The sequence below is a fragment of the Puntigrus tetrazona genome, chromosome 7 (genome assembly GCF_018831695.1).
Source record: "Puntigrus tetrazona isolate hp1 chromosome 7, ASM1883169v1, whole genome shotgun sequence".
NCBI classification, from domain to species: Eukaryota; Metazoa; Chordata; class Actinopteri; order Cypriniformes; family Cyprinidae; genus Puntigrus; species Puntigrus tetrazona.
In genome coordinates, this window is record NC_056705.1 from 35129121 (window position 1) to 35201209 (window position 72089).

Below are 72089 nucleotides of genomic sequence, written 5' to 3' on the forward strand. Positions count from 1 at the left end.
TTCAAATTGGCTGTTTTTTTATACAAATATAAATGGAATATGATTTAATTTCATTCACATGTGTTTTATATAATCTGGATTACAATCCGCCATCAAAATGATTTTTTGACATTTAATTATTCCAGCTGCTGTGAGAGTAGGCTATAATTGAACAATGCTCGTCAGACAGAATCCTCAGCCGAATGAGGCCATAGCCTGTACTTGTCGGGACAGCTTCTTTACGATTACAGACGTGATGGAATGACGCAGTGCCATGCTCGAAATTCCCGCAAAATTCTACCCATACCACTCAAATTAGAAAACACTTACAAGCTAACTGTTCTGAATTGGCCTAAAGTAAGGAGATAGTTTTGAACACTGGCTGGTTAAGTACTGGTTAAGTGCTCAAATATTGATTTTGGATCATTTTTAACCAAAAATGGTTAAAAAAAGAGGACTGGAATTGAGAACCGCAACTTCAAGGAAAAACACTTCAAGGAAACATTGAATGGAAATGGTCAAACAGACACTATTCATTTGGCCCATAAGGTCCTCTGTCCCGTAGGGAAGGAGGACGCATGCGTTAAATACTTGTTGAGTTGATTTTAAGGATTATTCTTGCTCACAACGTTTTTTAACGAGACATAACATTGTGACACACAAAAAAAAGTATGTTTACCATATATTTTCAGTATAAATGTTGTATGAAGTAGAATATGTAGCAATTTTGTAGTCCAGTGTGTTTTGCCAAAGTTAATTCTGATTTATATTTGACTTATTTTGTCATGTTACGTAGCCATTGTCATGTCTGATGTGGACAGACAAATTATTCCTTGCGTTTGGTTTGGACACAGTTTTAGAGTGACTCTTATGGAAATTGTAAATTTTGTCTTTACTTATATCCATCATGACTTCTCACCATGTTGTTGATTTCCTTAAGCATCAGAAAGCTAGACACCACATACGAATTTGATTTATCAGATACTGCTAAGCAGATTTTTATTTGGAGGCTTAGATCTCAAACGTGCATATTATTTATCAAATAAAAATGTGATCGCCGAAACGTGAACTTTTGTCGTAAACGCGAAAACATTCATGAGCAAAACCCTTTTAAAAAGAGAAAAGGAGATTCATGCTTCTCGCCGTAGCAAACTCAAGGTGCAATTTCTGTGCAAGGCCAAATTCTTGCAGTAAGCCGCTGTACATATAGGCCCTCAATGTTGACCTCTGACCTCCAGCTACTTTCATGTGTCAGGGTGCTATGAATAGTGCTGTTAATGGGTAAACGGGGTTGCCCTGAGCTTCAATGAAACCACTGACCTCATTAACTGGCACCATCAAATATCTATTTAAGCTTGTTTCACTGGGCCTTTTCAAATGCAACATTAACAATGAGAGACAAGGACGTTAGCAAAAGATGTGCTCCAATATGTTACGGCAATTTTAGTGGGTGAGTGATTAGGTTGTAAAAGGCATGGAAAAGTGAAAGTGACATCAAAGAGCTGCAAGCATCCACATCAAAGAGTAAGAGACTTTAAAGCATCAAGGAATATGTCATATCTTTATAACACTATTTAACAGTCTACATGCAAACAAAACACAACATACCGATGAATAGTCGTAAATTAAATCAACTAAAACTTTTGTAATACGCCGTGAGATGCAGTTGATGAAAATGTTATTTATTTAAATGTTTTAGTTATAATTTTAGTGTATAGTTATTGCCGTTTTTTGGGTGGTTGCTGCGGTTTATCCGAATTACATAACATGCAAAGATTTAAAGTAACATACATTATTAGATCGACGGGATCTCGAACAAGTCAATGCTAAGCGCTTTGCTTGTAGCAAAGTTTTTAATTTAAAAGTTTGCTAAATTAGTAAATTGAACAAATAGCTGCACAGATGCAATTTTTATGCAGTTTTGCTGAACTAATACCTTTCTGTAGATTTTGAAGTGAAAATAGGGGAAATGGATTAGGAAATTTCACAAACTCTGTGTTAGCCAAGTAAACAGCATGACTAAAGGACTTCCGATGTAGACTGCAGTGTTACTGCATATTGTAACACATTATTAGAGTGATAAATCCACGAAACAGCCAAATCCTCTTTGGTGCTATGTATAAGTTAAAAGCTGTGAACAATGAAAGACCAAACCCAATATCCCTCTCATTCAATGCAACATCAGATTGTGATTTTAACCAGGTCATAAGCACAGACACTTATGAAATAGCAATTATCTTGTCACTGACAGCGCTACCCTTAATCTGCTTACAAACTTCTTGGCTTAGGAGCTGCAGCTAATTAACCACACACACAAAAACAGGAATGCATTTAAATATTGATTGTCACACGCACACATTCTGCTCAACCACCGCGCTCGAGTATTATTTGTGTGTGCGCAAGTATGATTATGAATATTTTAGGAGCACATTTAACACGGTGAAGCCACACAGCCTCGGAGAGGGATTTGAGCCCACTCATCAGCTAATGACCCTGGGCGCTTCCAGCAAACCTCTTCATATTTTAAAGAAAGTCGATAACACAAGCAGCCCAGTCAGCAGCATTAAGATTCATACAGACGCCACGGGACCTGAAAAAAATTAATAACACGCGTGCCTAACAATCCATCCTGTGATTTAGAGCAGGACTGAACCCCTCTGCTCAAGATGCAAAGTGGTAATGAAAACACATCCAAGATGAATTCTGAACACGCACATTTTCGGCACTTTACCTTCACACATTGAGAAAAACAAACACTGCCGTCTCTTTTCTCAACTATGCTAGTCAGTTGCAAATAGTTTGGATTTGATCTATGTGTGTTTTGATTTAAGTTAAAAAAATACCTTTTTATAAAAAGCGTGTTGATGGTTTGCTGGCTTGCTCACCTTTATTTTTTATTTATTAATTTTTTTTGTTCAAATACACGTACTGATTGGTATGCTTGTCCTTGTACGTCAGGTGATAAAAAACAAATCAGCATTTGTTGGGCGAGGTTCTTTAGCTATATGTACCACTCAAATATTATATTCGCAAGGACATCGCTGAATCAATTTAACAAATGAATAATAATCAGAACAACAGAGTCTGTTAAAATCTGTTATCAAGCTAGTCACCACTGTGCAAAAAAAAATAAAAGTGCAAATCCTGAGACAAAAACACACAACCCCAGGAAAATAAAAAAGATGGAGCTCTCTTTCTTTCTTTCTAGCTTATCTCCTATTCAAAGTTTGCCCTCAGCCACATGAAGTCGCAGCATCATCTCTACAGCAAAGCTGGGCCGCCCTCCCAGAGAGGCTAGACAACATATGGTGCCGTCTCTCAACACAGAGTGGTGTGACAGTCTCACACAAAGAGAGAGAGACAGAATAAGAGGAAATAAAAGACAGAAGTGCCTGGCTAGGTTAGAGAAGAGGAAATAAGAATCTGCTATAAGAGGAAGTGTGGCTATGGTGATTTATTCATTAAGCTCACGGCCTCATCCCGGCACTCTACTTCATCCTGATAGAAGTTAATGCATCTTTAGTGTCACTGAGCAAGACTTTTGAATATTAGCATAGAGTATGGTCCACACTGCATATTATTCAGAATTAAAAAAAAAAATTAAATAACTAAAAAAATGCTGTTCACAGCAGGATTGGTAACTATATTGATAATTATAATTATAAAACAGTAATAGCTTAAATTCTATAACTACAACTACATAACAACCCAAAGGAGTAATATAATTGGAAGCGCTTACAAAGTAAAAACACCAGGTCAACTGACCAAGATTTTGTCGTGCTCATTTCATAACATTGTAATCGAAAGAAACAGCCTTTGTAGTCTTTCATCTGCAATGTTTCTCCTACAAAGTAACTTTTTATTTCGACAAATCAAATTTTAAACTAAAGTCATTTATTAAAAAACCACACGCTATTTGATCGGTTGGTTGCGAATAACCTCAGTGTGATCAATGGTAGCCATGAAAAGATGGTAGCCAAATTTACAGTCCAGTGACTGTGCATGACAGATCATCATTGATTTTCATGCACAAGCTTGGCATGTGGTGCCGGGATCAGATCCGCTTGTGTTCTGCCATCTCTCTCCAAATGCAAATTAAGTATGTACATCTGATTACAACGTGATGTGCAAAAACAGCCCCAAAACACTATCCGCTAATTCCAAACAAACCTCCGGCAGCTTGTTTTGTGTGGTGACCTGCAGAAATAGCGCAGGTCTAAAGAGGACATGCTGCCTGGAAGTTGGATTGGGAAAGCCCTGATTGTCTCTCCTGTGCAGTCATTTCCGTTGCCTTGAAAGAAAGCAAAGAGAAAACAGAGTGGATCAATAACTCATTAGAGGGAGACTATCAGTAAACTGGAGTGCCATGAGGACGGTAATGGCCAGCAGAGACTGACTGTGAAATACCGCTGCAGGGCAGAGCAAACAGTCCAATGTGTATTTCAAGTATCGGTACTCAGCAAAACAGACATTTTTGATGAATATGATTAGTGGCTCCGTATAAGGTTCCTTATAGGTCAGATCCTTCAGTACTTCAATACAAAACGTAACTGTTCTCATACCATTTGTCATACAGACATTACTCCTCAAATTATGTGGTTTATTAAAAAGAAATTTTGCTATGATGTTTCTAAGCGATAAGACAACCATAGACTTTCAAACTAGAACTTTTGGGGTTGACCTATAAAGCTATTTTTACATCCAAACAAATCGTCTTAGCATTTCTTGCAAAAATAAATAAATAAATAAAAATCTGTGGCAGACAAGCACAAGTCAAAGTGACAAAGACATGAATAAAACAGTGATGCCGACATTTCATCCTAAGGCGTTAACTAGTTACAGTGGTAAACAGCTGCTACTAGAACTTGGTAGAAATTGGTTTAACATGGATGATATAAATATACCAGAACTCAGACCCAGAAGTCCTTTTGAGCAAAGAAGCCAAAGGGACAGCTATAAAGTTAAGAAAAGACTTGGTCCTTGGAACACAATATTTTAGGGCTGGCGAAATCATAGTGAGAACCGTTCGGCAACACAACAGGATGACAGCAGCAGTCTTGTAGGGATGCACCGGTCATATTTTGATTACTAATGTGTTTCAAAGTTTGAAAAAAATTTTTTCGGGTCTCTATCGCTGTGAAATCAAGTTACAGTTTGAGCCTCAGTCTGACTGAGAACTGTTTCTTTAATTCTATCTTGCTGCATCAGCTGAACACCAGCATGGGGCCCCATATGTGCATCTCACACTCTGCTCCCAGTGGGCACAAGCTTTGGGCACTGATACTGTCCACACATCTGCTTGGCTGCCAATAGTGCCAGCTTCCACTTCCATTGCCATAGTTATTGGGAAAGCCCTGCTCCTTCCTCTCCATATGGGCTGGTTAATGCAGATCATATTAGAGGTCTGCTACACGACCTGAGCCCGTCAAGACCCAACAAACTGTTTTGTGTCAGACTGAAGTCAGGCTTCATGCATAACTTCAGGTTTGTTATTGTTGAAAAAAAAACCTGAATGCTATAGAATGATCAATTCAAATCGCAGGGCCTTGTTCACGGCCTGGGTTTGGGTTTAATTTAAATCACACTCCTTATAAAATAAGAAAAGTAAACAAGATTGATATATAATGTACATTATTTCTCTCACAGTGACCTAAACAGACACAGCGAGACATGCTTCTAGTGCAATAAACAGTTTATCTTTCCACACAAAATGCAAAATTGGTATGCAGCGTGACTCTCAATTGCAGATAATTATTCATGTTCACCATACAGTTTTAAGATGCAAGATTTTTGACTAATGAGATTTCATTGAGAGACTACCCAATAATAAAGCCATTAAAAAATGCTGATTGGGCACACATGCTGCTGATTTATTGTTTTATGTATGGTTAGTGTTACTCTATCCCTCTCTCATTCAAGTCAGCTTTCACTTGTAATCCACAGTAACCATCGGTGCTTGTATACCCCAAGAACTAAAATGTCAAACCATGCCAGCACAATTTCACTGTTTTCAAAGCAGAATAACTCCAGTGCATCTGAGTCCTGAAGGCCAGCCCTGTTCCTGACATATGCTCTGGGAAGAGGGTAGAGAGTCAGGTCCAGTGTCATGTCTGCAGCGTGCTTTTCCCTGTCCCGCGTGGTGAGGATCGCTTATCCCCCTGCAACTGCACATATGCTCGGGACATGGAACAGTTGGACATGGCCGTGGGCTAAACTGGGTCAGGCTGGCACAGATGGAGCTAAACTCCCAGTGGGTCACCAGAAGCTGAACAAAAAAGAGAACTGCTGTCTTTGAATCTTGACAGATATAATCTGTCTCAGTTGAAAAATACCTTAAACAAAACCTGTAAAGAAAATTTAATCCAATCTAGGTCGCATGGCTCTGTGGATGTCAGGGCTTAAAACATAACGGATGTCTACTTCACTTAAAAACAAAGCCTGACATGTTTTTGTCAAAAGTGGGGCTTGATGTTGCCTTAGCTGCTCCACTCTGATGTAAGTACACCCTCCCAGTCCCTCTTAAATAGAGCAGAGTTCGTTGTTTTATTAAAAAGCTGCGATGTCTTAGATCCTCTGGAGGTTTTTCAACTTTTGCAAAATTTAAAGAACATGACAGTTACCCCTCGAGATACCAAATGATGCTTTCCAAATGATGAAAGCTTGTAACTGCTTTAAAGCACTGATACTGTATGTGCTGAACCACAGTCATGGGGAAAATCCTAGCATGGGAAAATCAGACATGGAAAGGCCTCATGGTATGTGTTTTGAGTATTAGTCCAGTGTAAACCACACATTTTGGCACAGATGGAGAGCAGCGTTAGTAAAGCTCGACACAGTGAATTCACAGCGAATTTCATATCCAGTACAACAAATATTACAGAGTAAACATGGAACACAACCGTGCCCAGCAGAGAACCTTGGGGAACTCATACGGAATAATCCAGTAAAAGTGGGTCTTTCTTTCATTTATTATTGTTATCAAATTCCGTGAATACTAGAAGAAAAAGTTTTCTTCTCATTCTTTCATGGCATCTTGGGAAAGAACTGCCATAAACAGTTTCCTGAAGTTTCTTGTATAATAGAGTACAAAGGTTTCCATGTGATAATGTTGTGATCTTCCTCCCGAGACCAGATGCCCAGTGTTGAATAAAGTAAGCCCAGATGCAGGCTTGTCCTCCTGTATACAAATTGTCCAAGTATGCAAAGCATTTGTTTGTGTGCCATGAGTCTAGCATGTGTTTACACAACTGTATCTCTTGGAAAGAAATCAAGTTTGCAGCTGCAGCACCAAATAATTCATCGCCCGCTCCGCGCCCAGGAGAAGCCACAGGTAGTTGATGAAGTGGCAGTGCCAAGCATCCCAACTGGCATAGACAAAGCGCAGCTGCTGAGAGTCAACGCAGCCAGATGCCGCCGTCAACGTGCCATGTGTTCTAAGAGGGGCAAGAGGGGGAGAGTGAGGCGCTTGCCAAGGCATTCTCATCTGGTGCCAACCTGACACATGTTTTTGGAACACCCCTTGATTTCGGTTCCCCACTCACTCTCTGAATCTTTCAAAAAAGAGGGGGCGTTTCTCTTCTCCCACAGTTTTCAGCGAATTCTGTGCCAACCAAATGGGAAGCTGGCGCCCACTGCCGGACGTGTTACCTGCTAACACCGTGACTGAGAAGATACCAAGCTGGCGGACAGCCATTGTAGCTACGCGTCAAATATACGCTCACCGGGTTGCCTTCTACTCGCCGGGTCACCCTTTGGACTTGTTTCCAAACCAATCGGATTGTTGACGAGCGAATATGTTTGAAGACCAGCTGGAATTTCTAAATTCACACCAAGAGCACGCTGGGGTCCAAGCCTGGTTCCGTTACAAAAAATCGTTGAATTCCTCAAGAAAGAAGAAGGACGTCCATCAAAATACCTAAATCACGTGCAATACAAAGCGCTAGCAATCTGATCTGCATTGAAAGCCTTAAGGAGAGTGTTCTCGCTTCTAGCTCTTTCTGTGGTGGTGAATGGATCCTCCGTTGACGATACTACTTCTCAAACTGGAGGGGAGATTCTCAGACAAAGCTTTCAGTTTGCAGGAACATGCCATCCCTATTTACCACGGAGGGGTTTAGGGAAGTGAGAACTTTTTGAATGAGTGCCATGTCTGAACAATTCTTATTTGAGGCCCGCGACTGCCAGCTGGTGGCTAAGTGTGCCCGTGCTGTGAGCTGATGCCAAAACCAGTTGGCATGATGAGACTTGGGTGAGAACAGTGTGACGGCAAAATACACGCTTAGATGTCAATACTCACCAACTTCAGTCCATCTGTCGGTTTGCCTCATCATATTTTCATACTAGTTTTATGTGTAAGTGTTTGACTTTTTCTGCAATATATATGTATTTTTTTAACTGTATTGTTGTTATTGCATTTAATTTGTAATCTTTAGATTTTGTAATCTAACATTAAAGCTAAGGCCAGCATTTCTAATTGATGGCGTCCATATCACTAACACAAGATATTATATACTTCTGTTGAAAATCGAGATAACGTTTTAGTTGATGTATTATTCCCTTTTTGTCATTCAACATAAGTTAAATGCTAAAATAACATCTGAAGATACTGTTGTGGCTTCCAAACTCCAAAGCTCTTTGATGACACACAAGAAAAGAGTCCGAGTCAAGCGCATGGTAAATAAAGGTTCCGCTTTGTTTCGATTTCCGCTCGGATGAATTTAAACGACGCACCGCATCCAGAATGACTTTTGGTAAGAAACGTATTATTCTGCGTGTATGTTTGAGGAAGGTCTTGTAGTTCTGTTACGATTTTGTTCATAGCAAGCTCGGAAAACGATATAACGACTAACATTTCCAGCTGTCCACACCAGGGCGTCTTCAGAAGTGTAAGAAATGTCGGATAACATGTTCTAAGGAGACTACTTGAACTGAACTGTTGTTTTAATATCGACTTTTATTATGTTTGAGTCTTAGGTTGAGTTTACCTGTGCTGAATGAATGAATAATAAAGGAAGATGTAATAAAAATAATAATATGTATTTATGTAATAATATTTCTCCCTAAAATTATTTTATGTGTTCCTCTGACCTTATCAAGTAATGTGACAGGTGGAAAAGAAGATAATATCATAAATTCCGATTTTAAAGAAATAATCAAAGAACGATTTTGTGCTGTTAAAAGATGCTTGGAACTAAAATAATTTATTTTTCTGAGACACCATACATAAAAAAAAAAAAAAATTAAATTAAATTATATATATATATATATATATATATATATATATATATATATATATATATATATATATATATATATATATATATAATTTCTTAAAGTGTATAAATAATATGTTAATTATTATAATTAATAAGTGCATATATATATATATATATATATATATATATATATATATATATATATATATATATATATATATATATATATATATATAACATGAATAGATAAATAGAAAAGTAGCTATTTATTGTAATTATTTAAAGGCCAGTGAAAATATTGACAGAACATTCAAATATCTTTTAATTTTAATTGTAAGTAATGCCTTTTAATTGTCTTACTGGAAAAACTGTGTATTTTTAATCCTTATTTTTATATACACTGTATATTAATGCTCACATCTGTTTTATTTTGTTTTCCCAAGTTTAGACAGATGACAAAGATTGTGGGCGGTTCCAGTGCAATCCTACGCTATGCTGTCGTTACACTCTTTAAGTTGGTCTCACTGTAGGGGAGGCAGAAGAGTCCTGAAGTGGCTGCTGGGAAATGTCCAGCAGAGAACTTTCACGTCATCCAACCTAAAAATCTCTCCAGCTGTAGGGAGAGCTGCTCCTGTTTTCTCCAGAGCTTCTGCGTATGGTGACAATGTGGCCATTACGGATCACAGCGGGAGCCACACCTACCGCTCCCTCTACAAAAACAGCAAAAGCCTGGCGGGGCTCATTGCTAAAGCGCTCGCCTGTCAATCAGGAGACCTGCAGGGCAAGCGCATTTCATTCCTGTGTGCCAATGACGCATCCTACACTGTGGCGCAGTGGGCGGCCTGGATGTGTGGAGGCATAGCTGTGCCCCTCTACAGGAAGCATCCTCCAAGCGAGCTGGAATATGTCATCTCAGACTCCCAGAGCGAGCTGCTGGTAGTCGGACAACCTTTCGTGGATACCCTTGAGCCCTTGGCCCAGAAATTAGGGCTGCCCTGTCTACAGCTTCCCAACACATCTAGCCTAGATACTCTGCAGTCTGAGGACACGCAGATGGTGCCTGAGGAGAACATCTCAGACTGGGCAGGGAGGCCAGCCATGATCATTTACACCAGTGGCACCACGGGCAGACCGAAAGGAGTGCTTCACACTCACAGCAGCCTGCAGGCCATGGTAAATGAGTATTTATTTTGTGAACCTGGACCACAGGACTAGTCTTAAGTAGCACAGGATATTAAGTAAAGATCATCTTCCAGTTAGATATTTAGTCAATTTCCTACCATAAATGTATCAAAACTCAATTTTTAATTAGTAATATACATTTGTAAGAACTTCATTTGGACAACTTTAATAGCGAAATCTCTCAATATTGAATTTTTTCGTACCCTCAGATTTCAGATGTTGAAATAGTTTCTCGGACAAATATCGTTCAATAAAAAATAACCATCCATCAATGGAAAGCTACTATATATCACGTTAGATGAGCCACTTTTGAAGCTGCTTGGAAATCAAATTTACTAACAAATTTTACTTGCTAAAAATGACAAATAGTAATGTAAAATGATAAATAATAAATATAAATCTCATAGTCATTATAAGAGAACATAACATCAATAAAACAGACATGTCAAGTCAAAGAAAGCTTTTCTTTTTGCATAAGTATTCTCATGAGGTTACTGGCGCTAACGTCGATATTGTTCTTATCAGCATTATTTAAATGGTCTTCTTTTGTGTTCCACAGAAAAAAAGAAAGTCACACAGGTTTGAAACGACATGAGGCTGAGTAAATTATAACAATAGTTTAATCTTAAGGATTAACGTGTGCTACCATTTGTGTAACGCAAAGCCTATAATGTTTATTTTTTTCCGAAATACAATCTAAACCAATATCATGCTGCACGACATTGGACACATTCATGACAGAATTATAATTTAGCTAACAACTCTTTTAGTGTGAGATGAATAACAGGAGCTGAATGGCTTCGATGAGAGCTGTAGCCGTGGAATGAGAACCCCTCCCTCCTCTGATGTCATTGCATTCTTTTACTTTTGTTCCACTTCGCCTCTCTGAATAATCATTCTGATTGTTTAATTTCATGGGCCACTCAAGGCAGTGGGTTTTTTCCAGCAAAAATTGACCTGCATTTCCAATAGGGTGGAAAATTAGATCACTCTCAATTAAGGGGGAGCCTCTTCGGACGAGCTCAAGTGCCTGTGTTTCTCAAAGACCGGACGGAGCTGCCGCTCGTCAATTGTTTATCGTTCTCACTGCTCCCCACTGTAGTAGTCTACTTTTTCAATGGTATTGTGGAAAGTGAAGTAAGCAATGGTTTTCTTGGTCACACTTTATATTAAGTGGCTTTAACTAGTATGTACTTACATCAGAAAATATGTACAATGTACTTATAGCGTTCATATTGTACTGCTAAACCCTTCTGCTGCTATTGTGGTGGGATACAGGTATGGATAGGGACAGGTTTGGGGGTATGGGTAGATTTAAGGGTGGGTTAAGATGTAGGGGATGGGTCAGCAGTGTAATTATGAAAGTAAAATTAACTACGCATGTAGGTATTTTATAAAAATACAATGTACACAATAAATGCATTGCACCAAATGATTCATTTAAATGTAAGTGCATAGTAGTTAAAGCCACCTAATATAAAGTGGGACTTTTTCTTTTGTAATCAGTCTGTGATTAAAGTGATTGTCTACTTGTAAAATATACAAGCGAAAAATATAAAATGTGACTAAGATAAATGAATGCTCTTACTTGAGTTCTGTGCAGTATCCTTGTTCAGTAGTAAAGAAACTGTCCCGGGTACTTCAACCAGTGTGATTATTAATAGGGGCTTTGCTTATATGCATTTCATGTCAGATTTTCCAAAATGTACCAAAATCATGCAAAACAAAATAAGAAATGTAATGCCTGTAAAGAACTGTAAATGTAATAGACAGGTGGATTTTAATTAAAGTTTGATTATAGGTTATGACACAGATGCAGATAACCTGATGAATAACACCCAAGCACTAGGACGTTGTGGTTGAGCGTACATGTTTTGACCTGATTCAGGACTGCGTGATTGTGTGTGCATGCACCAGCCCGGCTGCACGTGGTAAATAATCATGTTCATGCCACAGCACAATGAGAACTGAAGAGTTGCTTGTGCGCCGTTCAATCCATTTTAAGTCAAACAGTTAATATTAATTCAGATTGCTGATTTAAAGGTTTTGAGCACAATGGTTTTGGCCTTTTTCCGTGTGTCCAGTGTGATTGTCCCATGCTTCGTACACGTGGAGCCTGTAGGTCAAAATCTCTTTTTTTCTTGTCTTGTAGGTTCAGGGTTTGGTGTCAGAGTGGGCATGGAATAAAGATGATGTCATCCTGCACACGCTGCCTCTTCACCATGTGCATGGCATCGTAAACAAACTGATGTGCCCACTCTGGGTGGGTGCTACCTGCATCATGCTGCCAGAGTTCAGTGCTCAGAAGGTACAGTTACTTCATATACCATACAGATCGTAAATCTGTCGACAAAATCCATTTAGTTTGTTGTGATTTATATTAAGTGGTCTTAACTAATGTACTTAACCATTTAGTCATACATAAGTTGTTCACAGATGCCATTTGGTTAGATATTTCGGTTATCTAATGTAATAATGCTCATACTTTTATTTGTGTTGATTTTATACAAATACTTTTGTAGCTGCATTGATAGCATCTTTTACTGTAGCACAGTCAGAAATATTTGTTTTTACTGTTAATATGGTAACTGTCATGCTAAGAATTATTAGAGATGAATCCAGTGTAAATAAGTATCCTGGGTCATTTACTACTTAATTTATATGTCTCAAATTTGTTTTAAATTTGCACTCATCTCGTTTTGGACACAGAAATCCACAATAATAGTTTGTAGTAATATCATACACTTGAGGGCTCTTAACATCTGAAATGGTTACTCTACCCCAAAATTTAAATTTTGAGATTAATCGCTTATCCCAAACTCACTCCAAACCCCAAAAAATGTAGTTTGTCTTCAAAACACAATTTAAGATACTTTTGGATGACAACTAGGGGGCTCGTGACTGTCCCATTTACTGCTAAGTAATAAACACTGTCAAATTTTACTTTTGAGCAAGACTGGAATATCGCATAAATATTGCATATAAAGCACTGTTTTCATCTGCGAGACAAAGTAAAAATAGTCACTTCCCGATAAACCGGTGCCAAATATCACTAAGAAAAAAGGTAATCTGCTACAGCAGTAGAATTATAATAAATTATTTGTGCATCAGAGCAAGCATACGAAGCATGTGGTCATGCTATCTTTTGGGCAAGTGCTTACTGTTTGGAAATGCAGTTGTGAAAGAGGAGGTATTTATTCCAAACATGACCATGTGTTTCCATCGTAGTTTATGCACATATTTTGAAATTGAGCAGTGGCCATATAAGGCCTCCAATACATGATCAAAGTTCATCACCGGGTAAAGTAACCCCACCTCAAAAGAATAATTGAGACATTTTTGAGGGAATTTTTTTTTCAAACTTAACGACAAGCTTCACAAATGTGCTTTAAACCATTCAGCGTTCTTGCCTGGTAAGCTTCAATTACTGTACATTGCCATAAATGTGTTTTCCATTTGTATTTGCAAACTGGAATGAGTCAAAAGTGTCTGTGGTGATTGGTGGCGTGCCACAGATGCGATATGTACGCATTAAGTTGCGAATAATTCCACAACGATTGTTCCACAAAGCCGTTCTATTTGTTCCATCATGCACTCACAGCGGATCTTTCTGAGGGCAACATTGCAGAAGTCGTGCTTGCAAGCGTCAGTGAGTGGGGGCGTCATCCCGGCTCCCCCGGGGAGGAACTCGTGAGACCTGCACAATGAAGTTGTGTGTAGCAGCGTGGAGGAGGCTGCTGATCACCCTTATCGGGTACTTGTCAGAGGGATGCGCTAATTGTAGCCGTGTTGCTGCGTGCCAGTGCTGCAGGCATCAATACCAGGACTCAGGAACTGACAGGCTCTGGCTCAAACCTCTGTGTGTATGTGTGTGCGTAAAAGACAGCCCGGACTGTCACAGCGAGCACAGAGTTTGCGTGATGGATTGCCCAGTGTAGCTTTGTATCTGGCCACGCCAACTCTCGGTAAAGGCTTTAGAAGCAGATCAATGGATGGCGTGACATTGAGGAATGATCCACGTTTTGTAAAGGGAGGGGGCTTACGGCAGTGAGCGGGCAAGCGGAAGGGCTTTAGGTCCAGGAGAATTTAATGGGAGTCAAGGATCTGATTGACAAGTAAGGTCTGGAGAGGACACAACAGAGAAAAAAGACATTCGGGACAAAAAGAAAGTTAGATTCTCTGTTTTTCACAGATATGACCTCGAACGCACATGTTAAAAAACAAACGCCTACTTTGAGAGATCAAACGCTTTCTTCACCGCAAGGGTTTTATTATTTACAACATGCGGTTCAGTAATTTTTAATGAAGCAGAAAAATCGATATTTGAGCCACCATTACTTTGGCTTGGAGTTGTTTGAGTGATGAGCGCTCATCTCGGTTCTGGTGGGAGCAAAACATGCGTGTAGATGAATTTATTGTGGTATGAATGCATTAGACAGCCTGCAGTCAGAGACTCTACTGTTATTAATGATGGGATGTAAAAGGTTATCCATCATGCGATGGTGCAGGGTGGGTGGTTTCTACATGTATGTTTCTCATTATTGGATTTCGGTGTGTGTTTGTTTGAGACTGGGCATGTACAATTTTGAAGATACATTGAAGATACTGAGTTAAAGACACTATGATATAAAATTTGGAATTTTGTAGCTTTTAGTGTTAGCTCTGAAATCTCTATATGCTAGTATACTTTAAGATTGACCAGGAAAACCTTTTAGAAGACATTTTTTGAAAATGTCGTCAAATCTTTGGTCAGCAGAGTCTTATAAGAGCCTCACTACATTTTTCACTCGAAGATAATGCTCTCTTGAATGTCACTTTTCATTAATTTCACTTGCCATCGCCCCTATTATAGGGTTATGAACGGTTCATATTTTGGTTTTAGGAGTCCCAAACAACAGTTTGACATTCATTAAAAAAACACTTTAATTTTCTTATAATATGCATTAATTTTTGTATTTTAACCCAAACGGTTCTTTCACTTTTCCAAACACATCCAGTGATTGGTTGATTTTATTTGAAGCAGTCATTTCAATGGTTCAGAGTCGACTCATTCTTTTGAGAATCATTAACTTATACACAGTGCACTTTCAAATGTTAAACTTTGCAGGGTGTTTTCATGAACTTAGAGCTGTATTACAATGTGTCATAAAGGATCATTTTCAGCCCAGATCCATGAGCACGCTGCACAACTGAACGAATCAATGCCATTTGAACAAATCGGTTAAATGAACGACAAAATGACTCACTCCTTAAAACTGTAATTTGCCGCCACCTACTAGTGGTTTGGTTTCAAATGAATCTTAATCTGTTCAGCTTCTGTTTCCTCTGCAGTCGAAAAGTGGAGTTTGTTGGTAACATTTTCTTATTATAACTGATTTAATTGAAACATTGTAAGAATTTGAGGTGAAAAATAACACATATATTTACATTGTCATTTAGCATACACTTTTATCCAAAGCGATTTACAAATGAGAACAATGGAGGTAATCAAAAACATGAAAAGAGGAACGATATGCAAGTGCTATAACTTTAGGTTAGGGTTAGGGGAAAAAATGTCTATTTATACACATAGTAGGCAATGAGATCACTTTTTTTATTATATACAGCAACTAATTTCTCTTTCCAGTCACAGAGCACTTCATTTTAAGAGTTGTTTAGGTGATAGAACATTTGTAACTTAGCACAGATTGGGGGAAATTGTATAATTTTATTTTATTGTATAAAGGATTTTTGTACTGGCAAAAAAAGCTGATTTTTGTTAGTAACGGAATTGGCAAAAATCTGTATCGGCCGGTCACAATTACAAAGAAATAGACAAAGGAGGAAAAATGCAATCATCGCATCTGTAATTTGAAAGAATACTCTCCTGCACCTGCCAAAATGTGCTGTTACACTGTCTATGCAGTGTGCATTGAGCTTGACTTGACCTTCAATCCCACAATGCAAAGTACTTGACTTGACCTTTAATTTTCAGTTCGATGAATGAACAGCTAAAATTTGCACTCCTCCTCCTCCTCCTTTATTTTATCCTTTATTTTTGCTACTTGCAGCTGTATTTAATTAGTTCAAGTTTCAGAAACTTTGGGTATTCTGTTATGTTTTTTCTTCAGCTAACAAATTAATTGGCTGAAGTCTGCAAAAACAGTTTGACAAGTTATAGCTTATTGTCAAAAATGTGCCAGATTTTATGTGAATTTGATGAGCAGCCTGCACAGGACAAATTTGCACAGTGCACTTTCGTATAAACAATATGATAATTCATTCGATTCTTTGTTGGGGGGCTAATGAAATGAAAAAGAAAAACTAGAGCAACTTGGGTACCAGAGTGGAGAGGAGGAGGTGTGGTGATGAGAGATGGGTTTTTGATGATAAAAGAAGTGTCACTCTGTGTGTGTGTGTGTGTGTGTGTGTGTGTGTGTGTGTGTGTTGGTGGGGGGGTTGATGGAGAGAGTGCGAGACAGCAGGAATGATAAGAGCATGGAGGTACTGAAGCAGGAAATAATGAAATGGAGAGAGAGAGAGAGGGAGAGAGGGAGAGAGGGCGGGGGGAGATGTGTGCCTCCCAGGGGGGACAGAGCCAAGGAGAATCTGTCGTTCACCTTCAATTAATTCACGCGTTTCTCCCACTGTGTTCTAAAGGTGCAGCCAGGCGTGCCGCCCGACTGCGAGACTGTGCGCGCGCCTGTGCCAGATGAAAAAGACAGAATTGTTATATTGTAACTTTTATGTGTGAATCGTACACATTTATGTTTGATCATCCATTGTACCACCTTTCATTCTCATGTGTTCGTACGTCTTACAATGAAAGTATTGCGACTGAAACGAGAGAGAGTGAGTGAGTAAAGTTAGATGCTCTGTAATTGATTTGTGTGCCTGCATGAGAAGTGTGTTTATATCGGCGGTTATGCTGCTTGTCTGCTTGCATCTGTTTCCGTCTGACAGACTGGGATGAACATGGGTGTGTGTGGCGGGGATTGGGTCTGCCGTCCTTCACTATGCTTCACGCAACACATTCATCAAAAGCAGAGAAACGCTGTAAAAGCCCAGCGTGTCCTGCACAGTGCACTCTTCACTCTGACCTCAATAGTAGCTCTACAGGGAATCTGAACTGTTTCTCTTCTGCTGTGAATCACACTGACCTTTACAAATCTATACTCGCTTTTTCCTTTTTTAACAACATTCCTCCAGTCGACAACCTTTCCCCCTAAGCTTATACAGTCACCAAGACAAATAACACTAGGGATGCACAATCAGTGAATTAATCAGTATCTGTAGTGGGTTTTTTATGTAATTAACCATCTGATTAGGCCGATACTGGAAGCAAATAATATCAGGGTTGTTATTTATTTATTTATTTTTATCCAGTAGTTTTGGTTATAACTATATTTTTTTATTCCACATAAAACATTTTTGATGTCTGATTTCACCTACTGTGAACTAAGGGGGTTTTTAAAAGCTGCTGAAAATATCTTTTAGTATTCCCATTTATCTCAGTAGGAGCTGGCAACATCCTGCAATCTTTTCTCAGTTCAGGGTTGTTTTTTATTGATATTTGCATTTCACTCAGTTATAAGTATTATCATTCATTGTATGAGAAATATCTGTGATGTTCAAAATGTGTGTGTGTGTGTGTGTGTGTGTGTGTGTGTGTGTGTATATAGATTTTTAATCTTACATTAATTGCAAATTGTACTTTTTCTGAACAATGATGCTTTTTGCCAGACAGTGGAGTTACAGTATCTAACACAGTGGTTCCCAACCTTTTCTTGTTTGAGGCACCCTTGGAAAGCCTTTCAAAAGTTCCCGGCACCCTTATAAGGAAATAGATATTTAAAATCTCCGTAGCTTTTTTATTATTATTTATTTATTTGTTTCATTTCGGGAGTTTGTATGCAACAACACTTTATACCTAGTCCTAGATGATATGAGAATACTGTTTACACTGATTCTGCCTTAATAAAAAAAATTTGTTGAAATTTTGGCGGCACCCTCAAAAGATCTCACGGCACCCTTAGTGCCGCGGCACACCGGTTGGGAACCACTGATCTAACATCAAACTGCTGATGCTAACCAGCCCAACTTTACAATAGTACATGCCGTGCTGAAAAGGAAAAAAAAAAAAAATGAATGAAATGACCAACATTTAAATAGCAGTACACACCTACAGTATCAAAACACGCTGAAATTATCATTTGCAAATTAGGCTAATTTATTTTATTTATTTTAAAGTGTAATTCAGTTACACATTTGGTTGATGATGTTTGAATGCTGATTTGTTTTGGGTTTTTTTGGTTTTTTTTGCTGTGTTTCAGGTTTGGGAGCAGTTGATCAGGTCAGAGTCCCCCATGGTGAATGTGTTTATGGCAGTTCCGACCATCTACTCCAAACTCATTGATTATTATGACCAACACTTTACTCAACCTCGAGTCCGGGACTTCATCAGGGCTATTTGCAAAGAGAGAATACGGTACCATCCTCTCTCTTTCTCTTTTAAAACATCACAGTAATTTAGCTGGAATCCTGTCTCACAGCTTCTGTCTTCAGATGCAACCAAAATTCCCTTTTATTCGTCAGTAAACCTACATCAAAGAGAAGCCTTCAGACCTTTATTTGACTCAGTCGCACAGGCTTCTGTGTACTTTACCTCGGGTCAAATGGCGAAACGAGACTTTTTGAAGAAAACAAGCAATGCATAATTTCAAACTAAAAAAAAAAAAATGGCCGATTCTCCCTCTCTTTCTCTTAGGTTGATGGTGTCTGGTTCTGCTGCTCTTGCACAGCCCATCCTGGAGCGCTGGGCAGAGATCACAGGTCATGTGCTGCTGGAGCGCTACGGCATGACTGAGATTGGCATGGCACTGTCCAATCCACTAAAAGGACCACGTGTACCCGGTACTGCGTCATTTCATAAATTCATCTAGTCACCAACTAAGTGGCATAGTTATATTTATAACGATAGCAAAAATACATTGTATAGGTCGAAATTATATATTTCTGTTTCATGCGAAATATACTTTCTACTATAAATATATTATATTACTTTTATTTAGTAATATGCATTGCTAAGGACTTCATTTGGACAGCTTTAAAGGTGATTTTTTTTTTTTCACCAAACCATACATTAATGGAAACTTGTTTATTCAGCTTTCAGATAATGTATATTCATTTCTAAAAAATCAACTCTTACGACTGGTTTGACGGTCACATATAAACAATAATAAAAAATGCTATCTAATTTATATTTAATTTCATTTAATGTCTTTTTTTTACTACTTCCTACTTTATGTAGTGTTAAACAGATGAGAGCTGAATTAGTGAATCACTAGTTACTGGTGCTATATTATTTATGATATTATCATAAGTGTCGTATTAATATGACATCAGTATTTTATATTTTAACAATAATGGTAATCATTAAAACCAGTATATCGACAGCCCGCATGAGAACCTTGGTATTTTGGTTGTTAACTATGAATACGACGTTTGCCAATTTTCAATGAGTGAATTAAAACCTGATCTATCAATCGAATGTGAATCGCTTTTTTAGTATTTTGTACCTTTTCCTTCTGCCAGACTCTGAAATAGAGCTATCTCGCCTTTTGTTACTTTTTCTTGTACTGATGTTTAGGCCCAATGCTCTAATCTCTATAACAGTATTTTTTTTTTCTCTGACAGTTACGATGCAAAGTTGTCACAGATCAACCTCCGTTCTGAAGTAGTTTTGTTTGTCTTTCTTTCGTCTGCGTTTTGTTGTTTACGCGTGATTATCTTCAGAGAAACTCTCCATGGGTCTTTCCGAGTGATGTAGCACTGATCAAACTGCTCCCGTCAACTTCCTAGTCTTCTTTTAGTGTCAGTATCAAAGCGCTTTCTCTGCTCTTCTTGCTTTGCTTTGGGTGTCTGAGGATTGTTTTGTTCGCTTTTCGACACGTGTTTGTGAGTGAAGGTGCTAACGTGGCTGTCAGAGGCAGCTCGTGTGCCGTGTTGTTTTATTAGTGAAGAGTTCGGAGGAAAAATGGTCTGAAGTTAATGCTCAGAGGTGATGATTATAAGGAGTTTGCCACTGTTAACATTTCCCGCTTTGTCCCTTGAGACTCGAGCGTGAGGCTGTCTAATTCAAAAGTAGGTTGAAGTCGATCAATATCAGTCACAGGTTTGACTGTGATCACCAGAGGAGACGCCCATGAATTATGATGAGTCTGATCTAATGTGTGTGGCGGTGTGAACCAAACCATAGTTGAATCCTTCTTCCAACGGCACGTCGATGCTGTAAAGCTCCAAACTGATTAAAAAGTCTCTTGAAGAAGTTGTTTTGGATTTTCGTTCCAGTCAGTTCAGGAAATAATGCCATTTTTACAGGTTTTAAAAAGAGCTCAAACTCATAGACTAGTTTAGGCATTGTTCAATTTTAGTATTTCGAGACCCATGCTACGATACAACATGCAGGTTTATCAAGTCACGGACACTGCATATCACTTCGTAACACCCATAAGCCTGCTGTTCAATCTATATTTTCTAGCAGAAGAGTGACACATCTTAATTGAATGTACTTAATAATTAATTGCATTTCTTGTTATTATATTTATTTAGCAACCGATTCATAAAGGCACACAGTAATCATTTGGTGAGGTGTACAAATATACAAAACGTACCTTTTCAGCTTTGATTTTAAACGAGCAAGAGAGCTTGTTTTTACGAATTGACGTTGTTTATTAATATTTATATTGATTTCCACGCAATTTCAAAGCTCCTTCTCTCTTATTCTTTTATTCGATCAATTTCTGTTGTAATTGCCCTACGCCAAATTCTCCTTCTCCGTTTTCTTACCATGGCTCACTTTCTGCACTCTCTATCTGTTTTCGGTTTAATTCAATTTTTACTGGCGTGACAGAAACTGCATTTGTATTACCAAAGCTTACCATAGCTGAATAAAATGAGAAATGTTACAAAAAATAAGTTAAATAAAGAAGTAAAATAGTGCAACTGGAGTAAACGGGTAACTGTAGGGCAATGTAAAATGAAATCCATTTTCCAGAATAAATAAACGAATGCCTTAGCAACCATCCAATGCACCCTATAGCTTTGAATTAAGCACAGGCAAGCACCACTGACATTTAAAAGAAATGTAAATCTAGTTAAACAACCCATTCAGAAAAACAAATCTAATTGTGCCAATAGTAGTAATGCACATATGTTTTTTTTTTTTTTTCCTTTCTGTGTTGTATTATACCGGGTGCTGCCACTCCCTATGATGGCACAGTGTGGAATGCTGTGTGAAAAGCTTTGAATAAAACATGAGCGAGTGTGTGCGCGAGTGTGTGTCCTCTGTTTTAATGAGGACTTGTGATGGGCAGAGGGACTGGAGGCTTGTTAATGGCTTCTTTAAGCAGTCTGGGAGCTATTGTGTCCTTTTCTCATTTTGTGACAGGAATGCTGCTACAGGGACAACCACATTCCAGTATATACTTGCACGCAATCATATCCCAGTGGACACCGTGCGTGGACCTCAAATCAGCCCCCATCTCATTTATATTCACACTCAAGCCCCTAATGGTCAGATTTCACATGCGTGTGTGTATATAGGAGTAAGACATCTCTTCAGCTCCGTACATATGTGCTACAGCTTTACAGCGCAGACAGAATTTATTTATTTTTTTTAGACGGATTGATCCAGTTTTACAGTAGGCTGACATTTTTCCTCCAAACCCTGCTATGTGTGAGATGCCGGAACATCGAATTTTGATAATGAAGGGTTTGCTAGAAGTATTATTTCTCCCGGCATTCAAAATGAAGCTTCTCCAAAAAATAAATCGGAATCAACAAGAAAATCTGTTTAATAATTACATAAAAGTTGATCGTTACCTTTTTAAGAAACATGGGAAACCAATAGTTTGACTGTAATATAAGCCACCAAAATAAAAGGCAGTATAGGAAAAAAAGTTGTATATAATGAAGTTGCTTGTGTGTGTGTGTGTTGTTTTTTAGGTGCTGTTGGAGTTCCTCTGCCCGGAGTGGAAGTACGTATCATGATGACAAACTCCACCAACACTATCATCGCTGAAGGCAAGAGCAAAGGAGCCCGGGTACCTGCCTTTTTGCTACACCCCGTTACACGAATTATGAGTATAATTTCTGTTAAACTGTAAATAATCAGCAACCGAATATAAACATGTTAGGCACTTTGAATGGAGGAATAATTATTTCAAATACTGGGTGCAGTGTGTGTACAAATGTAATTTTTCAATCTCTACACATTTCTAGTAATTAGTTAATTCTACTACACTACTTAAGCAATAATGATGAAACTCAACCAAATGTTAGAATGCAAGTTAAAACCAGCAGCTCTTTACAGAATCAGAATCGAGTATTCAGACAGACCATGCAATAATTGGATATTCATGCATATTCCAAAGCGCTTTCCATCATTTTGACACATAACTGTTGTATAGTCCACTTCTGAAATATTTCAGTAAACACTCCAAGTGAAAACAGGCAGGTATGTGTTTTTGAGCACTGTAAAAAGTTATGAGTTATGATTTGGAGAGAAAAACACGAGAGCAGACCACAAATGTGCGGTTTCTGATGTCTTTTTCACGTTAGCACGGCAGATCCAAAAAAGAAAAGAATCAGGAGAAACAGAACACAGCGAACCGAAAAAAGCTTTTATCACAGATATTTTTGTGATACCAGTGTCACACTAATTCCAAATTATTATTTTCATGATGGATAAAAACAGAGTTGTACATCTCATTTAATCAAACTGGTTGAGAAGGATTACTTGTAGGGCAAACAACATTATTTGTCCCCTAATATTTTAAAATCGTTTGATTCAGTCATTTTGCATAAATGTTCCCCAAACCCGGAAGTACTACATATAATTTAAAATGTATTAAACATGTACAGAATAGGGCGAATAGTCAATCTCTAAGTGTGTACACCTTCTTGTGCGTTAAATATTTGCCTTTTCATATAGAAATACTGATTAAATTACAAGTATGCGTTTAAATGTATTAAAAATTAGGATAAAATTTGTATTTATGCACACAGCTATTAATGAAAAAGACCTACTGACTTTGTACTCCTTTGAGTCCTATGTGTTTTTTCTTCCCTCTCAGGTGAAGGCTGGTTTGGAGGGGAAGGAGGGCGAGCTGTTGGTCCGAGGTTCTTCTGTCTTTCAGAAGTACTGGAACAAACCTCAGGAGACAGCAGACACTTTCACTGAGGATGGATGGTTCAAAACCGGTACCGCTCTCACACTTGCTTTATGCTTTTCTGTTATGGTACTACGCACGCAATGTAGGGGAGCATGTCTACACACTGTGCGAAGGCTGTGTGTGTTCTGACTGTCGGTCTGAATAAAGTACAAGATAAATCAAAGAAACTAGCAAAATGATAATAAGAGAGATAAAAGGAGAAGACATAATGGTCCAGTTTGCTACCGTAAATTAAAATAATTGTTTGCCCAAGAATGAAAATTCAGTCGTTTATTATTGAATTTTCTTTTATGCCACAGAAAATGAGATAAGATGCAAACTTGTCATGCTGCTCTTGTGCATAAACCTGCATATATATATATATATATATATATATATATATATATATATATATATATATATATATGTGCTGTATCCATAATGATCTGAAGCTATAAAACCACTTCTGTTTGTGCACCTGTGCGCATTCAAACTAATGGCAATTCTAGTTTAAATCTAGTTCAATCGAGTTAATTCTGCCAGGTTTGATTGTAAAATATGTTTGGAGAGCTGTGACAAAAAAATGTAGTTTGAAATATTATTTTGTTCTTTTATTTCTAATTTATACGGTAGGTAGTTGCACTTTGTTATTATAATTCGATGCGCTAAATATGAAAACTATATACACATATAAAAAAAAACACTAAAACTTATATATAAATTATAGAAATATAAAACAAATTCCAAATAGTTATAAAAATGATTATATTATTTCAGCACTACTAAAATAAGGCTGCTGCAGCATAGACGTTTGTTCCTTACTGAGAGCTATCTTATCGTTTCAGAAAATTATAGAATATTGACATCATTGGACAACTTTATGGCACTTTTGTATCTTTACACCCCAGGCTTCTTGCATTCTTTCATTAGATAGGAAATACTCTTTAAAATATATTTGTGTTCTATGAATGAATGTTGACCATTCTTACAACCATGATCATACTGTAAATGATGACAATTGTTTAAATGACAGAACTATTCTTTTAATATAAATAGAATGAAAAAAATGTAAAGGAAAAGAGAGTAGTTTGATGAGGAGAGAGAGAGAGAGAGTGAGAGTGAGTAGGAGGCAGCAAGGACAGAGTTGCAGTGCTCCACGCTTCTGTCACACTCCATTACACAGCACCATCCCATAATAGGAGAGAGAGCAATCAGCTCAAAACACACCAGTCTGCAGCCTGTGTGTGTGTGTGTGTGTGTGTGTGTGTGGTTTCATTGTGGTGGTATGTATTCATATGGACAAAATAGTTTTTGACACAGACTATGTGCTTCTTGTTTATTAATATTTAGACTCTCACTAGAAATACCAATACTAACAGCACTAATGAAATAATGTTACCAGATTTTGTCTGTCGGCATAAAGTCAGGAGGAATAGATGAATAAGCATGATATAAAACAACAAATTTTTGTTAGATTTTTTATTTTATTTTTAAGGGCAGGTGACTCTGAAACTGGTGATACTACAATAATACCATCTTTATGGTTATTTTCATTCCATTTAATTCACTTAATAACGAATATCCTGATATCAGTTACTTAGCCTCATGACATTCCAGATCTTCTGTTCATCTTAAAAACACAGATTAACAAATGACCATTTCCGTCCCTCAACTGAAGGTCGACTGAACCAAAACTTTCAAGTTACAGAAGGCCATAAAGGCATCATATCATGTTTCTTTTACTCGGTGTGCAAAGAATAGGATCACTTTTGCATGGATCTCTGACACACATTCACAAAATATCCATGACACATATGCGTTATGTCAAATTGGCATGAAACCGCCATCTTAGCATTGACGGGAGTTGAAGGTTTTGCAGATGATCTACTGGCGATGTGCAAATTAAAGAACACAGAAAGCAAGCTTATTTCCATAATGACCAATGCCATCTAGAATCTACCAAGAGAAGCACAAACAGCCATGTCAGGCGCAAAGTGGGATAAGACATGCTTATTTTGGCCGTTAAATAATGCAAAATACCAGTAAATTGATTACTACAAACCATAGAATCACTTTGCGTGATTTATTGAAATACTCTCCTTCCATTATTTTGCATCTGAACAAGAAACTTGTACAAAAACAGCTCCGAAAATAACAGTGTCCGTGCTTTTCATCGTTAATTTTCAAGTAAATCGTAACAGTTGTTTTTTCATTGGCACAAACCATTACTAAAACTGGCCCCAAATGTGATATTGCATAAGACTATTATTTTGTACGGTAATTGAAGGTTGCCACTGAAACCCTTTTACGGTGAAAGTGTTTGCTTTAGTCTGACGACCCCTCACCTCTCCAAAAAAAAAACTTGTCGACCTCACTAATCATCTAGTCAGTTGGTAAACAGTTAATCAACCGTCCTTAATGAGAAACCTCCTCGTTTCCTTTTCACCAGCAACCTTAGAAAAAAGACTGCTTTTCTTGTTCTTCTCGAGTTTGCTGGATGTCCATCTGCTCACCCTCACACCCTTACATTTCATCATCACACTCTCAGAGAGAGAGAGAGAGATAGAGCAGATCAATGCGGCCCGTGTCTGCCCGGCTGTGTCTCTAATAGTGTAAGTGTGGCTGCAGGCTGTGACTGGCACCTCTATAGATCATCTGTCACCCTTTCTACAGCGCTCACTTTCTGCCAATCCTCATGCTTCGTTCTTTCCATTGATTTTCATGCGTGCCTTTATGTTCTCCCTCTCTCTTCCTCTCCCCCTCCTTCTCTTCCATATCTCTCTTGTTCTTTTGTTGTTGCTGTGAATCTCAGGCTGTTGGATACTCCATCAGCAGTCCACACACACACACACACACACACACCCTCATTAACTCTGGTTGAAGGTCATTAGGATTCAGTAATAAATATCTGGGATCATTATCTTGCCCTGGCTTTTGCTTTACTCGTTCTGTAAGTGAAATATTAACTCGGTAGCTTGCTATTCATCTTTTTTTTGTCACCTGACTTGCAAGATGGTTTACTACCAGCTTAAAGTCTGGTCCACGTACAGCTTATTCTACCCAAGAACCATCAACTTAGACAGGATCCGTTTTAACCTTAAAAATATATTAAAGTGATTGTCATATTTTTGCACAATATGCAAACTCTCTGTGGTCAACTGAAGTTCAGACTCGTCTGTCTCAGATTATTTGTTGCATAGTTTTTACCGGAGACATCCAACATGCTCTAAACAACCATTTAATTTTTTTCTAACACAAAGAGAGTACGTAAAGAAACAAGGGAAAAGTGAGAAAATACAAATGAAGAAAGTCAAGCAGGTTGAGGTGATGCCCTCTTCTCTAGCAGGACAGCTCTTTCCTGGAATGAATTACGCTCTGGGAAACAATAAATAAAAATAAATAAATAAGACAAGGCTGCGCACAGAGAAGCATTAGCAATTTTCCAAATGCTGCGCACACATAGTTATGAATAATGGAGGCATGCTAAAAGTCGGGTGCGCTCGGGTAAGCACTGGTTAGGGAATGCACATTAGCCCAGCTGCTCGTAAATAACAGGAGCGAGGTGGTAACGGGGTTGACTCCCGAGCACCGGAGCGCTGGGCAGAATGTTAACTAGCTGTTTCACTCTCTCTTTCTACTATGGCTGTTTTTGAGATCAGATTGTAGACATTTATTGATGATATATGGAAGAGTTAGTGTCTTTTATTTGCTTTGTTCTGTGCATCGGTTTTTTCAGTCTGCTGGGCGGCCAATTTATCACCCAGCTTTGTTTTCAAGAGATCCCAGCCATCGCTTGATCGCATGAAGCGTTCAGTCATCCCCCTCTCCATTTACTCCTCCTGACCCTTCTTTCGCTCATCCTTCTTTCTGACCTCCACCTTAAGGTCACACATCTCTCCTTCTCATTGACCAATTCAATGCAATTCTCCAGTGTGAATCCAGTGCAGGCTCTAAAATGCATTAATCAAGAATACTATATATAAATGACTGAATGAATGAATGAATGAATGAATGAATAAGTCTTTCTTAGAGATGCCTAAAAGAAGATTTGTTAGACTTTTGAAGACTCTCAGAACGGTGTTCAATCTCTCATAATAAATAAATACGTTTCGGCCTCAACAAAATCAATACAGTATTGTGGTGTAAAATGTGGAAACGCCCCTCATCTGTCCCTTTATACTTTAACTTACATTTTATATATTATATCAAAGGTTTTTCAAATTCATTTAATCTTGTTCTCATGAGTAACTGCTAAATAACCTGCTAAGAGGATTCTGTGAAGGTGACATACATTTGTCTTCGGTTGAAATGGGCCACATATTGAGTACAGGGACAATCACGCTTTTTTTCTTTTTGAAGAGTAAAAGAATATCTGTCCCCAGTGTCATCTCCCTGTTTTTGAGAAAGAGCACACACGTTGGCAGATAGAGTGTTGCTGATTGTACTTTGCTTGACATTATGTGCGAGGAGTGAAAGGCAGTGACCTTATTGTTGCTATCACAGACGCTAGACAGCCATGTGCTATCTGAGGACACTTTATCAGGCTTTGTTTTATAAAGCTGCCCTTCAAATCCGCTGTCTGCGTAAATGGGTTCGCCTTGCTGTAAAATTAAATTTGAAAGTGTTAGCTCACCCCAAAATGAAAATTAATTACATTAATTAAGCGCATAAGGACTTTGTTCATCTTTGGAACACAAATGAAGATATTTTTGATGAAATCGGAGAGCTATCTGACCCTCCACAGACACAACTGAAAAACAGTACGTGTGACATCAGTGGCTCAAAAATAACATAATGTACTCAACCATTTTTCTCTTCCAAGTTCTGCCTTTTTTTGGAGAGTATCACAATACATTCGCATGCTTTGCCCTTAGTGTTAACAAGCGCATATTATATTCATGCACGTGCTTTACCCCCAAGCATAAAGAATGCTGATTACATATACGTTCTTAAGTAATCTCCAAAATGGAGAAGGCATACAGTAACTCAGGGGAGAAGTAAATTATCTTATTTTTGGTTTTCTTTGCACAAAACAAAGGATTCTTTTAAAAGTCATTCACAGTTCACACATTCATACCTGTCTTTTTGACTCCCGTAGATGCCTCCAGCGTGAAAACGCAACTCCGATATTGATATTGACGATATTTCGATCGCAGTCTTTCTTTTAGTGGATACGATGCCACTTGACGTCAGCCTTTCAATAAGAGATGTGTTTGACTTGAAGCGACGCTGCAGCCACCGATAGCTGCATGACATCAAAGTACCCTGATGTTTGTGAAGACGATCACCTATTGCACCTTTTAGGATTGAATCACTGATCAGTCATTCACAATAACGCAAAGCTAAAAGGCCATGTCTTAGTTTTAGGGCACAACAAACATCTGTTGTCACATTCCTGGCTGTGTGTGGTGCCTACATTTCTGCATCCCCTTCTAAGAAACGCAAAGACTCTCACGCCTAAAAGATACAGAAATGTCTGAGCCTGCCTTGTGCTCGTACAAGTGGTCAGTTTGTGGTTTGCTCTTGATAAATGTGATTCTTGAGTATGAAATTTGGCACTGCTTCTCAACAGCTCTGAGGTCTTCCTGTAGACGTGTGCACAGCTACCTACCCTGTCCCACTGAGGGGCTGCTTGACATCAACAGCTGCTTGACCTAGTCTAATTTTTACACTCGTCCTGTCCTTCTGAGCTACAGAGACCTGCTTTCATGGATTAGATTTAGATTTAGGTTCTGTAACACTGTGATGTTACGATAAAAAATGTAACAAATTTAATTAAGCTACATTAAATTAAGCTTAAAAGCTAAGTTTTTTCTTTGTTTGTTTAATGAACCATCAATTTTGTTGCGCTAAGAGGAAGAAAATGCAATATTCCAGTGTGCTAACAAAAATCAACTCAGTTCAAGCCTGGAAGCTGGAATTAATTTATTATGTATTTGAATGCTATAGCTTTGTATAGTTTAGAATCAAAACCTCCATGATATCGTGAAGTTGAGCCGTTATCATATGCAAGCTGCACGATCAGTGGCATTAACATAAAGCGATTCCGCCTCTTCTCACTGAATCATATTAGACAAATAAGATCACTCTCCCAAGTGCAAAGCGTTCGCTCGGGTGATTACTAAAATAAAACTAAAGCTGTTTTCAAAAAGACTCTTCTTTTCAAAATAGTATGCACGATTACAATTTGTAAATTCCGGAAACCGCAGCGTGTTAAAAACAAAATGCTTGGATGATGTATTATTTCCGGTGGGCTTTCAAGGTCCATCCTTACAGTACAAGAGTTAATGTTACTGATGAAGAGTTGACGTAATTATTCCGATTAGATTTTATTAGTTGTCGGCAAACAGGAATCCTTTTTGCGTACACCTGCGTTTATGCTTGTTATGCCAATATTAAATTAATTTTATTATAAATATTTTGTGTTAATTTTGAAAGCCCTAATTATACTTAAATATTAATTTAAATTGTATCCATCGTTATCGGTATTACAAAACCTTATCCAAGTTGAAAGCCCTTGTCTAAGCCCTTATCACAGTGGGGACCTAAATTAGATCTGAATCCACTTTCAAGGCCAGTGGCCTTGAAACAGTATGAGACTGATTCTTTAAAGAAAGAGTATAGTAGAATTATGCAAATTTGATTGCAGTTTGTGAGAAAAAAGCTTAAGGACGATAAATGTCATTTGTGTTTTGTCGGCGCTTGTCTTGTTATTCATCCTCATTAGCCTTTCCGTGGAGCTGGAAGTGTTATATTGCTCTCAAATTCATGCATTAATATTCATGTAGTTGTGAGTGTTTACTGTATATCTGGTTACTTAACAGAGATTACTTTCCATCAGGCCCCCCTTAATCTAACTCTTTCCGAGTTCTCCTTATATTAGGGGAAGATGGCACTTTATGTGCTGACTGTCAACATTATCTTTCATTGATCTAGTCTTTCATATGTTTTGTTCCTTTTTCATCCTAAAGAGCAATGCGGCAGCGATTACAAGCAAATCTTTAATACGCGCTATTATGCTCAATTGGTTTTTATTACGCGTATTTACTTCCGTGTTAAAAACAAAATCATCTAAAATCATTCAAATCTGGCAAAAGACATATGCAATTTGGTTATTTAAAACGTAACAAATATAAGAATGTCTCCCAAAAGCCTGTTTCTGCGTCATATCTGATGCATAGGCCTGCTTTTTTCTGACCCGAGTTAAAGAGTAAATAAATAAACGAATGCTTTATATGGTACTTTTTTCACTTTAGAGTTTATTTAAATATCCACCATAAGCTCAGTTCAAGTTTTACAAAGCCAGAGAGCTTATGTTCCTCACCTGAGTTTTGCTCTCATGGCTGTCAGGGCGTATATAGAGTCATTCGCACATGTTCAGGAGGAGCAGTGGAGCTCACAGCTTGTCAGAGCGCTGTGTTTGTTCACTGATGTGTAAGTGTGCTGGACGTGAAACATGGCCTCTGTCACACTGCCCTTTCCAGAGCTGTCAACCCCCCTTCAGCCTCTCATGCACGTATGTGTGTGTATGATGTGTGTGTGTGTGTGTGTGTGTGTGTGTGCGTGTTGTTTTTGTTTACACCCTGAGCTTCCAGCAAAATAGCCTATTTATGTTTGTTTAGGTGTTGACATGTGCCAGTAGCATTTTTATGTGCGTTTAAGCAAAATGAGGTGTTTTGTCCAGTTAAATTAAAGCTTAACAGATCCAAACCAAGCATATCGGTTTTCTCTTGTTGAAGCATCACCGAACCTCAGCTCACCGTCTGAAACGGCGCTATATGTGGAAAAAATGTGAAGAATGACTTTGCTTTAAATGCATGAGTTGTCTGTGGGATGCTTTCTCCACGTTGCATCATGCGTTCGTACTTGTTTAGCATGCAACATGGCTGTGTTCACTTAAACACCTCAGCCAGACAGTGAGAAAAAAAGAACTAGTGCAATAAAGCTTCTTATCATTTTAATTAGGAAAGCCGCTGGGCCGTAGCGCTTCTGCACTGACTTCAGTAGACTGATGCCTTTGCTGCCACTGTGTTCATGGAGCGGTTCATATTAGCGTTCGCACAATTACTCATTTTTACTAGTAGTCCAGAAAAGTTGTCACGTAGTTGACGGGTCATTGTTTACCTCGTGTAAATGAGTCGCGACATGGTTTGCGCAAACAGAGGTCTTTGCTGTTAAATGTTGTATAGATGTTAGGTGCGTGGTTAGAGAGAATGTCTACGTAACTCTGCTTGCGCTCTCATAAACAATGTAAAATCAATCATTTAGTCATTTGCTTATAGTGTTTGTGAGCCTCTGGGAGACACCTGATTAGTTCCAAAGCGGTATACAGGAATTTTGGCTTGTGAGTCAATGGCGTGACAGCATTCATTTATTAATACCTTAAAAACGCATTTCACATATACAATGACTTGGATACACTTCTTTTGTGATGGGCATTGTTGAAAGAAGAAGGGGGAGATCAGCTCAAGTAATTATGGTTAATAGGCTTACTCTATAAATAAGTTGAATTCAGAAAATTCCAATATTTTTATAGAACTACATGTTGTGTAGGTGGCCAGTGTCTGTGGTAACATCCTAAACAATAAAATGGCTGTAAAAGATTTAACAATTTAAATCACTTTAGTTTACAAAATAGTTTTGACATACACAGTTTTAAGTATAAACCTCACATTTTAGCTTTTAAATCCTTTAGTTTTTTAAAGGCAATGAGTCAAAATCATAAAAGATATATATTTAATGTATAATTAATAAAAAAAAAAAATACTCATAAATGCACATTTTATTTGAATCAGCTATTTCAATGTCAGAATGGATAATTTTGCAGAAATGTCAGAAATGCTCTGCCAAAATGTAATACAATATATGTACATGTGTATTCATGGTGCAAGTAAAAGATGTTATTTTTTTACTTGATGATTACATCACAGCATTTTTCATTAAAATTGCACTTCTTTTGAATATGGCGTAGAATTTTCGTCCCCCAAGTTTTATTTTCTTCAATTTACACGGCAACGCAGTTTCAGAGCAACAGACCATTTGTCTTTCTTCTCTGAACATGAAGATTCTAACATAATCACAGTCAAGCAAAATGTATTTAATTACATGATGTACTGTTATATGACCTGCCCAGGGCATGGCTGCAGAAATAGAATCCAAACCATCCAAAAAGTGTAACTCGTTGTTTGTCGGTTGGTTAGGACACAAAAAAAATTCTGATTTAGGTGGTAGCTTTAAGTTTGTTTGGTTTTTTGGGGGGGCCTTTTTAGCTGGTTTGGACACAATGTTATTCGTATCCACATACTCATAAACATCAACCTTCTTTTGCTTTTAATCATTGACGAAAACCCTGACAAGAGGGTTTAATACTTTCTGTGACCTTTGATCCCTCCCCGGGGGCATTATGGATTCTTAAAGAGGATAAAAACCTCTGTAAATTCTCTCCCCTCACACACCAACAGCTTATCTGTCCCCATGTCAAACATGTTCCTGGTTCATTTCCATGAGAAGGAAGCTATGGCGCTGTGACCAAATTACACCTTGCATTTGTGGAAAGGGTTATTTTAAAGGGGGACGAGGCGAGTGTAAATACACTCTTACTGCTGTTAACACCCAGCCACTTTTCCCCGCCGCCCCCATCCTTTGCTTGCTCTCTTCGTCTCCTTCCACCCACCCGCTTCTCCTTCACCTCACCCCAGCCTATCACTGTGGAGCAGTGGTCTGTGAAGAAATTCCCAATATCTAAATTTACACACTGTATCAATCTTGTTTAATAGACTGGAAAGCTTATTGCTCCGGTGCTGGGCGGCAAGAGAGGGCAGCGCTGATAAATTGCGCCGTCCCTGCGACAGCCGCCCGTGATGTATAATGAAATATTTATGATTTATCCCAGCTAATAAACTGAAATGAAGAGCCTGATGTATGGGAACAGATGGGCCCTCTATTGATGCCGTGCTCCTCGCTGGAGATGGAGAGAGAGCGGGATGGTGGGAGAGAGGCAAAGAGAAAAAAGCTCTACGTTTTAGTGCTTTATTGAAAATATATTGTTTTTCTGTGTGCGCTTTGTATACAAAATCCAACAATCATGGCAAGCACACTGGACCTGTGCTACTCGCTATGATTCATTTATTGCATTAAAAAAATTGTCCAATAACAGCCGTTAAAGTTAAAGCAATTACATTTATTCATGTGATCTTGCATTTTCATTGCACCGCATGACAGTCGGCTGCCAAATAGCACGTATGCTCTGCACCTGTGTGAAAGGACATCACTCTCCAAACCAGTAGATGGCAGTAGTCTGTATATGTCATTCAAAATGGAAGACCAGAGGAGCTGATAACAAGGCGGATAATACAATTTGTACTCGCTTTCGCACATCTCTCGCTCAAGCTTTCTTTGCTAGCTTTTGTCAGTAACGTTTTTTGACAGTCGGAGTGATCTCTCTCAAAATTGACTCCACCACCGATTCAACATGCTCAATTGGCCAAAAAGCCACCGACGGAGTGGAAGTTGTGCTAACATTACTGACCTTGTGTACTGACATCGCCTGACAGCTGACCGTTGTGTCTCAACCTTTACATTTAAAGTGAGGTTTGAGCTAAAGGTTTGAATTAAAGAAAGTATAAATTAAACTAGTCATTTTCTAAAGCAAAAAATGTGTACTGCCGGTACAAATCAATGCTACTTCAATGCTACACTAGTTGTTGCAAGGCATTGCTACGTTGTTAGGGATAGTTCACCCAAAAATGAAAATTACCCAATGATGTACTCAGCCTCAAGCCATTTTAGGAGTACGTGACTTTCTTCTTTTTAGATGAAGTGGAATTTGTATTATTAAAAAAGTCCTTTATATTCGCAGAAAAAAAAGTGCTACATCCTACATCCACTGGGTCACCACTTTCTTGTGAATGCGTATACAGTTAACAGTAAACAGTTAGCAGAAGCTAGAGATTTACTGTTTGTACAGTTTTAAATATGGATATCTTTCTTACACAAATACGTCGCTTCAATTCAGAAGGTTTTTAATTAAACCCCCTGAGCTGTATGGAGTAGTTTTTAATGATAGATGGATGTTTTTTTTGTGCTTCAAAATCTCGACCACAATTTGCTGCCTTTTATAAACCTTGAAAGAACTCCCATTGTATTTGTCGGATAGAAGAAAGTCATCCAGCTAGGATGATTTGAGGGTGGGTAAATTATGCGATACTTTTGATTGGGCTTTTAGGTACTGGAACATGGTCAAATTAGTAATATTGATAAGGATGTTTGTTTTAATGGGAGCATTGTGTAAATAAAGGAAACTAATTAAAGTTTGTAGCAATGAGTTGTTCGATGCTTATGTATTGTCTGAACCTGGTGATGTGATTTCATTCATCAACTGGTTATGTCTAAGGGATATGCCTAGTCCCCTCTTTCCCTGCCAACTTAACCCCTCCCACACACACTCATACACTATAACCCATGACTTATCATCTTTAACCTTCACACACCTCACACACAGGCACTCTCGTTTCTCAACTCCCCTTCGCCACAGCTGGGGCTTAGCACTCAATAATGATCCATGCTGGACATCCAACACCTTTGCCCAATGTTCTTTCCTCCTATTCTTTCACACTCAGTCACTCACCTGCTATGACCTATTTCCTGTCGGCTTCATGGTCCTGCCCCAGCTGAGCCCCAACTCTCGATAAGTAAGTCTCTTTGTCTCCGCTCTGCTAAAGAGATTGGAAGACATTCTGGCTTGTGATGACTTGTACTTCTCAGACTGAAAACTTTGGCCTTTCATCAAGGTGTGTGTTAAAGTGGAGGCTAACACCTTGTCCTAACCAGGCACGTCATGATAAAGCAACAAGCTAAAGGTTCCATCTTTTGATGTCAATCTGATATTGTCCTAAACCGCAATGACTGCGACAAACCATGCAAACTGGCATGTCTACTTTCTTACTACATAGTATGCAAAAAGCAGTGTGGCAGGTTAGTTCAAATATACAGTATTCATTAAAAAAAAATAGCAAAAAAGTGGACACTTTGGACACTTATCTTATGGCTGTAGAGAGACTAAATGAAATGCATAGGGTCTTTCAAAAGCGTAACGAACACATAAGCCTGTTTGAACACGTGCAAGGCCACAAAACCTTATTCATTTCAGCATTTGAGTAAGATTCTGTTTCACATCCATATAGCTGTAAATTTTGATGGCTTTACATTTGTCTCTTGGTAGCACTCTTTCACTGAGGAAATATGATGCCGGAAACCTGCACCTGTTTTGGATAGGGTGTACCACACAGCTCCTGCTGCTGATGGCTGCAGTGTGTTTGTGTGTTATGGGGTGGTAATTAAGCAGTCTCCAGCTGAGCAGCTCTGTGCAATTGGTTTTTAAGATTGCAAGCAGAAGATCTTGAGCCTGACTACAGGCTATTATTAGAGCTCAGCAGAGGACAACATGCAGCAACCACACACACGCACACAACCCTCGTATTCTTATTGCTGCCACAGCTGTAGTAGGAGGATGTAGACTATACAGTCGTTTTCCTCACTTTTGAGCCTATATGGACTCTTCAGCGATTAATAGAGGCGCAGACCCCTATTAAACCAGAGAGCATTGTGGAGGCAGGTGTAACTCGAAGGGCTCTCTGACCGCTCTGGATGCTTTTTCAGGTGACACTGCACTCTACAGAGATGGTGTGTACTGGATCAGGGGCCGCACATCAGTGGACATCATCAAGAGCGGAGGATACAAGATCAGTGCGCTAGACGTGGAGAGACATCTGCTAGCCCACCCAGATATCACAGGTACACAAGCACTCACAGATATATAAATATACACATGGACAGGGAAATAAATACCCACTGTATCTTTCATTTAGATGTGGCTGTGATTGGTGCTCCGGACCCAACCTGGGGTCAGAAGGTCACTGCAATCGTGCAGCTGAAGAAGGGGAAGACTTTGAGTTTGTCACAGCTAAAGGCCTGGGCCAGGTAACTCATATCGTCACTGAAGCATACTATAGTTTAGAATAAATTCAGTCCACACTGCGGTTTATTCAGCCCGCTAAGCGTCTGTTCACACTGAACAAATTATTGCATTTAAAAATGACATGCTGAGAAAGAGTGAAAATGAGTCTTAAGATGCTTTTTTATGAGGCACGGACCATCAAAGATATTTGACATGCCATATTTGAAAGTACTATCAAGATGCAACCTCTATAAATTGATATTTCCCCACACCCCTGTCTTGCCTGATTGGTAAAAAGTGAGGAGAGATGCATAAAACTTACCTCATGTATATTAATACCATGACAGTCCCAGCAGACAATCCTTACTGATTTTCTTAAAAGGTGCAAGCTAGGGCTGGACGATAAATGATGACAATAATTATCACAATATATTTTTCCCTTGATAGAATGATAACATGTTCTAGTAATGTTTGATGTAATGTTTATACACCAAAAGGAACGAAGCAACGTTAAACAGCATTGACAATACTTATTTCAATAGTAATACAATATGGAATTTTATTATATTATTAATTTAGACATGCATTAAAGCAATAACAGTTGTTATTAAGCTATAGCACTTATGTTGCATGTTTTTAGGCTGCTGTTTTTCATACAAATACCTTAGAAACAGTTAGTTACATTGTACTATAGTTGTGAGGTGGTATGTGTGGTTTTATCTTTCGTTATCATGATATAATTGTGATCTAATCGAGTCGTAACTCAAACAGAATATTTACATTTTACCCTATAATAAATGAGGTTGTTACAGTTTTTACAGACGTTACTGTTTTTGTTGATGAGCATAAATTTAAACTTTAAGCCCAGATTAGTTCACATTGTACATCATTCTCCTTCTACAGCTCCCCTAGTGGTCTGAATGCGATGCGACAGGACCAGAATTTTCTAGTGTCAATCAGCATCTAGCAAGGCACACTTGAACTTACTCAAAAAAAAACAGGCAGGTGATGAAATGTTGCTGAAATGCACCAGCAGCCTCGTTGCAAGTAGTTTATTGTGGAGCACAGCGGTGTGTTTGGAAGTGTTTTTTGGGCTTGCGTCAGCGTACGTGTAGCATGTTGAGTCAGACGATGAGTTGGAATCCCTCAGGACATGCTTTAGACTCGAGAGGATTTTTAAAAGCCTCTGTATAAATAACAATAGACACACGTAGACACACTCGTGGACAAGAACTCATTTAAGAGCATGCTGCAAGAACAGATGTGTTTTTGGTGGGAGAAGGGGCGGAGAAAGAAACCAATGATGGCGAGAAGAAAGAAACGCTGTCTTAACATGCTCTGTGCCTGTTTGTTTTATTCCTCATTCTCTCTCGCTTTTTAAAAATGTCACTTTTGTTGCCCAAACGTACCATTTTTGCCTGAACACAAGTTCTGTCAGAAGACACATGGCCCTTTACAGGAAGTAGCTCAGGGCTTTTCTTTCTCTATTATGTGTGTGTGTGTGTGAGCTCCATATGGTGTGGGGGTGTTGAAAGCAGTGCTGTGCCCTGCTGGTGCGACGCTGCGTATGTTTTTTTTTTTTTTTTTTTTTGCGACCGCCCTTCTGACCTGTCCCGGCCCCTCCAGCACTGCCCAGCAAAGAGCAACATGCGCAGGGAAAGATGCTCACTCTCCAGCGCCGTAACTCCAGCTGTCATCCTTCATAATCGTCACTCTATATATGTCATGAGGCGTAGAAAGACGCGAGATGACGAGCTCAAAGTTGCACAAACACCGCACACGGGCGTGCAGCGAGAATGCGGCTACAGTAAAGAGTGGAATATTCTGGAGTGTGAAGTGTGTTCAAAATCTTCAAACCACTGCAGGGGAGAGAAAAAAGAGAGGGAGCGAATAGAGGAAGCATTAACAGAGAGACACCTTGCTGGAAGGGACTTATATAGAAGAAAACAGAAACATTTTCGCGCGCACACACACACAAAAAAAAACGTAGGATGATAAAGACGGCTCCGGGCCTGTAGACAACCGCAAGAGTCAGGCGAAAACGCAAAACATTTAATTAGCTCAACGCTCCACTCTGCCTTTTAGTATTTGTCTTTATTTCACGCTGATTTCATTGTTTGTGGAATTAATCGAATTCCGTGTATCTGGCAGCGTTTTATATAACAGAAGTTCCAGCATAGAGGACGGCGGCTGCGTTAAAAGATATGCAAGAGGGTTTTTTTTGTGCGTGTTTGTGTGTATTTCATTTGTGACGTTTCACATCTGCACAAAGTCATTAGTGTCTTTGCTTTGCCTGAAGATATTTTCACCACATGTTCCGTATAAAACAACATGCAGCATTAAATTATGACACATCTTTATTTCCTTCCACTCGCAGAGTTGAATTTTATGAAGTTAAAGATCTTTTTAGTTTTTCTTTTTTTTTATGATTTAGTCATCTGCAGAAGATGTCTTTCTTTGGTCCTGAAAAAAACGCATGGTCTACATGAGTACATGTGTACAAATGCTTCTGTTTGCAAAAGCTTGGTTTCATGTTTTGTGCTTTGTTTAGGATGACTTTTACAAAGTCACAAGCTCATCCATCACCAATACATTAATTCAAACATCATCTTTGTAATGACTTGTAGCTTCTGATGGAATTGAACTTCTTTCCATGTGATTAGGATACTACACTGAACATGTTTGAGAGTTGCTTTTGATTTTGTTTTTTATCTAAAATTTTATTTTTGCCATATTTTACTCAAAAAAAAAAATACAAACGAAACCAGTATTTTAATTCTCAACTTTTTACTTTAATAACCAGCTAGTGTTCAGATGAATAATCATTAAGCGCTACATTTTTACAAATTTCATGAACATAATTATCCCTGATAGAAGTTAAAAGCTTTTAAAGGGATTCAATCAAGAGCAGTGAGCGATTTATTTTTTTATTGTTGTTTGATTAACATTAAGGACGCAGCGGTTTTATTAGGCTGCTGTCACTTTAAGAGCGAATTCATGGATCCTCTTTATTTATAAATGTTCGATATTTTTCCCAACATTTAATAATACTCACCAAAACTGACATTTTGAAACAGTTGTTTTTGTTTTTCATAGTTTTGTCATTTAAAACTGTTTTTTATTCGTAGTCTCATTTTCGTGGAAAAAATGTTGCTGACAAAAAACCATTATGAAAATTATGTGTCAGCTAAACTAACACTGTTAGCTAGGATGTTTGTCACCATCTGCCGTGAGTTTACCCAGGATCTCGTTGGGGACCATCTAACAAACAACAATTGTAAAAGAACAACTGAAATCCTCGATTTCTCATTCTATTAAGTTGATCTTCTCTTATGGTTTCTTCTTTCAGAGAACACATGGCTCCATACACCATTCCCACAGGGATGATCCTGGTGGAAGACATGCCCAGAAACCAGATGGGCAAGGTGAATAAGAAGGACCTTCTGCGCCAGTTTTTCTCTACTCGCTCTGATTGAACCATGTCTGATCCACGATCAGTCTTCAGAGAGATGAGAGTCTCAAACACAACCTGAAGAACTGGATCCGATCTTTGAAAGAATGGTAGATCGTGATGTCTCCTCACTGAAACAGTACGTGGCGGCATTAGTGATTAAACGTGTCCACAAGCACTGCACCGTTTTAAATGTACGTACTTGATTTCTGCTGTGCTTTATTTAGCAGGAAATAGCAGGTAATCTATATTTAAGTTAAGACGTTCGTAATAATCTGACAAAACTTGATGAATGTACACATTTTAAAACACAGCATGTCCATTTGAAATGAAGAAATTCTATATTTTTGAAATAAACTAAATTATTTTGATCAGTGACATTCTCTACATGTGATATCAAGTGTTTGCGTGTGTTTGCAGCTGTGTGTACACAGGTGTGCGGTCAGGCCCAAAGGCAGTGTGGGCTTGTGGAGAAGGAAGTGATTACAGCACAGATGGGTCCTCTCTTCTGCCGTCCCCTCTATTTCACTGATAGTGCATCTACAGATAAGGCCATTGTATTGTTCCATGAGAGAACAAGTGTAGTTGTTTCTTGACAAATCTCTGTTAGGAATCCCTTACTGTCGAATCTCAGGCAAATCTGTAGGTGTATACCATTGGTTTAACAAAAACCTGGCACGTTGGATTGCTCAGATGCAATGTTTTACAGGAAAATGACGTAATAATGGCTTACTTGCAGTTACTTGCTTAAAATATAACCTTTATTTGCTCCAGAACTCGGGTTGAAATTGTTCTGTGTCATCGAATGTGATGTTTCGGTGCCTTGGACATCCAGTTGGCAAGGGTTGCACATCTGTTCCGGTGGGGTCGCGTAGATCAAGTGAGGAACAATGCTGAATAAAAATAAAATCCAACTCGGCATATCATCACAGATAATCAGGAACGCCAAATAAACAGGGCTTTTCAGCTTCCCGTATCTTTTGTTTTTGCGGATGTCAAAGAATGTGCATCCGTACAAACAACATTTTGGTATTTATACGTTCATCTCTCACTTTGGTAGCGTCTAACCAAATTAGGCAAATTCCGACAGACATGGTTCAATGCGATGCTCTCATCCCTAAAAACCTAAGACGACGTTAGATAAATAAATGTTCGTTGCAACCACAAGTGGCCTTGTGAAAAAGTGCACTTCAGCATACTTATTATGGAAATGCATGATGATATTTATACTAGTGCTGTCAAACGATTATACGCATCCAAAATAAAGGTTTTTTAACTCTTTATTTTACAGCTAGACCTGTTAGTTTCTTATTATCATGCATATTGCAAAGTTTTAGTCATGTATTAGTGCTAACTAAGCACATATTAAAGCCTTATTCTACATCCCTAATCCTAACCAAATATCTAAACTAATAACTTACTATAACTTAACAGCAAACTTAAGAATTTACTGAAATATATATATATATATATATATATATATATATATATATATATATATATAAATAAATACACAGACATTCAGTATATATTTTAAAAATATTTACAAGTATATAAATGTATATGTTTAAATTACATTTTGTAATACATAAACATAACAGATTTTTCTTAAATATATACATGTATGTGCTAGTATACACCATACACACTTATATATTACGTAAATAAAAACTTTTATTTTGGATGCAATTGATTGGCTGCGCTAATTTATACATTTAAATGTTTGATTAAGGGTCCTTTGATGCAATTTCTGCACTACTGAAGCACAACTATGACTCACTCTGCAGCTTTTTCTGTTTCAAACGCACCCAGAGTGTGTCTCCTTCTAAGTGTTTGTGACTTTGGAAGTTATTGTGTATAAATTAACTTACAGTGCAGCAGTTGCCCTGTAATAAATCACCACAATTACTCAGAGCGTCAGCAGCAGCACTGAGCCAGAGAGCTCACAACACGGCTCGAGCCATCCGGAGAGAAAGACCGACAGAGACACTGACGGACAGAGTCCCCCTGGCTGGGCTTTGGAAATATAAGTCGGCCCCACCAGCAGTGGGTGGGGATTTGAGGAGATACGAAGGTAAAATAGATGTTGAATGAACAGAGGCAACCAAGCGGGAAAAAAGAGAGAAGGAAAGAGCACCCGCTCCATCCCTCCTCCGCCTGCAGTCACCAGAGAGCTGATTAAGAGAGCAGCTCTATCGATCTCTGGCCTGGCTGAGAAGGATGGATGTGCTGGGTGGGTTGCAGTGGCACTGGTGGATGGGCTCTGAGACGCGCTGACAGGAGACTATAAAGGTGGCGCTGCAAAGAGAAGAAAAGACGAACAATTGGATGTGGTGACAACACTGATGAGAGCAGGGTTGTGAAGATTGTTTTTGTGTATTTGCGTGGGGAGGGGGAAGGGGGTTGATCCCCAAGGCTCCAGAATGATAAAATGTCTGCAGCTCCAGTCAGACATACTAGAGCGCACAAACACGCACACACACACACACACTCACAAACACCCCGGCTTGCATGGACGTCCACTCAAGCGTGTGGTAGTGGGCTGTCTGCAGATGGATGCTTATTGGGCCCCTGGGCCCTCGCGGGGGCCACAAGAGACAAGTCAAGAGAAACATTCGACTGGACTCTACTTCGTTACTACTGCTGTTATTTTATCACCAGCTTTCACACACAACGAGCAAAGAAATAAATAGTCAAGTACCACAACCTGGAGGCGGATAGCGTTGAAGGTGGCGCCGAATTTACTTTGAAACAGATAATTGCAAAGAAACGGCAAGCGACGCATTGAATTAATCACGACATTTAGAAGATCACAATTGTCGTGTTTCATTTTGTAGTTGTTTTAATACTGCGTTAGGAACTATTTTTCTAACACTAGCAGATTAGCACATTTTCAGGTCACGTAACGGCTGTGAAGGAAGAGCTTTTTGTTTGTGTCAGTATTGAAAAACCAAAACATTTTCTATCGCTTTTTTTTTCTCGTGGATTTATATTTCATTTGTTATGCTTTGAAGGTTTTTGAGATAGCTGGCAAAGTACTATACAGATGACCGAGCCAGGCGAGACTAACCTCGACAGATTGTGCCTCAAAAATTATCTGTAGTTCCTTTAAAACATTGACTTCCAGAGATATCTGGATGTTCTCAAACGATAAATAAAAAATAGGGTTTTTTTGGTTGTTGGCTTTTTATGTACTGAAATCTGCCTTGTATTTTTATGTATTCTCTATTTCTTTCTACTTCACACAGTCTGCGCTCCACTAGGTCATAAGAAAAATAATTCTATAATTGAAATTTTAATATTTTTTACTTATAAATAATTAGCAATTTTACTGATAATGTTTCATCAAAAGTTAGCGTATCAAAGAGACTACAGTGTTAGTAAAATCTGAGATGCAAAGCATGAGTAATAATAGTTATTTTGCATCTATTACATCTAAAGCTGCAATTTTGTCAAATCGTGCAAAATATTAGAAAAAACAAATGAATTTATTCTGAATATTTGACAAATTACCATCATTAAAAAACGTTATACTACAGAATATGGGCCTATACTCAATGAGAGGCCTGGTGGCAGGCTTCACAATATTTTTATAATTGTGTACTGGCCAAAAAAGCATTTAACCAATTCTACCCTGCACCTCCCAGAATTTATTTAATGCACCAAAAAAACCTGGTGATGCACTAGTGTAATGGGAAATTTTTGGTCCCACTTTATATTGTGTCCCTCATACCTTGTGTACACTTTCTGGTAATGAAAGTACAACTGGACTAAGAGCACTTTTTAGTAAAGAAAGTGTTACACTTTACATTAAGTAGACAATTCCTATTTATTTACCATGTGATTACTCTGATGTTACACAACAGCTTCCGGCAAGTCAGGCTTTACATATAAATTGTGGTTGGTGTCCAGATTGTTACCCTTTATGGTTAAACTTCATTTTAAGGTGTCATAATACAGAGTAAATATCTAATTAGGTACTTAGTGGTAGCCATTGTACTTGAAATTAAATAAAATGTAATTACCATGTAACTAAGTTATATTACCCACTTTATATTAAGAGGACAGTTCCTGATTGGTTCCTGGTATTAAAGTGGTGCGCAAACTCTGCCAACTCAAGATCCAACTCCTTCCACTTTACAGTACATATCTCTAAACCCCACCAATCACCCCAGTTCCACTTACTCTTATACATACTGTAGTGCTTATTAAGGGCGGAAAGGTGTTGTTACCAATGTCATCAATGTTATATCATTCAGAGGGTTTGTTATATGTGTGAAGTTAAGTAACAGAATATGTACCATGTAAACAGTTAAGTTTCAGATACATGTACCAACTTTGCATGTAATAATGCATAATTTATTGTTATTGTACATATAACGTGTAACAAGCCCACCAAGTGTTACCTAGGATTGTAAACTAAGGTGCTACTACGTTATCAGATCAAAAATAATTAAGTTTCAATATTAGATTCATGGTGACTTTAAGGAGGCTGGTGATTGACATAACTCTGTCCTAAGCCTTTATGCAATAGCAATTGTTCCTTTGGCTTTATTAATGATCTGACACTCCAGCTAAACATTTCTGAAAACGGCAAGATGAACACTGAATTATCACGTCCCAGGACTCATAATTTGGTGTGCTCAACAATAGATATGGACAAGGTCACGAGAGAATAAATAACAGGCAGGCTGGCTAAAGATCTATCATCCTGGACAACTATATGGGCACCGTGGAGCGCGCCAGCTGACAGGATCATTAATAAAAACCGCTGGGATTGTGATCGATCGCTTTGATGGATGATCGGGCTCACAGATACTATAAAACACCTGGCCGTCACTCAAGGCAAGCTGCCAATCCACATGTCTCTTACTCAGAAACAATCAGAGATACTGTATTAACAGAGAGCTGTAAACACAGACAGACTCCTAAACCCACGACACCTTTGCTCATCATCCGAACGCAAGATTGAGACCCTCGCTCTCTATGGGAGGATCGGAAAGCTCTCGGATTGAATCCAAAACGTTTTAATTTGCGATGAAGAAGATGAACGAATGTCTAGTAGGTTTGGAACGAAATGAGGGCGAGTAATTAATGACGACATTTAATGACAGCTTAAGTTCTGTTCCACAGTCTTCGAGCAAGTTGACTTTCCTGCTGAAATCACAGACACTGGTCTTGCGTCGGTTTTGATGTTAGTTTTATGGATGGTGTGGCTTAGAAACTCGTGATTGAAAAGGTTAAAGCAGATCATTGACCCCTTGAACAAGGTAACTTCTGGATGCTTGCTTTGTATACATCTGCACAAATGTTGGTGAAGACCGTTGACTGTGTGTGTGTGTGTGCGCGTTTGATTGTAAGATTATCAGATGCGCAGGAGATCTGGAGGTGGATGCTGGTGTCAGCAGAAGTCTCTTATTCCCGCTCTGTAATGGGACACATTCATTATCGACCAGTTGCCCTGCTCAACAACCTGCACTGGTAATATTTATCTCCTTCATCTCTCTTACACACTTTCTGTCCTCCCTTACTCAGCATTTTATACCAGTTCTTCCTCTTTTGAGTCCATAAGTAGTAAGTGGTAGGAGGAGGGTGAAGGGGAGTCCCTGTCGGATGATGTGTTGTATTGATATCAGTACATTGACCTCTGTTGCTTTCTGCCTGGATATGAATTGATTTTGTGTGGGGCTCTGTGACCTGAGTATCTGAATTCTCTTCGGTCTTACAGGAAAGGCCAGATACCAGTCAGATACCATTTTAAACAATGGGTCTGTTCCAAAAAACTTGTGAAAAGTTCATTCGTGAAAACTCTTCACACTTTTAAAAAAACGCTTATTTTTTTCTGCAGCAAGTATCTAACCGCATTAAATGCAAAATCTGGTAAAAAAAACTAACAATGTAGGGTGGGATTTTGTCCATAATTTCATACTTTAATATTTAGTCCCAATAGGCAATTAATAAAAACTGTCACACTTTACATTAGGGCTTCTTTATTTAACATTAGTTTATTTATTAGTTCATAAAAAAACTTATGTCTTAGGTAGTTTAAATATTTAATAAAACATTGATAAAATCAAGTTAATTATAAACATTGTGTTATAAACTGCTTTTTAATGAACGATAGCTAACGTAAACTAAGAGCTGTAATATTTTACTGTAATGATATTTTACTGTAAAGTGATACATTTTGGTCTTTTTAATTATCTTGCACTTTAATCTGTCTAAAATTGTTCATCTTTTTTGTGCTTTGATTTATTGTTTTTAAATGTTTGTATATTTTTATTATAAGAAAAAAGGTATTGTGACGTTACTTTTTCCAATTCAATTTCAATATTGTGATAATACCATATACCGTGATAAAAAGCATTAGCAATTAATCACTTCATTAAAATTTATATACCGGCATACGCCTACAGTATAAAATAGTTAATTACAATTTAGTACAGTGTTTTTTTTTCACTGCAAATGCTACGAAATGTCGTACGGAACAGTAATCCACGTTTAAATGAACATGCAAATCGAATTGTAAAGTTTATGGTATCATTTTCGTGATTGGATTCATTTGCATTGTTTCATTTGAACATGCTGTCCGCATTTACAAATTTACATAATGTTGAGCTCAACTTTTCTGCGTTTTCCGTCCAACTTCCTTCGAAAATCAATTATCTTGCATTGTCCAATTAAGCTTAAACCAGTCAGTCTGCTCGTATAATTACACAACCGTGAAGAACCACCGATCTGAGCCCGTCAAGACCTGATCTGGCCTGAGCACGGCCTGGCTCAGACACCGCTATCAAGTTAAAATCAGAGAAAAAAAAAGGGGTGGGCGGGGAAGGAAAAATCGATAAGAAGAAGCCAGCATTCTAATGCCTCGTTAATGGTCCGGAGTATTAATTATTCAGCTGAGGCCATTTTATCTGCTCGTTAAAGTGGCAGCTGGGAGGAGAAATATGCAGCATTGTACAACATGTCTAGGGTCATTACCAAACCTCTCTTCTCCTGTCTCTCTCTTTCTCACACACACACACACACACACATTGTGCACCAAGATGACCTTATCTCCTGAACCTCTTTACCGAGTGAACGTGCGAGCGAGAGTGTGAGGTGAATAAAAAGTACCAATGCTGTCCAGATGCAGATCGGACTATCATCGCGCCTCTCCCGTCCAATCCATCAAGCCCCGGTCCGTCTTGAAAGCACGCAGGGGGAATTCAGATTCCTCCAGCTGGCCCACCGTGGCTCTGCGTCAGCGGCGTAAACTCGGCGGAGGTGCGTGACGCGATTCTTAATGACACTGCAGCAGGGCTCTACATCTCGTTTGATTTATTTCTCCATCCATTACCACCACAACAACGCACGCGCATCATCTTCCGCCGTTGCTGTCGTTACGACATCACAAAGTCAAACGTGCACGCGTCGGGCTTTGCTCCTGTAGGATGATGGTGTCAGGGAACATCTGTCAGACGCTGCCTTTGCCACATTGTATTAAAGTCAGGCCGGCCGGCCCGTAGGCCCGTGCCTGCAGGGTACAGTGGTATCTGCAGGTCCGCCTTCTTCTTTGTCTGGTCGGGTTGATGTGAAATCGGCTCGGAGCACCGGGGACGGTTGGGGGAGTTTTGCTGTTAAAGGCATCAAAGGGCTTGACAGAGTGTACTGGTCTGGATTCTGTCAGCTCCAGAGACCCAGAACACCGGTTCTGTTTGACCTGTTTAATCTCGCACATTTGGAATGTTTAAACTGTTTCAGTTCAGTTGAGATGCTGTCCATCTTACCGTACGGGACAGATATCAATCAGGATGTTTTTTGTCAGTTCAGTCATAGCCTTGTGTGTTTGTGTGTGTGTGTGTGTGTGTGTGACTGTACCTGAAATACCAAATGACCAAAAAACGTTTTTAACCCCCTTGAGGAAAGCAGCTTATAAAACTTTTAGTTTTTTTGAAAGGTTTTTTTGTGAGGGCGGGGTAGGCTAAGGGGTAGGGTTAGGACACAGTTAATATACGGTATAAAAAATAGTATGCCTGTCCCCATAAAACATGAAAACCACTCTATATATGCGTGTGTGTGTGTGTGTGTGTGGTCCTGGTAAACCTTAAGTTATAGGGTCCCCACAAAGTTACATATATCCAAAGCCCTTGTCACTTTTAGGCTTTCAAGAAGAAAGAAGCTTCTTAATCACACAGAATTAAGTTTTTTTGTAAAAATGTAGTTTCCAGTTAGTGATGGGTTTAGGTAGTTTGTACTGTATAAAAACCTTGTTTTTTTCTTTTTTTGAATCTTATTTCTTCCAGACTTTTTTAATGGTAACGCGACGCAATTTCCAAAGTTAATAAATAAATAAAGTTAAGCAGCAAATAATAAGAAATGTTTCCATGCACCGATCTGATCTGCAGAACCACGTAGCTGATGAAAATTGTTTTTTTTTAAATCAGAGGACAAAATATATTTTAAAATCTATATATTTAAACGAATTGTCTTAAATTAAACTGTAATTATCCTTCACAATATTTTTGCATTTACTGTTTATTTCCTTAAATCAAATAAATGCGTTCAAAAACACGTTAAAGCAAACCTTACTTAAGCCTGGTATTACAGACAGGCCTTAGACTAAACCTGGGTCAGGCCATAGTTCAATTAGGACTTTTGAGTAATTTTAGAATCATGCTTTGAGAAAAAAAACATTACCGGGCAGCATCTTTAAACAAAGCCACTGATATATTTTAGTTGAAACATCTACGTTTCAGTCTAGGATTAGGCTTAAGCCCCGTCTGTAAAAAAATTGGGGTTAATGCTTTTTCAAATGTGTACCTTGACTTCAGTAACTAGTAGCTTCTGCAGCACTGATATGTAGTTGCAATGGATTTTAATTGGGACTGTGGTGCAGTAGTTCAGGGATGTCAAGTCCGTTAAGCTGCGATGCTCACGTGGGCTCAGCTTCTGACTCCTGTCTTTCTCCAGTGTTTCCCTGCTTATATCCATAATAACTGTCCAGTAAAACGAAACGAAGTAACGTGTTTTTTATGTGTGTGATATGTACAACAACTAACAAGCTGATGTCGAATGCATGATGTTGAATGCGTTTTTACTCTACTTCTAACCATCTGTCCTTCTACAGATTTCCTACTCTCTCTCTCTCTCTCTCTCTCTCTATACTCTGTTCCCTCCCTCTCCTTATTTGCCCTCGTCTTCCTCACAGGCTGAGGTATTTATCATCTTTATTCGAGGAGTTTGAGAGTTGTGGGTCGGCTGCGGTGTTGGGCTGATGAATGGGGCAGTCAGTGATGTGCAGCCACCTCAGGGGGCCAAACGAGACAGCTATTTAGTGACTGAACAAGACACATCGCTTTTCTTTTATTGTTTTCAAACTGCACAGAGGGAGATAAAACTCAGTCTGGGCAATGGGAACAGAAAAAAAAAAAAAAAAAAAAAGGAATATCTTGCAGGCAGACCTAGACATAGGAAATAGCCTCTGGATCCTCACTGTGTATACATACATACAGAGAGGCTTGGAATATCTTGATTCGTAGTTGTCCATTCTGTGAAAGAGTGGACCAGCTTAAAATTCAGTCGCCAGCAGTGTCCATTCATATGCAGGTGATTTTTTCTGGAAATGGACTGGAAAAAAAGTTTTGTCGTCATAGACTGTACATCCTAAAACAAAAGATTTTTTTTTTTACAATGCACATTTCATTCAACAAAGCGTGCAGTGATCGTATATTGTGGTTCCACTTGCTGCGTACTATAGTGTGCACTGCATGAAAAACAGTATGTGAAAAAGATCAAACTAAACTTACATTTAAAATCAATAAAAATCAATACAATCAATGGCAAGAATGTTAGCTTTTGTACAGGAGCCACTGACTGCCAAAAGTATTTCAACATTGAAAAATTAAATATATCACCTTACACACACACACACACACACACACACACACACAGAATGTCAGTTACTTAATAGATAGTAACAGATTATGTAAATAGATTCCAAAAAATGCTATACTTATAATCAAAAATTACATGTTTTAAAGGTAAGTGGTTATTTTAGCTATATTTAAATAAACTAATTTAGTTAAAAGTTAGACAATTACATTTATTTAGCTAAAATAAATCCATTGCAAATCCATTCAATCCATTTTTTTTCAGTATAATTAGATGATATTAGGCTTTAAAATGGTTAACTTTTTTTTATTACATTATACAAGTCATCACATTTGGCCACTGCATTCACAGGAATAACTGAACTTTTAAAAAATGTTCTCAATATTGAAACATAAACCTTTATTATTTGAATGCAGTCATATATTTAACCGTGTAGGGTTTCGAACACATTAAAATGCACAAATTCACGCCATTTCTTATTTACGTATAAATTATGCCGCGATGCCCAAACTTCTGTGATTCTTAATCTTCTTTGATGTAATATATTTATTAGAAGTATACCCCTGAGATGTGAAGTAGTTAATAATTAAGTCAATAATTTAACAACTCATTTGCATGCTCACAGTTCTCTGATGTTGGTTAATAGTCACATAGCATGCAGGTAAACAAATAAAATATTCTTTTTCCTTTTTCCTTTTTTTTTTTTTTTTTTTAATTTAATTATTATCTTTTCATCAACTCACGAACCCCCTGTAGATATCTTCACCCCGCTTTGGGAAATCCTGACAAAATGCAATGTTTAATGCATTTCATGTGGTTGATTACAACAAACGGAACATCTTTTTTACCTCTTTTTATTAATTTGATACAATATATCCTACTTTAATAAATGAGTTTAGTCAAAAGTAATCTAAAAGTCTGACTATATTATAAAATTGTAATAGATTATGTTACTAACTACAATTTTCATCGCCTAATTCGTACCACAGTTTAATCCATCCAGTTAGCGTTCCAAACATATATGCCTTTATTCGAAGTAAAAATGTTCTTACTGCTCCAAAGCAGTATTTATCGTATCTATATCGATCCTCCAGTGGTAGTCGAAACAAACGCGGGCAGATTATTTCTGAAATAGAAAGGCTTCGAAAAATGGGCCGAAACGTGTTTTGATGTAGTTGCGGTGGTAGAGAAAGAGAAAAGGAGGGAGACGGAGATGAGGTTAGGGAGGGGAGGGTAAGGGCGCAGAGAGACGAGTGTAAGGGACGACAGGAAAAAGACGGAGGCTGCCCATGTCCTCACCCTCTCCTTCCATACAGACGAGCATATGTGGGCTGACAAGCTGACATTGCCAGCGGAGTGTGTGGCACCAGGCAGGCATTAGTGTGTGTGTGTGTGTGTGCTGACATCCAGAAAACAGACAGCTGATGGCACAGATTAGCTTCAACCTTACTGGTAACTGTCAACCACCACTGTTCCAGCACCACTTACACACACATCTCACCACAGTGACCCCTGACACACACACACACACACACACACACAAACAAACCCAATGCCGCGACACCTCACATACGAAGACTCTGAATATATCTGATATATTTTGTGGATGTGGTTGTATTATGGCAGAGTAATGGTATCAAACGGTAATACGTCTGCTGTCGGTTGAGTTTCTGAAAATAATATTTTGTTCCAATAAATGATTTTTTTTCAGATAAATACAACTGATAAAATTTTTACTGCAAATGGGTTGACGTGAAGTTGGCACGGTGACATCATTTTAAATAATCATTAATACGTTTTCGAAACGCATTCGGTTTTGACATCTCAACGTCCGAAAAGCACGGTTCCAGTTGTAAAGTAAAATCCATTAACGTCACTCAGTCGGGTAATCTTGAATCATTAAAAAGCATTTAAATAGTATTCTTACATTTACTTTCTAAATATATCAAGACGTTAACGCATGAAAGATACGTCTTGTAGAGTATAGCCCCTGTCTGGAAGATCCCAGTGAGGCCTTGATGAGCTGCTTCAGGTGAGTTTAATTGGTGTTGGGGCTAAAATCTGAATGGCATTGCAGAACCAGACATCTCTTTAATAAGTGAAGTAACGGGCAAAAGCTTGGTTTACTTTGACGACGTGAAATGGTGTGCTGGGGAGGAAAGTGTAGTGTAGGTTGAGTCTGTCCTGACGGTTAAGACGGGTTTGTTTACCGAGTCACTCAGTATTTGTAATTCGATATTTCTGTGTTAATTTTAATTTCTGCACTGTTACGTGTGTACACCAGCTGACGTCGTGTGCTCCGACAGCGGCTGTAGGGTGTATTTTGAGGAGAAAGGAAGACGGGGCGTCATCGATTGAGCTACAGACCGAAGCCCTATTATCCCGGTCCGGTCCGCGGTTCACAGCCGCAGTCAAGCAAGACGCTCCGCGTGTCATCCGCGCTCGCTTTAATTGGCAAAGCGTGCCAGTGCGGCTAGCGTCTCCTCTAATTCAACCCATGTCCTTTCTTTCACCCTCAAGCACCCTGTCCGCGCGCATTTGGGTCGGTGTATTTGAAATAAGTTTATTTTTTGGCAGGGCACGCGGACGGTCGGGCGATCTGACCTTGCTCGTCCGGATAAGCAGCGGCGCAGGAGCAGCGTTCGGGGAGCTCATTAAACGGGAAAAGGCGGCAAACTTGTCAAGTAACTATTTTGTGAAATGCGCTAAATTCACAAAACGGGAAAAAGGAGAAGACGGTTCTTATTAGAGCTGCGTGCTCACTCTCTCGCGAGCGCGCGTGCGTGCGTGCGCGTGTGTGTGTGCGCGCGCGCGCGCTCTGAATGTGTGATGAGTCATGTTGTTTTGTAGTGAACACCCAAAGCCCCACAGCCAAAACGAGCCTTTTGCACACACACACACATCACTGAACCGCCACGGAGAACATATGAAAGAGAGAAAGACGTGGTCAAAAGGGAATAGAGAGATGCTTGGAAAGGTCTCGTGAATAGCTAATAAATCGCACGCAGCAGATACTTGTGATAAATGATTGACACTTCAGGGAGCGGCGCGATACGGCCCTTATTTTGTCAGATTTAAATTAATTCTTAAAAATAAACCTCCAGCTCTGTAGAAAGAGTTTGTTTTCTCAAGGCAGGATCGTAGAGAAAAATACGGAATATTGCTTATGACCGTGTCGTGGCCACCCTGGTGTGATTTCTTTCTCTTTTTTTTTAAACAATAGCTGTTTTTAGTTTAGACAACCGTACTTATTTAGCTCAAGCTGCCCGCTCAGTGCCTGATTTTATAGGGTAAAACATATTAAATGAATGGTAATTGATTTAGGCGTAACAGTGTTGAAGTAAAACGCACGAATCCTAATTTAATTAACTATTTGGTCAGTAGTATATGCTGTTGTGTTTAAAAATATTCTTCAAAAATGTGTGTTATAGCATATTCCACCATGGTAAGCTTATAGGCTCTCAGTGGGTGGAAAAAGTACCGTCAAATACGGTATATTGGGAAATTAGGTCTATTGATGATCTTTTAATGAATATGGATATTTTAAGTTTCATTTAAATTTAATTCCTAAAACGTTATATGATATTTCTGCAAATTAGATCACTTGTAAGAACTGTTTTCTGTAATATATATATATATATATATATATATATATATATATATATATATATATATATATATATATATATATATATATATAATTAAGACTGAAGAAGACTGGACACTGCATAATTTGAACTTTCATTTGTGAGAGGTGCTTTTTAAACCGGTTGGGGATATTTTGTAGCTATTAAAATGTAACAAATGCATTTCACAAAGTTGAAAAGAGTCACTATCAATCTTTAAATAAGCTTTTGGATATCATTAAACGCTACTAAACAGTTTACATAGCTCACCCATATGGTTTGAACGGAACATATTGAGCGCGCTAATGGCAATGGAGAGCAGAAACAGAGAAGAGCCGCTGGTCAGTGAGTGTGACAGTACAACACTGCCATCTGCTGACCACTAAGTATAACCCTAGTTAATTAGCCATCTCTTATTTATGATGGCCAATGAACTAAATATACATCTGCTATCTATCTATTTGTACACACAGACACAATGATATGTGAGCTCATGCAAAAATATTTTCAAAGCTGTCAAATTATAGCTAAAATTCGTTTAATACCTCTTTTCTGATTTCTTTTCTCTTTTTACGTTTGTTAACTTTAATACATTTACAATTGTAAGCTTATACGTTTCAGATTATACATTTCATAATAGGCGAATAATAATACATTTAGATCATTGAAAAAAAATAAAATGGTGGGCTGATAATATTTAGCCACCTTGAATATATTTTTGCATTTTAATCTATGTTGTCTGCAGTAACAAATGATAAAATGACTGTCACAAATACTGTACATTTGTTTACATGTAGTGAGACGCTTTATGAGCTGTAAATGAAAATCTAAAAGTGAAACGTTAGCTTTCATGAAGAGATGGAGGTGGTCACAATCACCAGCCAAAACTGTTTCATCATTTAAAGAAACAGCGTTCCTTTAATTAGAGACCATTGTTATGCCCCGAGAGCGAAAGCCCATTGAGAACAATACAACCAATCTTAAACAGCTCAATTTATCTGAATTCAAAAATATCAGCAAGAATGAATGCTGTAACTATACCAGCTGGGGGGTTGGGGGTGTGGTATGTATCCCATACGTATAAAGAAGGGAGGCCTAGATACCTTCACCTGCAGAGGGCGCCATTGCAGGCTGTGTGTGGAGAAAAAAAGAAAGCTCTTAGATGATTTTTAGAAAATTAGAACCTGTAGGCATATGCAACAATTTATAACTATTTCCTAAAACTTCTTAATGCTAAATTCTGAAAAAACGTAGGTGCTAATAATTGGACCTAAAAACCCCACATATAATAATCTAGAACACAGTCTATCACTTGATGGCTGCTCTGTTAATTCTTCATCATTAGTTAGGAACCTAAGTGTGCCGTTTGACAGCAATCTTTCCTTCGAAAATCATGTTTCTAGCATCTGTAAAACTGTGTTTTTCCATCTTAAAAATATATCTAAATTACGACCTATGCTTTCAACATCTAATGCAGAAATATTAATTCATGCGTTTATGACCTCAAGGTTAGATTATTGTAATGCTTTATTGGGTGGTTGTTCTGCACGCTTGATAAACAAACTTCAGCTAGTACAAAATGCAGCAGCCAGAGTCCTTACTAGAACCGGTTCTGTCCACACTGCACTGGCTCCCTATCAAACATCTGATAGATTTTAAAATCTTATTAATTACATATAAAGCCCTGAATGGTTTAGCTCCTCAATACTTGAGCGAGCTCTTATCACATTATAGTCCTGCCCGTCCGCTGCGTTCTCAAAACTCTGGCCATTTGATAATACCTAGAATATCAAAATCAACCGCATGCGGTAGATCCTTTTCCTGTCTAGCACCTAAACTCTGGAACAATCTCCCTAACTCTGTTCAAGAGGCAGACACACTCTGCCAGTTTAAATCTAGATTAAATACACATCTTTTTAACTTAGCCTACACATAACACACCAACACACTTTTATTATTCAAATCTTTCTTAATCTGTTTCTCAGCTTGTATCCAGACTAGATGGTGGATCAGCACACAGAGATTATGTTCATCAGAGACCAGAACACCTAGATGAGCTCTGTGGACCCATCACCAGATCCTGATGCACACACACACACTAAGTCATTTACACTATCTGACACAGCTGTGTTTAAAATTGAACTGGAAGTTAAGTGCTGGGCGTCCGAGGAGAGTCAGAGGAGGTCAGAGGAGAACTGGCCCCAACTGAGTCTAGTTTCTCCCAAGGTTTTTTTTCTCCATTCTGTATGGATGGGGTTTTGGTTCCTCTGGCTTGCTTTGTTGGGGACACTTAACTTCTAGTGATTATCGTCCAATTGATTACAGAGACCGTCTCTGCATTTAATACCAAATTGTTCAATCTTGTCATTATACATCCCTATCATTGTTCTTCTACTTTATACTGTTCAGTGCTTTGATGCAACCTGTGTTGTTAAAAGCGCTATATGAATAAAAAAAAAAATGACTGAAAAGAGATTTCGATCTTGTGTGTGCATAGATGTTGGCTCCCATTAATTGAGAAACGTCGCTGACCTTTTGACACATTTCTAAATATTCAGAAATTCAACTTCGTTAGCATCTGCGGACAGTCCATAGCGAGGAAAGAATGATTAATAAGAAAATCTGCAGTGTCCAAGAAATGTATGCAACCAATCTTTAGAAGAGACAAAAAGAGTGTGGGAACCAGTCTTTAGAGACAGTTGAGTCAGCAATGGACAGCAGAGACGTCTCTCTCTCTCTCTCTCTCTCCCTCTCTCTCTCTCTCTCTCTCTCTCTCTCTCTCTCTCTCTCTCTCTCTCTCTCTCTCTCTCTCTCTCTCTCTCTCTCTCTCTGAAGTGAAGTGAAGTGAAGTGTGGTTTTGTGTGGATGAAGGAACGGACCGGCTCCTGCCAGCTGCTGCCCAGTGTGACAGAGACAGGTGCTGTACATTCATCCCTCAGCACACACACACACACACACACACACACACTACACTTATTTGCTCACTTAGTTGACAAACCCCCCAATTCTATCATACTACAGCCTTATCAGTTTTCTTTCAGTTGTCTTACATGCGGTAACCAGATGTTACTATACTCCATTTTTTATTTGCCCTTCTTAATATGACCTCTTGGATGTAAACTAACAAAATATTCAGAGAATGGCTCACAGCTTTTATTAGGATTAAAGTAGAGACTAAGCATGCAATCGATAGAGTGTGTTTTTTTAGTAAAAAGAAGACAGATAAAATAGAATATAGATCACGGCATTCATGTATTTTAAACAGTATAAATATTTGTACAGCTAAGTAAACTATCGCTAAATTAACTTACAAAAATACTTCTTAAAATGACCGATTGTTACTTTACTTACCCCGTTCATAACTCTGCGTGATTTGTATTTCTCCAAATATTTTGCCAAATGCAAAAAAATACTGACCACTAGGACGCTAAGCATGCAGGCCTAGCCCCAGCTGTCATATTTCACTTGCCACAGAGCGGGAAAAACAACAAGCAAAGAAAAACTGTCTGGGGGGCAAAGGTCTAGAGCCTGAGTGTCCAATCAAAACAGGAACGGATCTTACCCCGTCAGACTGCATTAAAGACCTCTTAGCACCAGTGACACGCATGTAAGATGAGCGGCGCAAGCATTAAACTACAATCTACAATTCTCATTCGGTTACACTTATCCAGGGCATGGTTTTATATATTGCACGTGAAGATCCAGGCGCCGACTACCATGTCACGCAATTATCCATGTTGCCTGGGCAACTGTAGCAATACTGTAGTAGTAAAGAAACTAGGAAATAGGCTCATTCTGCAGCTCCCCCAGCGTTAATAAGCTGAGTTTTACCATTTTTGAATCCATTCGGCTGATCTCCGGGTTTGGCGACAGCGCTTTCAACAAGTACAGTTCCCAGTCGGCGTAGAAAATCACAACTTTTCTTTTTCCGCCGGTCTACAAAAGAGCTTGGTTTTAAATTGGAAAAATATCGAAACTCTTTGGTCGTTTTTGAACACAATGCTTATGGTCTAATAGAAGAAAAAAAAACTCATGGAGGTTTAGAACAACTTGTATAAATGAAAAAAAAAAAAAAAAAAATAAATATATATATATATATATATATATATATATATATATATATATATATATATATATATATATATATATATATATATATATATATATATATATATATATTAATGCTTTAAACTAGGAGTAGTTGGCTCAAAAATGAAAATTCTGTCATTAACTACTCACATGATTACTTGATTATTGGCTTCCAAAATCATTTTCATTGGTTTAGAACAACTTGTATAAAAAAAAAATATATATATATATATATATATATATATATATATATATATATATATATATATATATATATATATATATATATTAATGCTTTAAACTATGAGTAGTTGACCCAAAAATGTAAATTCTGTTATTAATTACTCATATGATTACTTGATTATTGGCTTCCGAAATCACTTTCATTGCATATCCAGAGTCACCTTACTCATAGTACCTATACAGATTGTTTGTACTTGCATGTCATAATCATCTTTTTTGATTATGACAGGAGTAATCTATTTTTACTGGACTGGGTTTTAAGTGTCACTCTAAATTGTTTGAGTTTGAAAGAATTTCGCATGTCAGAGTTGTCTCATTACAGCTGCACTTGCTCTAAACTCCTTCGAGGTGAATTCTTACGGCACACAACACCGGAGTTGTTTGGTCTGACACGGCATGCTGGCATGCTCCGAGCTCATATGGAAGATGCGTTTGAGCATGTGTGTCTGTATGATCGACGCTGAGACGAGATGATAGGAAGAGTCGGGGGCCTTGCGATCTTTTCCATCTGCGAGAGGAACATAACCTGTATGTAGACATGCGTGTGGAATGCAGGCTGAGGATCTTTATGGCATCACGTGACCGGCCGCTGAGTTTGATGTTAGCATGTCCAGTGGTCATGGGTGTTGGAGTGGAGCAGTTTGCAGATGGGCAGACTGACACCTAGAACCAGTGAAAGGTCACGGCAGCACTGCGTATCTATAATACCCACTAATAACACACTTTTGACTTCACCTGTGTGTCATACACTGCCTTGTGAAAAATAAGAACGCATTCAAAGAGTCAGAAGTTATATGAGGTACGATGATACTTCGGTGATCAGTCTGATTTGAATGTAATGTTTTCAGACAGAGACACCAAAAAATCATTTACTCACCCTCCACTTGAAATTAAGGATTGAAGAATATTAGCAACCAAACTGTTGGTTATTTTCACAATATTTATTTATAATTAAAGTCAGTGGCCGCAAGTCCTTATTAAGTCCCATGCAAAGCATGCTGGGAAATACAGTCACTGTACGTCACCATCAGAAAGCACTTGAGTGGTTTACGTTCACCCTACATAATTAAATCTAGTAAATTATACAAAGAGCAAAGAAATGACGTTTAGAAAAAAAAACACAATTTATAATCACAATGATAAAATAATATGATCTGAGTTTTCCCATGTTACTTAATATATTTCTTTAGGCATGCCATTCTCCTCAATGTGGTTAATATAATATCTTTGTTAATATCTTCATAAACAAAAGCAAAAAATGTTATAATATAACATTTGAATTTTTACCTACAATAAATTAATGTTATGTACTAACAAACAAGGAAACAAATAAATAAACAATAATTAAATGAATAAATAAAGTTTTTTCAATTTATTCTGAATTGGATGTGGATTATTTCCGCATGGAAATTATTTTTAAAAAAAAATGTACTTATTATTTGCTCTTACCCAAACTGAATGAAGGTTTAAAATGGAAATGATCATTTTCAAATAGTCAAACATAAAAGGTCTTTTAAATAAAGGACAAATGCCATTTTTCCAATCCAGGTACACTCTTAAAAATAAAAGTTCCAAAAAGGATTTTCACAATTTTTCTTTCATAGCATGAAGATCGTTTAAAATATTTAAAGAATCTTTTTCTCCTATAAAGAACCTTCTATGCATTAAAAAAAAAGTTCCATACATTTTGGTTCTTTATGAAACCATTGATGCCGATATAAACCTTTAATTTAAGAGTCTAGTTATTACAGAATGCCTTGACACAGATGAACTTAAACACAGACATGTATATATATATATATATATATATATATATATATATATATATATATATATATATACATTTAAGTAAAAAGTCATAGGAAAATGTTTATTATTTGAGCACTGATTCTCTGTTTAGGATGGATGTTACGCGTCCTCCTTCAGTGTTCTGTTCTCTGTCTTCACTTCATTGGAGGTATATAACAGTCACTGAATGGGTCGTGGATTTTGGAAACCTAGAAGTTGTGGGGTGTGTCCATGCCATGGGAGAGTGTTGTGGGGGCTGGGTTCAGGCGGCCCGGCACACATGTGCTGTCACTCAACCACAGACTGAGAGACGAGGAACAAGGGCTTCTAGTAGCCGGAGACGCCCGTGTCCCTGCCTCATTGCAAATTTTGCTCGTCCGCTGTTGTCCGAGTCTCCGGTGTTGTATCATTTGGCAGCGGTTTATCGAGGGCTGATGAAGGCTGTGGCGGTCCTGGGAGCGCTGCTGGCCGTGGCGTGTCAGGTAAGTGTATTCTGAGGATCACTTCCGTTTCACTGTAAAATATCTCAGTGTTAATCTACATGACAGAATCCCTCGAGCTTACTATTTTTCACACTGTAAAAAAAAAAAAAAAAATTTAATTGTGAAAAAATAAAAAATAAAACAAGCATACTCGGGGCACATTTTAAAAGAAAATATTAATTACATTTTTCTACTTTAAAATGTTACATTTAGTTTGCATGTAGGCATTAATATTTACATGTTAATTTAATAATACGCAATTATTCATTATGTTATATCTGCATTTTACTTTTATGTTTATAAACGTTAACTGTCATATCGTCACGTACTAAATCTCAATGACCACTTTTGTGAATCAAACTTGATATCTTTCCTAATCTACGTTTGCTGTAGATTGTCAACATGGCCTTTGCTAATTATAGTATGACTTTCTCAACGCAATCAAATACTAGAAACCTCAACAAATGTGAAGAAGAACAAATTTGCAATGGAAAGCGTGTATTGTGTATTGCTATTATTTTTTAGCAACGCCACGTAATTTGATTGGCGTTAGTTTATCTTGTTGGCTAAAGATTCGGTGTTTAAGAAGTGGTTACAGTGTTGACCTTGGGGCACATCTGCTAAAATCATCTTTAGCGGTATAGTGTTTGGTAATTGATTGTTAACTTTGCCTTCAACCGGCTGAACTCACCAGCCGTCAGATGTATTATATTGTTGGTGGAAATGAATGATCTAAACACGCGTCATTTCTGATGAATTAAACGATGACGGATAGTGAATAATAAGGAGAGAAGTACAGCTGGTTTTACCCTCGTGTGACGTTACGTTTCGAGGCCTCCTTTGGTCTGTCGCTAATGTAATCGTGAAGACAACGAATGAGAATGCAAACAAAGTCACGCTGCCTAAATATTCGGCACAATCAACTGATCAGGATTGTTTAGATTTTCAATGGGCTACAGATTCTAAAGTGAGAGATTTGTCCCGTAGTTGCCCTCATCGGTAAGCTTTCATCACGCTATACATAAACAGGAGAAAGCTTGCTAGTGGCCGCCATGTTATTTATGAGCGGTTCGAGAACAATTGCTTCAAAGTTGCTTAGGCTTCGCGTTTGAAGATGCTTTTTAGCAATGAGCAACTCATTCATAACCCAGTCTGTTTTCAGATGTTTTATTTAAGGCTCAAAAGTTCTTTAGGAGAAATTAAACGGACAATATATTCAAATCTTGCCACACCTTAAAACATTAAGTCTTCCGAAGAAATGTTACCGGGATATTACATTAAGGAGACAAAATCTTTGAGATCTGATTAGCATTGTTTTCTATTGGTGTAATTCTGTGATAAACAATTCTACCGTATGTACATTTAATGTGTTTCCTCTCCTCAACTGATGTAACAATACAGAGAGAGTGTGCAATGCATTACGTATCATGGGGTAAGGAAATATGCCAGTGCACGCTAATACCGGAGTTGCAAGTTTCCTCCAAATCGCTGATAACTCGATAGTTTTCTTTAATTCTGTTTAGCAGTGCTGGTGATGTGTGGCTTTTTATGGCTCTGGACACATTTCATTTGTTAAAATTCTCTGGTGATCAGACAGGGAGTGTTAGGAATTCCCACAGCTCATGTCCCGGGAGAGGCTTATGTCTCACGGAGAGTATAGTGGGGTGCATTGATATTCACATGCCTCCGGTGGTGTGGTCTTGATATGACAGTGAACAGCTGTTACCAGATGCAGACTCAACCCCATTTGTCTTACATGGTAATCTTAGCTGCGGAAATAGGAGGCCTGTCCTCCCAGGCCGTGCAATGAGCGAAAAATTTGTTAATAATGCAGCCAGTGTTGGGTTCATGCGCCAGTCCAGCTGGTGATAGTCAGTCTAACTGGCAACTTTGGGTTTCTCTTAGTCACAGACATTCTGCTGTTAATAATATTGACGTCTACTGTTGCGCCTTGCTTGTTCACCTTAATTAGGAAACGAAGATGAGACAGCGTTAATTGAACATTATAGCGTTACAGCCTGTTTAAATTAGCCTGGTTATGAAGGTTCGGTTACTGACATGATCCTGGCTGACAGCAGGGTCAGTTCTTAGAAAGAAATAAAGAAAGAAAGTGTAGGCTAATTTATTGTATTGAATATAGCACCTAATTTAACAAACTTAAGTACACTAAGTAGTACACATTTATCTTGCTTTCAAGAAGTGCACTTGCAGAGTTCTTGACGTCTATTTTAACTGTAGGGTGTTAACATTACTTTTAAAATAATTGTTGTACAGCTGTACAATGACAATAAAAAAAATCGAATCTATTCAATTCCACTCTGAATAAATAAACACCGTTATTACAACTATGCAAGTACACGTTACTTAAACGCATGTCAAGTTTCTATACAAATGACATTAAAGTGTATTTTAGTTTCGAAAAAAAGAAAGGGGTGACCTTGGGCGCGAGGCACTTACTGGACTTGGAATGACATGACAGAACGTGACCACCTGTGTGACCCTCCAACCTCTCGTCCGGCCCTGCATTCTGTCATGCCATCCTGTCTCTGAGACACACGGGATCACACGTCCACATACCAGTTAGACAAACAAAATGCCAAATTTGGGATCTAATCATACCATTCATCCAACAATTATGAGGTTTATATATATAGAGTATATATATATATATAGGCACGCTGGCCTTTTACACACAAAGCTCATTTTAGTTTTATATATATACTCATTTATTTATCTTAAAATTGCATAATGCATTTTACTCAACTGTTTAGAGATTCGTGAAAATAACTCAAAAAGCACTAAAACAAGTTCAAAACTCTGTTGGACACACATGCTTAGGCCTAATGTGTTCCACACGCACCTAGTTTGTTCTCCTCCTCAGAAATGTAGCATATCTCATTCTGTTAGTCACGCCTGCGACCATCAAGTGCCATGGTCCGGACCAGCTGACCCTGCCATATGTCGGCTTTAGGAATGCCTTACTCCGGTAAAAGTAGAGCTAAACTGAGTTAAATGTGACCCAGAGAGCAACAACTGTGGATTTTTTTTCTTCAGGGAACTAAAGGCCCCAATAATGATTCTGATTACACTTTTTTAGACATTCACAAAGCTATTGACCGAGCCTAGGTTATGTTTTGGTGGATTACTGAACGAGAGGTTGGGGGTTGGCACCTGGCGTCTCTGGGGGTATTAGTGTTTGGTTCAGACAGTAGGGTATTTTCAGCCCTGACAGCTTAGTGCTTCCCTTGAGCAAATGTTTTCACATACAGCTCACATTGCTCAGGAGACATAATGGAGATCTCACTGATGTCTCATTCAAGTATTTCTCCCAAATTTGTATATATATATTTTTTTTTCAATCCTTATGAGAAGCAAAAATGAACAAATTTGAGTTATTATTAAAGTAAAACTTTAGCATTTTGGCAAATCTGAACCGATTTGTAAACGTCGTTGAGATTTTAAGGAGAAATGTGAAATTGCTAAGGCCTTTTCTCTGAAGAGAAAGCTGTGTTCATTTACTCTCATTTAATTTCATCTCATCGCTTTTCTCTGTAGGAGAAGCTCAGATAAGAATTCGCAGACTAAAAAGCAATCACGCGTGTCCTAAATGAGGCGAGGAAGTGCATAAGCAGACCCTGGGTAAATGATAAGAGAAGTAACCAAACGTGCGGCTCTGTTAAAGGCATCAAGAGACCTCCTGTAAATGCCACCCGGAATGCTGACTTCCCACAAACTCACACTTTGATCTCGGGGACTGAACTCAACTGAAACCCGAACATCCAACTCGCCGTGCGTCCAGATTTCTGCCGGTTGATATTATGTTAGAATAGAAATTGCGACGATTAAATACATACACAAATACTGGAAATGCAACTAGCTGAAGTGACCACTCCTGTTTAGGTATTAATGCAGATAGTCTCAAAATAGTAAAAAAAAAAAAATCAGTTAGATTGAACAATGCAGAACTTAAACTGAACTTAATTCACATAACATGCCTTTCGATGTAAACGTACTGCGTTCGGATTGCTAAATGTTGAAATAGTCCAAAAAATGTGCCTGTTGTTTGGGAACTGAGTAAACACCTTAGATTGAGTGTAATGTAGTACTAGACTAGCAGAATGGAGAATTCAGTCTGCTCTAAGATTAGTGTGCTCTAGCAGGGTCCGTGCATGCTTGTGATGTCCAGCATTCTGCACGGGCTGCTCAGAGCCATGCCTTCAGGAAACGGCTCTACCGCTGCGTCCATGAGGAAATCAAAGGACTATGACAGCCATCGCTGCTATTTAAGATTTCTATAAGGTGATCAGTTATTACACTCTCACAAATAAAGGTACAAAAGGTACAATTTTATACCTATTAGATTTAATATTTAAGTACTAATATGTACTTTAAAGGTACCAATGGACCAAATGGACCTTTCAGATACAAACATGTACCCTTTGAGAAGGGACTGCCCCAGTGACAACCTTTGTACCTTTATTTCAGAGAGTGCATTGCATTCTTAAGTGAGGTATTTCTAGTCTTTTGTTCCACCAATTTGAACACTTACAGAGCACCAAATGCACAAAAAACGATTGCCTTTGGCCAAATAAATAATAAGAAAATAGTTAAATGTGAAAAAGTACACTGTAACAATAAAATATAAAATAAAAAAAGAGTACTTTTGAAAAGAATATATCTCAAAAGAATATACTGAAGAGCAAACTTGTATGTAATATGTAATTGCAATTAAATGGAAATATATTGTAATTTAACTATATATGCAATTTTTATGCAATTACTTGAACTTAAGATCACTTGACCCAATTAAATATCTTCATATTATTATATGTAATGTCATAATTATATTGCATTTGAAATAGGGTTAAACTGACAATAATTTATATAAACTATAGTGAAATACCTTAATATAATTTCTACTGGAACTTTGGTATTATTTTATTATATATTTGGCATGAAATTACAATTTAGTAGACTTTTATAATGTACACATATGTAAAAATATTAAATTTCATACATTATTCAACATTGAATACACTGAATCAAATTATAATTAATTCATATCAAAAAAAATATTAAGACATGATTAATTATCTGCTTTGCATGAAACCTTTTGACATTTTATAATGTCCTTATTTTTTAAAAGTGTCTTTAAAAAAAGTGTGTTAAACTAAAGTTGCATTATGTGAAAGTGCACTTTTTTAAAAATACACTTTTATGGTTTGAAGTACAAGTGAGCATTTAAACGCACTGCTTTTTCACAAGAGCATCCTAAATATAGCAAAACAAAGCAAAATGGACGTAGTATTAATAGAAGTATTTATGGCCGGTAAATTTCAATTTACTCACCAGTAACAGGTGTGGCAAACAGTTAATTTTAGATCCTGATGGTGCAGCAATTTGTCACTCAAAACACAATGTTACTTCTCCCTGAATTTATCTTTGGCAAATGACTACAGTTACCATAGTTCTTGCAATTTCATAAATCAGGCTTGGTCCATAGTGAGAATTTTTCCCTATTCGACGCACATTGTGTCGGTGTATGTGAGAATTCTAGCACCGTGTGTGGAATTTTGTCACTAAAGCACGTTTAGCAGCTGACCTCTGACCTCAGTCAGGTGCAGGCAAAAGAGAGTGTGTTTGAGAGTGACAGGCCATGGGTGGCGAAAACTGAGCCTGTTTCCCTGCTAAACAGCTGCATGAGTGTGTGTGTGTGTGTGTGCGTGCAGGGAGTGCTGTATGAGCCCTTTATTTTGGCTGAACATATCAGTGCAGCCCTTAGACCTCAATATATGATTGTGTTCGTTTCTGAAAGAAAAAAGAAAGTTAGGTTCACTCCACAGGCCTTCAAAGCACACTGGATTCCACATTAGAGACGCCGTGAAAGATAGCAGCTCCACACACTTTGTAAAAGCGCTTTAAAATGAAAGTGGTTACCAAGATTTCCTGCGATAGGCCCCTAGAGGTTTGTGGTAGAAATGCAGGTTTGTGAGACTGAAAGTGCCAACACTTTCTTAAAAGTATGCAAATTATTCCATTGGAATGAATTGATCAAAAGTAATGTTTTAAGGCACTTGACTGCATGTTATTTACAATTCCCTGAAAATGTATTATTTATATATTTGCAATAAGTTGAACTTAAAAGTGCTTTTTTGACCCACTCAATCTGTATATTTAATTTCATAATTCTATTGTCTTTAAAACATGGCTAAAGTTTACTGCAGAATGGACTGACAAGCATTTATGGTCAACTAAAGTATATTTTAAGTGCAAGTGCCTTTTATTTTATTAATATTATATTTGTCTGCAAGTACATTTTTGCAGAAATATTACATATGCTAAATCTAAAGTGGATCAGAAGTGATAAATGCTAAAATAAATCAAATTACAATGCATAATTTAATGATTAAACTATACATTCATGTATAACTGTATAAAAGGCTTGCAAAATACTAAAGTCGGAATATAAGAGGTATTTCTGAGTCCTCAATGAAGTAAGAATTTGCAGTTTAGTGACATTAGTGGCACAGAAATGATTCAGATGCAGAACGACTGTGGTGGATGCGTGCATCCAGGTTCTAACTGCTCCGTGTGTTTTTTTTGTTGCAGGTCAGCAGCGGTAGTCAGGTAACGCAGAGCGATCTGAACCCAGCTGCGCTGTACCCATGGAGACACAGGAGTGCAGGTCCACAGGTCAGGGTCAAGAGAGACTGGATCATTCCACCAATCAGAGTCTCGGAAAACAGCAAGCAGGTCCCTGAAGATCTGGTCCAGGTAAACACCCAGCCCACCGTTAGCTAGTTGCTCAACATAGATCTAAAAAAGCTCACTAAAGTATACTAATTTAAATAGGTAATGTATTTTTACGAACATAAACATCCAATGACATGATTTATACTTACTATACTGGTTTATGACAACTTATTTTTTTAGTCAGTAGATATAAGCTGCTTGCCATACGGCTGTAACACGTTCCATGTCCACTCTCACAGATCAAATCGGACAAGATTTTCACCGGGGAGGTGATATACATGCTGGAGGGACCCGGGGTTGACCAGGACCCCAAAGGCCTCTTTGAAATTGATGAAAAAACAGGATGGATCAAAAGCAAAATGCCACTAGACAGGGAAAAACATAAGAGTTTTAAGGTAAACATGTTTGTTGGTATTGTTTTCTTATAATGAAGTCACGTACAGAGTATAAAAGTCTGACCCCTTCGCTGAAAATAGCTTCTATTGCATAGAACAATGTCCATTATTTGATCATTAAATATTTTTTACTCATATTATTTTTCACAATTTTGATACTGTCACAGTATTGTCTCAATCCTACTGTAGAGCTCTCAGAGATTTTAAGCTGAATTCATCGTAATTATGTGATGTATCTGAATAACCTATTATGTATTATGTCCTCAGCTTAAAGCTTTTGCACTTTCCCCAAGTGGAGAGAGACTAGAAAGTCCCACCACCATTGAAATCTACGTTTTAGATCAGAACGACCACAGGCCTGAATTTACCCAGAAAGAGTTTGTTGGCACTATCCCGGAATTCTCTGTTCCAGGTAAGATAAGCATGGACAACAGCATTTTAAACATCATTTAAGAAATAAAATAAATTCTTCATATGCAAAAAGAAAACGCTGAATAGTTCATCCAAACAGGAAAATTATATCATTAGATATATCAGATCATTTCCTTTTTGGATCTTGGCATTCAGGGTCCACTTCCATTGGATGGCAATTCTGTTAAACATCTTCTTTCATATTCTGCAAAAATATAGATTTTTGAGTGAATTACGCAAGCTGGTCTCATAAAAATATGTTTTAAAGAGAATGTCCACTGATTGGCACTAAAACACAGGTTCAATACATTTTTATTAAAGGAACACTGCGCTTTTTTTGGAAATAGGCTCATTCTCCAACTCCCCTAGAGATTTACTGTTTTGGAGTCTGTTCTGCTGATCTCCAGGTCTGGCGATAGCACTTTTAGCATAGCTTAGCATTGACTAGTTATATCATGCAAGAAGAAAATGAAAATGCCGGAATGAGAGTATAGTTTCTAATCATATCAGCCTAAAAAAACTTTTAATTTTACTCCATTTCCTTATTACACAATATTACTACAGAAGAGTCGAGTTTTAAATATTGAAACTGTTGCTACTGGTCTAATTGGATTCAATGATCTATGCTAAGCTATGCTAAAAGTGCTATCGTTAGACACGGAGATCAGCTGAATAGATTCCAAAACTCAACTTATTAACTCTGGGGGAGTTGGAGAATGAGCCTGTTTCCAAAAAAGTGGAGTGGAGCTGATATAGATATTGAATTATATCCATGGACTGTTGCTAAATGTTAATGCTCTATCATGTTGGAAATATGCCCTACACCAAAACCAACCCTGAACCTGCCCAATAGTGTTAATGAATGCAAAACTCTCATACATATCATATCATGCATATTTCAACTTCTTTTTACAAAGATTTTAACTGTTTTTTTTTAACCGTAGTTACACGTGATTCAAAATGGAGCTCCTTGCCTCTCAAGTACATCTCTGTACTCTGTGAGCTACCGAACAAACCTACGTCTATAAAAACCCATGTATATGAAGCTGGATATGTGTGATATTCTTCAAGTAATTGTGCGAAAATTCAGCTTTAGTAATCGAAACACTAAATTTGTGTGAAGTGTTGGAGTTTTAATACCGTAGCATTCGTTGAAAATGAAACTGCAGTGATATGTACTTGTTGGTACATATTCCGTGTCTCTGTAAAAAGTGCACCATGGTACGTTTATGACATGACACCTAGTAGGAACTATGCCTTTATGTCAGGTGGTCAGATTACAAATGCGTGAAATATAAGTATCATAACCGTGTTGTGTGATTCTCTATCATCAGGAACTTCAGTGATGCAGGTTACAGCCATAGATTCTGATGATCCAATGACAGAAAACGCGGCTCTGAGCTACTCCATCACTGGACAAGAGAGTATCCCTCCTCACGGCATCAACAAGACCATGTTTGGCATTAACAACAAAACTGGAGTCATCTACACTCGAGATGTGGGACTAGACAGAGATGTGGGTTATATTGTGTCTCAGAAATAAGCAGCATACACAGAAATATTGATTTCAAATCTGAATAAAGAAAGCATTAACATGCCCTAATGTGTTGTCAGGTGGTGCAGTCCTTCAGGCTGACTCTGCAGGTGGCTGACATGTCTGGAATGGGCCTAACCTCCTCCGGCCGTGCCATCATTCACATCTCTGACATTAACAACCACGCTCCGAAATTCCATCCTACAGTGGTATGCAACAACAAAAAAACAATCGAAAACATGCACGGTCTTTGATGTTCACCCCATCGTTGTTGTCTGAGCTTTTGATCCAATTCTGTGTTTGCAGTACAATATGTATGCAATGGAGAACAAGTACATTACGGAGTTGGGAAGGGTCAATGCGACAGATAAGGACCAGAAAGGTGGAGATAACTGGAAGATTAAGTATACCATTGTGAATCCTTCAGGGCACTTTGCCATCCGCACAGACCCAGTTTCAAACCAAGGCATCCTTTCTGTGGTTAAGGTGAGATTACTTCAGAAAATGTGATAAAAATACGACTGCAGTCATGGGACTAAAATCAGATACCGGCCAATTTCATCTAGCGACCGGAACAAAAGCAATTGTCAGCTAAACTCTGGCAATGGATAATGTACATTAATGTACAATATACACAAATAATAAATGGTTTTTTAAAAAAAACCTTGTAAACATGTAACTACTACTAATAAATAAATAAATGCAATCTGAGCTAAATCAAAACTTAAGGATTTGAGATCCCATTTAAAGAGGTTCCGTGATCAAATTCTCATTAACCATAACTGAAGAAACTGTGATTATTTCCTATTATTTGCACACTAGATTTCAAATGCAATGTCTCTACTTTCTTGCAGCCATTAGACTATGAATCCCAGGCAGAGTATCAGCTGTTTGTCAAAGCAGAGAATGAAGTCAGGCTTAAAGCCCCATACGAACAAATACACAGTGCTACAGTCACCATCAGAGTGATGAATGAGAACGAGGCCCCAATCTTCTATAAAAACCCCATTAAAGTGACTGTTGCAGAGTCCGTTGTTCCTGGTACTGTCCTGGTCTCAGATATTGCTCATGATCCAGATAATGCAAAGCTAAGGTGAGACTAATCTGTACTTTTGTTGGTTCTGGAATGGCATTGTTATCAAGCAACCATGTGCAAAATCACTGATCTTATACTATCCATAAAAAATGATTGATTGATTAATGAAATTCTTCAATCAATTAGATTTTATTTGATTGGTAGATTAATAAGGTACACTGATTCAGGAACATGAATCTGTACACATAAGTGTAAAAAGTGCACTTTTTAATCATGTCAAATTAAAAGTACATTTTAAATCACTGATTTATTAGTCTTTTGTTATGCTTTAACGAAATACATTTATTTTTATGTTAACGAACAAACCAAAGCACATGTAAAATACTTTTAGAAATTAACTGTAGTGTGCTTTGATATTATTAAAATGAATATGTTCATATATTTTAAATACAAAAGTGCAATTAAAAATGCATTTACATGAATGGGATATAATCTTCATTAAAAAATACATTTAAGTATATTTTAGGGTACATTAAATGTACATAAAATGTATTCGAATATGCATAAAAATGTGTTTTTATATTATAATATATTCATATTACATTTAGAATTTGCTCGTATATTACTGTTAATTACCAAGAAATAGCAAGTAATATGCTAAATCAAAGAAAGCTCTCTTAAGTTGAACAAACTCATTTAATATACATTTTAAATCTTATCTTAAAAAAAAAACCAAAAAACACTTAAATATATTACAGTATATTAATTCTGTAATTTTTGTTCTTTTTCACATGGGAAAGCTTACATACATTAATCCTCATGCACTGTATGTTCTTAGTCTTATGTGAAATAACCTACTTAGGATTATGATTTTTTTGTCAAGGTTTGAAATCATTCATGACCCTGAGAGTTGGCTTGCCATTAACCACGCAACAGGACAAATCACAGCCAGGAGATCCTTTAACATCCGGTCTCCCCACGTCAGAAACAACATTTACTCTGCTACTGTAAAAGTCATAGATCAGGGTGAGCACCTCAGACCTGAAGAGCAAAGTAATAACAGCAGAATATAATATGTGATACAGTACCAGCACAAAATGACCACTGTGCCATTGTTTGAACAAAACTGGTAATCATTTAAATGATAACTCTCTCTTCAGATGCTGATGGCATCTCTACGACAGCTACACTGGAGGTCAGTCTCTGGGAGACCAATGATTACCCACCAGTGCTCATACCCTTGAGTGGGACGGTGTGCAGCGATCGGGACAGAGATAAATTGGGCCTTCTGCTTAGTGCTGTGGATGAAGATATGTCCCCTCAAGCTGACCCCTTCACTTTTTACATTGCCGATCAAAATGTGGCTGCCAACTGGACAATTATATCTCTTAACGGTAAAACATACCTTTCATTTTTATATCTTCGTACCCTGCTGAAAACCCATGCTGGTCCTTGTCTTGATCTGTGTGCTGGTTTGCTGCAGGTTACTTGGTGCACTAGCATAACCGTAGTGAGCTGGACCACAGCATGGTCTCAGGAACTAAATCAAAATTTAGATTAATCAACCAAATAAGTCTTCTAGAGGATAATCAAGCTAGTTAAAGGAAGAGTTCACCTAAAATGAAAATGACCCCATATTTTTACTCACCCCAGAGTCATACTAGTTGCATACGACTTTCTTTTTTCAGACAAACACAGTCAGAGTTTTTTTTTTTTTTTTTTACTTATCCTGGCTCTTCCAAGCTTGGTGATGCTCGTGGATAGCGGCCATTATTTTGAAGCTCAGTAAGTCAGATATATGTATGGGTATTATGTTATTTCGTTTTATTTGTGCGGCCAAAAGTATTCTCGTAGCATCGCAAAGCTAACGTTGAGCCACAG

General features: G+C 38.1%; 2 protein-coding genes across 3 annotated transcripts in view; both read left to right on the top strand.

The window, feature by feature from the left end:
• The first annotated feature begins 8662 nt into the window (after nt 1–8662).
• acsf3 (acyl-CoA synthetase family member 3) lies at nt 8663–40362 on the top strand. Of its 2 annotated transcripts, none has more exons than XM_043245631.1 (10): nt 8663–8729; nt 9638–10367; nt 12529–12684; nt 18689–18843; nt 19123–19268; nt 22362–22459; nt 23492–23618; nt 36227–36361; nt 36436–36547; nt 39874–40362. In XM_043245631.1, exons 2-10 carry the CDS (start codon nt 9687–9689, stop codon nt 39998–40000), a joined length of 1737 nt encoding a protein of 578 aa, XP_043101566.1. In that variant the 5' UTR covers nt 8663–8729; nt 9638–9686; the 3' UTR covers nt 40001–40362. The 2 variants fall into 2 exon arrangements, with proteins under 2 accessions (XP_043101566.1, XP_043101567.1); XM_043245632.1 differs by lacking the exon at nt 8663–8729 and adding an exon at nt 8734–8864.
• Nucleotides 40363–59906: 19544 nt separating this feature from the next.
• cdh15 (cadherin 15, type 1, M-cadherin (myotubule)) overlaps nt 59907–72089 on the top strand; it is a 16126-nt gene continuing 3943 nt past the window's right edge. Inside the window, exons 1-10 of the mRNA XM_043245622.1 lie at nt 59907–60079; nt 66689–66853; nt 67072–67227; nt 67495–67639; nt 68973–69154; nt 69253–69381; nt 69479–69658; nt 70027–70265; nt 71092–71234; nt 71369–71602. Of these exons, the coding sequence (XP_043101557.1) occupies nt 60032–60079; nt 66689–66853; nt 67072–67227; nt 67495–67639; nt 68973–69154; nt 69253–69381; nt 69479–69658; nt 70027–70265; nt 71092–71234; nt 71369–71602 (1621 nt within the window). The 5' untranslated portion in view covers nt 59907–60031. The remainder of the gene's footprint in view (nt 60080–66688; nt 66854–67071; nt 67228–67494; nt 67640–68972; nt 69155–69252; nt 69382–69478; nt 69659–70026; nt 70266–71091; nt 71235–71368; nt 71603–72089) is intronic.

Excerpts from the sequence above, each read along its gene's own strand:
- acsf3 (XM_043245631.1), top strand. The coding sequence starts at position 9,687 with ATGCTGTCGTTACACTCTTTAAGTTGGTCTCACTGTAGGGGAGGCAGA. Across the intron at positions 10,368-12,528 it reads ACAGCAGCCTGCAGGCCATG|GTTCAGGGTTTGGTGTCAGA; the intron begins GTAAATGAGTAT and ends CTTGTCTTGTAG. Across the intron at positions 18,844-19,122 it reads ATTTGCAAAGAGAGAATACG|GTTGATGGTGTCTGGTTCTG; the intron begins GTACCATCCTCT and ends TCTTTCTCTTAG.